The 64,710-nt window shown below is 47.3% G+C and overlaps 1 protein-coding gene across 1 annotated transcript; it reads right to left on the bottom strand.

Annotated features, from left to right (window-relative positions):
• Positions 1-4,730: 4,730 nt before the first annotated feature.
• On the bottom strand, positions 4,731-38,162 carry AMD1 (adenosylmethionine decarboxylase 1). Its single transcript, XM_044290281.1, has 9 exons — positions 37,721-38,162; positions 23,594-23,680; positions 22,243-22,369; positions 20,477-20,579; positions 9,381-9,423; positions 8,412-8,556; positions 6,128-6,220; positions 5,881-6,036; positions 4,731-5,379 (listed from the first exon to the last, which is right to left on the bottom strand). Exons 1-9 carry the CDS (start codon positions 37,828-37,830, stop codon positions 5,242-5,244), a joined length of 1,002 nt encoding a protein of 333 aa, XP_044146216.1. The 5' UTR covers positions 37,831-38,162; the 3' UTR covers positions 4,731-5,241.
• Between the last annotated feature and the right edge of the window lie 26,548 nt (positions 38,163-64,710).

Genomic DNA, 64,710 nt, shown 5'->3' with positions numbered 1-64,710 from the left:
TTATATAAGGCCGAAGTTACTGATTTGCGACTTTTTTTTGCAAAGTTGATATTACCTGGTTTGAGAGGCCTGATTGACCCATCTAGTATCTTTCTGAAGAACAGTTTTGAGTAGTGTCCTTTGAATTCTTCTGGTGAGGCACCTGAATTATTGCTCCCAGACTTAGTGTTTTTTTTTTTACATCTGCTAGCTGTTGATTTTGCTGAGAATCTGTCTAAAATTCCATGATCTAAAATATCTGGGGAGGCGGACAACAGAACTCTATTTTGAATCCCTCACGGATTGAGTCTAGAATCTATATTTTTTTTTTGTGACTTGCACCCATCTCTGCCAGAAGCAGCGCAGTCTTCCCCCACCAGCCTGGCGTCATTGTTTTCCTGCATTTGGGTTGAAGAAAAACCCTCTTCCTCTTAGGGTAGCTCCAGCTACCCGTCTTACCCTTTCCTCTAGCAGTTGTGTTTTGGAACTGTCTAGAGGGCTTCCAAAAGGGCTGCAGCTTCTTTAATTTTTTCCTCTGGAAAGCCATTTTTTTTTTTAATCTGCCACACTTTCCAGGATAGAATCCAGGAACGGACCAAGAGGTAAGAGCCAGTAAAGAGGATTGCACATAACCTATTTTTAGAGGCTATATTGCCTGACCACGATTTAAGCCAGAGCATCCATCTTGCCGTATTAGTTAGTGACTTATTTCTTGCTGAGAACCGGATGGATTCTGCTGAGGCATGAAATAAGTAGCCACCTTTAATAATGGTAGAGACAAATTTCTTCCATGGATGTCTTTAGTTTTAGATGATTTTTCAGTTCAAGCCACAGAAACATTGCCCTGGCCACAGATGTGGCTGCAATATTTGTGTTAATAGACACAGCTGAAGATTCCCATGATTTCTTTAAGGCTAGTTTCACACTAGCGTTCGGCTGTCCGCTCGTGATCTCCGTTTGAAGGGGCTCACGAGCGGACCCGAACGCTTCCGTCCAGCCCTGATGCAGTCTGAGTGGATCCGCATCCATTCAGACTGCATCAGTCTGGCAGCATTCAGCCTCCGCTCCGCTCAGCAGGCGGACACCCGAACGCTGCTTGCAGCGTTCGGGTGTCCGCCTGGCCATGCGGATCCGTCCAGACTTACAATGTAAGTCAATGGGGACGGATCCGTTTGAAGATGCCACAATATGGCTCAGGCCAATTTCACACTAGCTTTTTTTCCCCCAATATAATGCAGACGGATCCGTTCTGAACAGATCCGATCGAACGCTAGTGTGAAAGTAGCCTTATAAAGTCATCAATTTTTCAATGCATCGGATCCTTCAGCTGGGATGAATCTTCAAATGGAATCGTGGTTTTCTTTGCCACTTGAATATCAACTTTAGGGATTCTCTTCCTAAAATTGGGGTCTAAAATCAGTCTACTTTTAAATTCCCGTGGCAATTTATTTTTCTGCTTCCTCCCCTTCCCAGAGGGGTACTAGCTTAGGCATCTTGGAGGCTGAGAGGAGAGGCATAACCCCCCGACCAGCCTCAGTCCTCTTCTCCTCCTATTTGCAGAATGGTCACAGACCTTTAAAAATACAGGTGTGCATGGACCCATAGAAATTAATGGTTCAAAAAATGTGGATAGCGTACAAAAAATAATTTGGTTGTGTGCATGATGTCTAACAGCACAAAATAAGACAAAATACATGATTTAAGCACTTTTATTGAAGCATTTAGATCTGAGGTACAGATATTCTCAGTACAGTTCAATTAACCAAAATCTAACATAGTTTGCTCCTCACCTTATTGAACTAGAGTACCTAAAATGCAATTAACTCCCATCACTTTCAAACAGGTCATCCGTATATATATATATTACTATGTACTTGTTTGTAAGGTATTTCACAGGCATATTTTAGACAAAAATAAAAAATAAAATAGGTAGTCTACAACTGACTAACATAACCTGCTCCTCCTGATCACATTCACTTAGGATGGCCCCCATGTAAAATACCCAACATGGCTAATGCCAGATTCACATCTGTATTACCTGGATGTGTAAGGCTACTGTCACACTGGCGTTTCTGGGTCGGCTTGTGAGAGCCATTTCAGGGCTCTCACAAGCTGCCCAAAATGGATCAGTTCAGCCCCAATGCATTCTGAATGGATAAGGATTCGTCCAGAATGCATCAGTTTGGCTCCATTGCATCGGTATTCAGATGTGGCGGCGGACACCAAAACGCTGCTTGCAGTGTTTTGATGTCCGCCTGATACAGAGCCAAACGGATCAGTCCTGACTTACAATGCAATTCAATGCTGACTGATCCCTTTTCACTGACAATATGGTGCAATTGAAAACTGATCCGTCCCCCATTGACTTTCAATGTAAGTCAGGACGGATCCGTTTTGACGTAGACTTTTTTTGAAAGAATAATGCAAACTGATTTGTTCTGAACGGATACAAGCGTTTGCATTATCGGTGCAGATCAGTCTGTGCAGATACAAGACTGATCTGCACCGAACGCAGGTGTAAAAGTAGCCTAACCCAACCTTACAGAATCATAGACCCCTAGGATGCTGTGCGTTTGGGTCAGTGACACATCCAAGAAAAACAGAAACAGTTGGGAACACATTGAAGCCCGAGAGAAACTTTGGAAGATCAGGCTATATTAAAACAAATGTGGACAACCATTTCAAAGATTGGTCCTCAGAAAATGAGCACCAATTGGAGAACAGGTACTCAAACACTATTCAAGAAAGGAAAGGTTAAACCTACCTTCCAGTCTGACAAACATTTCACATCTAGGGAATGCTTCGTGTAGTTACCTGGTGCCCTCCTTACATTTATTGTACCACTAATTTCTAGGCCTCTGCTTTCCCACATCATAGATGCAGCATTCTAAGGGTACCTGCACAGGTTTCTAAACAATTTCCACACAGGTTGTTCTGCATTTACAAAATCCTCACATTAGTTGCAGATTGAGGAGATTTGTGAATTAAATTTTAGTGGTACTGTATTACACTGCATATTTTCTGCACAAAAATCTATGTGAGAAAATGTATGTAAACCTCCATGTGTGCAGGTAGCCCAAGACTCTCCAATCTACACTATTCTTGGGTAGTCCGAGGCACACCCAGTTCTCAGAATGGACTGCACTACTCACTTGAGTGGTTACATTTTTATGTCAGACTGGAGGGTCTGGCTGCCACCATCTTCTGATAGCTGCTCCTCAGCATTTGGTGACTTGTTTTCTCGGCATATGTTTTTAAACCTTAGGACCCTTTCACACAAGCGTGACGGATGAGGTCTGGATGTGTTCAGGGAAACCTGCACCATTTTGCAAGCAAGTTCAGTCAGTTTTGTCTGCGATTGCGTTCAGTTTTTTCTGCGCAGGTGCAATGAGTTTTGATGAGTTTTTCAAATGAGTGAAAAAAAAAAAAAAATGCATTGAATCCGCACTTTCTTCCGGATGCAATGTTTTTTTTTTACTGAAGCCCCATTCACTTCTATGGGTCCAGGATATAGAACATGATGCATTTTTCACACAACACAGAACTGATGCGTGAAAAAAAAAAAAGCTCATGTACACAGACCTATTGAAATGAATGGGTCAGGATTCAGTGCGGGTGCTATGTGTTCACGTCACGCATTGCACCCGCATGGAAAACACGCTCATGTGAAAGGGGCCTTACTCCCTCCCCTGCCCCCCACAGAAAACCACTTTTCTGTAATAAAAGTAGCCTGCTGCTTGGTCTTTTCCATTCAGAACCCCCTTAGTGCATGTTCTGCAGCTGAGAGGCGGCCATGGCGCTGACAGGAATGCCACTGCCTTCTCAAACAGCTGATCAGCAGGAGTCCCAGCAGCAAGTACCCCACTGATCAGCATAAAAATTTCGGAAAACCCTTTAATCTAAAATCTGACCATCACTAGTAATGGCCAGCACAGGCTTCACCTGTGGGATAGTTGGGGACACTAGAAAATCCCCAGAACAGCATTGACCACATAAGCCAAACTGTCCACTCTGCAAGAGTTTTAAAACTATGACCAAAAGCTAAAGTTCCAATTTTTCAGCTTTTGGATCAACTGTTAGAATTTATCAACTCTCTGAAAACCGTATATACACATTCTGAAGTACACAAGTGTCCCAAAATCATTGATTTCAAACCAAGCATATTTTAACACTTTTAAAAGTGTTGTGCAAAATATGTAAGGTACAAGGAAGCAATATATCCAAAAAGGATACATAAAGACATTGATAACAGCAACATGTGTTATTTCAGAGCTCCAGATGCTAACTAGACCAAAATTTCTGAAAGTCTGCACATTACACCATGATTGGCCATTAGTAGGACAAGTACAGTCCCAGATTCTCACCAACTCTCCATGATGTAACTTACGCATGGTAACAAAGGAGTACAACATTTACACAAGGAAGCACTGTTAAATACAGAACAGTAATCACATGCATAATGTCACAGGGATACAGGATGAAAAGGTAAGGATTCAGTTTGAGGTGAGATCTGGCAGGTTTACAGCATATTGTTAACACATAATCAGAACTGATTTTTACAGAGAAAGATCCAGGCCAATACCAGCACAAAATGTCAGTACGCTCATACTACATAGGTTTCAAGCCACCTGCAGCCAATACTGTTATACAGTACAAATCAGAATGGGGAACAAAGTGATTTTGAAGGTCCCAAAGTGGAGAATGGAAAAAAAAAAAAAAAAAAATTCAACATAACCGGAAATTAGACAGGCTTTTAAACTATGCGCAAAATAATTTTATTTGTGAAAAATAAATTCCATATAGCCAGAAAACATGGTCCAGTGATGAAACAGCATACATTTAACCCCGCAGTTCACAAGGCATTGTAAAGGCCTTACAATATTGCTAGTGTGGACGAAAACCTTGTCTGTGTGGAATTTTGGGGGATACCTGTAGAAAAATTAAGCTGGGGGTTGACCTAGGTGCATTTTTACATGTATTATTGAATCTAGTACTGTATGGGTTTATCTTTTCTACATGCACTTCAATTTCACAGCAAGAGTGGCATTGAATATCTACACACAGGAGAGGGCGTTCATGCAAGTTATCTAACGCCTTGGTATAATGGTTACAATTCAAACTCATACTAGGATTATATTCAGGGCTTCCTGTAACTAGAAGGTGATGGTAGTGGAAACCATTGGCCCTGGCGACATTAGCTAGCAAGCACCCAACACCTTTTTTATTTGATTTCTTTTTGCGTTTTTTCTTCATCTTTACTAATCAACTCTGCTGTGACTGGATCTTTGCAAAACTGGTGAAGACGAAATTATAATCGTTGAACTGAGCGAACTGGCGATCAAGTCGCTTGAAGCCTTCAATCTTCTGTGCACAAGTGAATGTTGTGCGACATTTGGAACTCTAAATACAAAGCATTGAAATTTGTTAAAAAGGGCCTGTCAAAAGTAGGGTCAAGATATTGTTACAACCAAGTCGCTATATGAAGAAGTAAACTGATCTCCAAGCCGATCTGTTGTGATGCTTATTTTGCAACAATTATGCCAACAGAAGGATACGGGAGTGTCAGTTAAATCCTCCACCATTCCAGCTCAAGTGCTTCCTACTGATCTTTATTTCATTGGCTGCAATGACATCTCCTTCTACCCACTTAACCACTGCAGCCAATCACTGGCCTTAGCAGCACATGGCTTGAGACTACTGAAGCCATTAACTTGCCGAAGCACACACCTCCTATCACTGCAGCTATGTAAAGAGGAACGGTGGGAGATTAACAGGCGAGTCATTCTACTGTTATTTAATAGCATTTCCCCATCTTAGCCAATTTTCCCAGAGCTCACAAAACCCAATTCATCCTCATACAGAATCAGATCAAATGTACAACGTAACTTTAAATAGATTTACCTGATTAACAAAAAGGGTCGTAACAAATTTCCTTGGCTTAAAAACATCCACAACTTTACTAATGAGGTCATCATAAGTAGTTTGCGAGACATTGGTTTCAAAGCTAACATAGGAAAATTCTGGCTCTGGAGTGATGTGAATGGTCCAGTAAGTTCCCTAAGGAAAATGCAATGACAATGAATTAAGATGCTGGAGTGAACGACAAGTTGGAAATAAAACAAACCACTGTACAATGAAAGATCCTTACATCTGATTTCATCCCATTCATTGAATAGCCACAAGGACTGAACATTGTAGCATCAATGACAGAACCTGGTATCAGGTCACGAATTCCACTCATCTAAAGAACAAAGTACATGAAATTGATTAAAAAAAACAATTAATACTACACTGCTCTTACAGTACAATCAGAAGACTAATCCTATTGGAAAGTTTAAGTACAGTATCAGTGTATGCATAGAGAAAGCAGACCGTGCGTGGGTACGATAAGACTGACTGCCTCCTCCTGGATATATATCACAGCTTTTAGGCCTCTTACTGGAGTCATGGATTTGGACCGGGTAAGATGTGAAATGCGCAATCTTTCCGCACGAGTGCAAAACATTTTAAAGCGTTTTGCACGCGCGTGAGAAAATTCACAGAAGTTCGGGTTTGGTGTTGTGTAGATTGTATTATTTTTCCTTATAACATGGTCATTTACCCAGGTCCTGAAGAAAGAAGACAGAAGAGAAGCCGGGCTGTGCGAACAAGTGGATTAAGGAGAGTTAAATTATTTTATTTTTAACCCCTCCAGCCCTATTGTACTATGCATTCTGTATTAAGAATGCTATTATTTTCCCTTATAACCATGTTATAAGGGAAAATAATGATCAGGTATCCATCCCGATAATCTCCTAGCAACAATGCGTGGAAAAAAAAAAAAAAATCACAGCGCATCCGCACTTGCTTGCGATTTTCACACAGCCCCATTCACTTCTATGGGGCCTGCGTTGCGTGAAAATCACCGCTCATGTGCCCAACCCCATAGAAATGAATGGGTCTGGATTCAGTGCGGGTGCAATGCGTTCAATTGCACTCTCGTGGAAATCTCGCCTGTGTGAAAGAGGCCTTAGACCTCTGACATGTCTCCAGCAATATGTTGCTTTCATAGCAGCTAGCAATTACCATATTTTTCGCTTTATAAGATGCACTTTCCCTCCAAAAGCGTGTGTGTGTGGGGAGGAATGGCAGTGCATCTTATAAAGTGAATGGTGTGCTTTAGGGCTGCAGTAAACGAATATTTTTGTAATCGAGTATTCTATCGATTATATTTCTCGATTCATCGAGTAATCTAATAAGAAAAAGCTACTTAAAATAACGTACGTAATTAGGTATGTATAAAGTTATTGGTTTGAAGGGGTTAATAACTTTATACATGCCTAATGCCAAGGTGCTTCCATTAACCCCTCCAAACCAATAACTTTATACATGCCCATTGGGTTTGGAGGGGTTAATGGAAGCACCTTGGCATTAGGCATGTATAAAGTTATTGGTCTGAAGAGGTTAATGAAAGCACCTTGGAGGTGCCTTCATTAACCCCTCTCTAAACCAATAACTTTATACATGCCAAGGTGGTGCTTGCAGCCTCCAGTAACCACTCTCTCTCCATCTGCCTCCCCCCAGCCTCTGATCTGCTTGCCCCCAGCCTCTGATCTGGCTCCCCCCCCCCCCCCTTAATCTGGCTCCCCCCCCTTAATCTGCCTCCCCCCTCCCCCCTTAATCTGCCTCCCCCCTTAATCTGCCTCCCCCCCTCCCCCCTTAATCTGCCTCCCCCCCTCCCCCCTTAATCTGCCCCCCCCTCCCCCCAGCCTCTGATCTGCCTCCCCCCCCAGCCTCTGATCTGCCTCCCCCCCCAGCCTCTGATCTGCCTCCCCCCCCAGCCTCTGATCTGCCTCCCCCCCCAGCCTCTGATCTGCCTCCCCCCTTAATCTGCCCCCCCCCCCCCAGCCTCTGATCTGCCTCCCCCAGCCTCTGATATGCCCCCTCTGGTAACGCAACCCCCCCTCCCTCCCCAGTATTAATCATTGGTGGCAGTGGCCACAGGGTCCCCCTCCTCCCCCCCATCATTGGTGGCAGTGTCAGTTCCGATCGGAGCCCCAGCAGTGTAATGCTGGGGCTCCAATCGGTTACCATGGCAGCCAGGAGTCACGCTACTGAAGCCCTGGCTGCCATGGTATGTTAGTAGTGAGCAGCGCATTATACTCACGTGCGCTGTGGCCGCCGGTCGCTCCTTCTGTCTGTGCGGCGGATTGCTAATGCTTACAGCATTAGCAATGCGCCGCACAGACCTATGAGAAGGAGCGACCGCCGGCCACAGCGCACGTGAGTATAATGCGCTGCTCTCTGCTCACTAACATACCATGGCAGCCAGGACTTAAGCAGCGTCCTGGCTGCCATGGTAACCGATCGGAGCCCCAGCATTACACTAGGTGTGTTTTATGGTGAAAAATTACAGTAGATAATTATGCTACATATTAGATAATTTAACTTACACGAGTGACATCATTTGCAGTAACACCATCTTTCATGTAGAACTGGTCCATGATCTCTGGGTCAAGCTCACTCATTAAAATTTCCAGTGTCTGATCTGGCTGGTTGATGAGAAACCCATCCGGAACATCTAGGGTGTACAGGTACCTAGAGACAAAATCCAAAATATTGCAATATATTGACTGAGGCAAACTATGAAACACCCTTCTCCTGCTGGTTAGAACGACATGGGAATATTATTCCTGCCTTTATGTCAGAAAATTGGCCTAAAAGTTACAAATATCTCATGGCACGTGTCTAAAATGTGGGTGGGGCAGTCTTTGCCTCCAGGGCTAGGGATGCATGTCCTTTATTAAAGGGAGTCTGTCACTGGGAAACCAGGCAGAATTCCTTGTATGGCTAGCTCAGCTAATGTAATGATACCCTTCACTTAGCAAGCGTCATTCTGGAAAAAATTTACTTTTACTCCACATTCAAGTGAGCTGTTAAGTGCACTCTGTGCACCCTTGCTCCAGCTGCTTCCTCTGACAGCGCGTCCTTTTCCTTGAGTGACAGGGCCAGGCGAGAGGACTATGCAGGGGAGCTAGCCCCGTCAATCATGGAGAGGGAAACAGGAGGAGCAAGGGAGCACAGAGGGGCCTACGTGTACATAACTGCCACATGCATATGAATTAAGAGTACTTTTTATCCAGAATTAAGCAACAGATCACCAAGTATAAGTTATTACATTCAGTTAAGCTAGACCTACAAAGCTTTGACTGGTTTAACAGAATCATGGGTGGCATGTAGATGTGATGTAGAAAACGCATACTGGTAAACTTAACAGCAGTTTAGAAATCAGCCTCCTGGTTAGAGTGCAGATAGTCTAACATCTACTCAGCAATTACATTCCTTAATTTTCTTTATTTGTGCACTGACGTTTCTAAACACATCCGATCAGGGCAAATTATTCTATAGGGTTACACACTTACCAGCAGTCAGAATTCATGCGTCCCATGCAATAAGCTGCACCATCTGAAAAGAGAAAAAACATGTCATTTACTGCGCTTTCCTCTAGTGCCTTATCAAGCTGAATAAAGCCTCATCTGTGTCAAGTGGCATAGAAGCTAGAGAAAGCTACTTCTCTCCACCATTCTTTGACCAAACTTCTTTTGCACGTGAAGATTTATATTTTATCGCCCTAGGTAGTGATATTGGACAGAACTGTATCAAGATTTCACCATTGGGTGTGATGTCTGGTTTGTTATTTTTAAGCTGCACAGTTTAAGCAGCAACAAACAATTATCACTACATAACTTATGCTCAACCCTGCTGCAGGAACTCATTGTTCCTATACATGTGGCTCTTCAGATACATTCACTTCACTGAAAGAGCACAAGGTACGCACAGCCAATTACACATTTTAGGGGATGGTACCTTAAAGAGGACCTGTCACCACAAAATGCAGTGCAATCTACAGACACCAAGTTATAGAGCAGGAGGAGCTGAGCAGATTAATAAATAGATGTGGGAAAAGGTTCAGTTTACTTGTAATTTTTACATGCACCTCTGCAGATCTGTGAAGAGCCATCAGTACAGGGAGGACAGCCATCTCTATATACACACAATGCTATCACTTATCACCTCCTCCTGTACTGATGCTGTACACAGGAAGTAAAAAAACTAAGATATAAATGTATAAATTACAGGTTTTATTGAATCTTCCAACAACTATTTATCAATCTGCTCAGCTCCTCCTGCTCTATAACATGGTGCTGTTAGATTGCACTGCATTTTCTGACGACAGGTCCTCTAACAACCGGCAGCGGGAAGCCACCTGCATCACATCTTTTTGGTATTAAAACCAGACAGTGAAACATTTCTGCACACTTTATTCTATTTTCTTGATTATGGGAGCTGCCATCTTAGGGTACTTTCACATTAGTTATTCTTTTCCGGTATATAGTTCCATCCTAGGGGCTCAATAAAAAATAAGATAAAAAAGCTTCAGTTTTATCCTAATGCATTCTGAATAGAGTGCACTGTTCAGTCCCTCTTGCGGTATTTGGCCGGAGAAAATACCACAGCATGCTGCAGTATTTTCTCCGGCCAAAATTCTGGAACACTGGATCCGGCATTAATTTCCATTGAAATGTATTATGCCGGATCCGGTACCTAGTGTTCCGGCAAAACTGATCTGGTCTCCCACTCTGTGCATGCGCAGACCTTAAAAAGTGAAAAAATAAATACCGGATTTGTTTTTCCAAATGACACCGGAGAAACTGATCTGGATTTTCAATGCATTGGTCAGACAGATCCATCTACAAATGATATCAGTTTGCAAACAGATTTCCGGATCCGGCAGGCAGTTACAGCAACGGAACTGATTGCCAGATAACTGACGCAAGTGTGACCCTTTGCTGAACTTCTGTTGACAGCATTTAGAGATTGCTTTACAGTAACCACTTGGACTATAGGCACAATGGACTGGAGAGGACATGACTAACTATGAGCTTTCTAGACATGCTCTGACCTCTGCAAGGATCACTGAATTGTGGGACCCTGAATGCGATAATGAGCTGAAAAGTGATCTGTACAAGATTTCTATGTCAGTGTTGGCATACTAAGTCTTGGGGTCAATGTAAAAATTGCAGAATCTGATTAATGACATTAAAAATCTCCAAAAGTCTTAAAAAAGGAGATTTTTGTATAACTTACCAGTTAAATCTCTTTCTCGCTCTTCCTTGGGGGACACAGACCTTGGGTATAGCTCAGCTCCCTAGGAGGCGTGACACTAAGTAAAACTGTTAAGCCCCTCCTCCATCAGCTATACCCTCAGCCTGGAGATAGAGGCTACCAGTTGCGTGTCCAAGTAGTGAAAGGATAACAACCAATAACGGAAACCAGCCAGCAACCCAACGGGGCGCCAGACCATAACCCTGTAACCAAACACAGATGGGTGGGTGCTGTGTCCCCCAAGGAAGAGCGAGAAAGAGATTTAACTGGTAAGTTATACAAAAATCTCCTTTTCTCGCCCATTTTCCTTGGGTGACACAGACCTTGGGACGTTCAAGAGCAGTCCAAGAAGGGAGGGACCACAACCCAAGGCGGAACACCAGAGCATCAGGAAACCGCTGCCTGCAAAACCAGGCGGCCCAAAGCAGCATCCGCTGATGCATGCGTATGCACCCTATAGAACTTTGTGAAAGTGTGCAGAGAGGACCAAGTGGCTGCTTTGCACAACTGTTTAGCCGAGGCCCGATGCCTCTGCGCCCAGGAAGCTCCGACTGATCTGGTGGAATGAGCAGTGACGCCGAAAGGCGGAGGTCTGCCCTTGGCTCGATAAGCCTCAGACACCGCCAGTTTAATGAAACGGGCAATAGCCACCTTGGAGACCGCCAACCCTTTGCGCGAACCCTCCGGAACCACAAACAGGGAGTCCGTGCGCCGAAAGGACCCGGTGACCTCCAAGTAAATCCTCAACGCCCTGACCACATCCAGACGGTGCAGTTCCCGTTCTCTGGGGTGGGAAGGAGAGGGACAGAGCGACGGAAGGACGATGTCCTCATTGATGTGAAAGGCGGAGACCACCTTTGGCAGGAAGGTCGGGACAGGCCGAAGCACAACCTTATCCTGGTGGAAGATCAGGAAAGGTTCGGAGCAAGAAAAAGCCGCTAACTCCGACACCCGTCGGAGAGACGTGATGGCCACAAGAAAGATGACCTTGCAGGACAGAAGGCGAAGGGAGACCTCCCGGAAAGGCTCGAAGGGGGCTGATTGGAGCGCCGAGAGCACCACATTCAGGTCCCAGGAAGGAACTGGAGGGCGGTACGGCGGAACAGAGTGAGCCACCCCTTGTAAGAAGGTCTTAATTGGCCCTAGAGGGGCCAGGGGACGCTGGAGAAGAATAGACAGCGCCGAAATCTGACCCTTCAGAGAACTGAGGCACAGCCCCAGGTCCAGACCCGACTGGAGGAAGGGCAGGATTGTGGGAAGAGAAAACCGGAGAGGTGGGATGCTCCGGGACTCACAGAACCCCAGATAGGACCTCCAAACCCGATAGTAGATCCTAGAGGATACGGGCTTACGAGCACGGATCATGGTGCGGACTACGTCCGCGGAGAAACCCCGTCGCGTTAAGACGGCGGTCTTAATAGCCACGCCGTCAAACGTAGCGAGCCTAAATGCTCGTGGAAGATCGGTCCCTGAGAGAGAAGGTCTTCCCTGGAGGGCAGTGGCCACGGTGCGTCTGCCAACAGCAACATTAGGTCGGCGTACCAAGACCGGCGGGGCCAATCCGGGGCGATTAGAATCGCGGGGACGCCCTCTGCCGCGATCCTCCGAAGAACCCGTGGCAGGAGGGGAAAAGGAGGAAAGACGTACAGAAGGGAGAATTCGCGCCACGGAAGGACGAGCGCGTCGGCGCCGTATGCCTTCGGGTCCCGTGCCCTGGCCAGGTATAGGGGGACCTTGTGGTTGAATTTGGAGGCCATGAGGTCCACGTCGGGGCGACCCCAGCGAAGACAAAGGGCTTCGAACACCTCTTGCGTCGCTGCAGCGCTGCGAGTGCCTCCCTGATAGTTTATGTATGCCACAGCCGTGGCATTGTCCGATTGGATCCGAACAGGGTGGCCCCTCAGCAGATGGGTCCAGTGTCTGAGGGACAGAAGAATCGCCCTCAGTTCCAGAATATTGATTGGAAGTCTGGACTCCGATAGAGACCAAACGCCCTGGACGGACCGGGGAGGGAACCCCCCCCCCCCCACCCCCGTAAGCTGGCATCGGTGGTAATCACCAGCCAGTTCAGTGGAAGGAAGGACTTCCCCCTTAGAGGGATATGCAACCACCAGCCGAGGGAAGCCCGAGCCAGGGGAGGCAGAAGAAAGGTCCTGTCCAGACTCCTCGGTGATTTGTCCCAGGCCGACAGAATTGCCCTCTGAAAGGTGCGGGATCGGAATGGTGCGAACGGCACCGCTTCGAAACAGGCAACCATCTTTCCCAACAACCGCATGCTGGATCTGAGGGAAGGGCGGTGATGACGGAGGAGACTGCGAACCGACCCGCGAAGGGCCAGACGCTTGTCCGACGGAAAGCGGACCTCCGCCAACTCTGTATCCAGGAGCATCCCCAGGAAGATCAGCCGTCTGGAGGGGGTAAGGGAAGATTTGGGGTGGTTGATAATCCAACCGAACCGCGTCAGGGTCTCCAGAGTGAGTTCCACACTGCCGGATGTCTGAGAGAAGGAGGGTGCCTTGACCAGGATGTCGTCCAAGTATGGGAGAAGAAAAACACTTCTTGAACGTAGAAGGGCCAAGACAGGGGCCAGGACCTTGGTGAACACTCGAGGAGCCGTCGCCAGACCAAAGGGAAGGGCGACGAATTGGAAGTGATCGTCCCCCACCGCGAAGCGCAGGAAGCGGTGATGACATGGAGCAACCGGAACGTGGAGGTATGCATCCTGAATGTCGATTGAGGCCATGAAATCCCCTCTTTCCAGGGAGGCCACTGCGGACCTGAGAGACTCCATCCGGAATCTCTGCAGTCGGAGAAAACGGTTCAGGCGTTTTAGGTCCAAGATCGGACGCACTGAGCCTTCCTTCTTGGGAACCACAAAGAGGTTCGAGTAGAACCCCCTGAACCTTTCCGTCGGAGGCAACGACACCCTTGTCCATTAGAGAGTGAATGGCCGCGAAGAAGGCGGCCGCTCGTACGGGATCTCGCGGAGGACGGGATCAGAAGAAACCGTCTGGCGGAATGGACGCAAATTCGATTTTGTATCCGCAAGATACAATCTCGAGCGCCCATGCGTCTGAGATGTGGGCCCGCCATACGTTCCTGAATAGGAGAAGGCGGCCCCCCACCCGGGTGGGTGGGGGCGCACCTTCAGGCTGCTGGCCTGTGGGAGCCCGTGCAGGCTGGGACTTGCGCCAGGTAGGTTGCGTCCGAAAAAACGGCTTCTTGCGTCTATCTTGGGCTGGGCCAGAGGAAGAAGAACTGGCCGCGGGTCTAGACCCGGTGGGCTTGCGAAAGGACCGAAAAACGGGACGAACCAGCGCGACCACGGGGGGCGCCCATTGGCCTGGACTGGGGGAGGTGAGTACTCTTCCCACCCGTGGCCTCTGATATAAGTTCGTCCAGACGGGTTCCGAACAGGCGGGAACCCGTGAATGGTAGGCCGGCCAAAGAGCGTTTGGAAGCGGCGTCCGCCGCCCAAACCTTCAGCCAGAGTTCCCTCCTGACAGAAACTGCCAGGGCAGAGGAACGGGCAATGAGGGCACCCGCATCAAGGGAGGCCTCACAGACGAATTTTCCGGCCTGAACAATTAGTTGGGCTAAGGAACGGAGGTCCTGAACTCCCGTTCCAGTTGCAAACCCCATTCAGAGACCGCTTTGCCAACCCAGGCAGAGGCAAAGACCGGTCTAAGGGCCGAACCAGAGGCAGTAAATATGGCCTTGGAGAGGGATTCCGTACGACGGTCCTCAACAGACTGGAGGGAAGATCCGTCCTGTACAGGAATAGTAGTGCTTTTGGACAGGCGAGCCACGGGAGGATCAACCTTAGGCGGGGATGTCCACGTGGTCACAGAATCCGCTGGAAAGGTCCAGCTTTTTGGGTGTAATAAAGCGGACGTTAGGCCGAGTCCAAGCCTTGGATACCACAGAAGAAAAATCAGCGTGTATGGGAAAAACCTTGGAGGCTTGTTTGGGGCGGAGAAAGGACACGCCGGCCTGTTCAGAGCTGGGGGGGGTCATCGTGTAGCTGAAAGGTATCACGGATGCTAGTGATAAGATGCCCCACCGCGGACGCCAATTTCTCGCCAGTTCTCCCTCAGAAAGCGTATCCCTTTGAGAGGATAGACTTGACTGAGCTCGCACGCATGGCGGAGAGAGCGAAGCATCTGGAGAAGATGTGCGCTCAACCCTTGAACGTTTCTGAGTATGCCGGGCCCTGGAAGATTCGCTGGGAGGCAGGGAACCAGTGGGGGTGGCAGAAACTGTAGTCCCAGCGGGTGCGACAGGGATTGTGGCAGCCTGCGGGAGAGGCGGTCTATCCACGAGACGGCCCACTACGTGTGTAAGGCTTTCCACCGCCTGAGACAGAGACCTAGCCCAGTCAGGGGGTTCAGAGGCACCGGGGGGCGCAGCGGGAAGCAGGCCCTGCACCGGGGCCTGACATGCAAGGCAATGCGGCTCAGATTGCCAACGCGGAAAAAGTTCCTTACAGGCATGGTACCAGGGTTTGGGGGCACCCGTGGGATCTGACATGCTGAAGTGTGGTTGTACTCTAATAGAGACCACAAAGGGTTATAGCAGTTATGACCAGGAGGGTTAGGAGAGGGTTAACTGTCCTACCAGTGCCTCAGAAGAACGTCAGGAGTAGAGATGGCCCAGATCAGCAGCAGCAGAGAAGCAGTGAACAGCAGAGCGCCCACAGAAGCCGAGCGATGTACACAGGAGGTTAGAGTCCCCCACCGTGTCCCAGCTTCCTGTCAGGAGTGAGGAAGCGCGGGAAACCTCAGCAGAAAGCACGGGGAAAGAGCTCCGCCCCCTCCAGCGCTTAAAATGTCTCCTGTGAAGGAGAACGTAGCCCCGCCCCCAAAATGACGCGCACGCATAAGCCCCGCCCCCCGTTCTCGGAACGGAGCGGGCGGCGGCGGGAAGGGGGAGAGAGAGAAGAGAAAAATGGAGTCAGCCCCGAATGAGGGGGAGGGGGGGGGGGGGGGGGAAGAAAGATAGCGGCGTGGGGGTGCTGAGAATGCTGCTGTGCTGCATTGTCCTGCAGATGAGCGCTCAGAATGAGCGACCACGGGTGCCCCCCTTACCCAGAGGGGTAGATGCTGCAGATAGGGACGGGGTATGGGCTGGAATAGCCATCTCACCGTCCGACGTCTTCACCCTCAGTCCTTTCCAGCAGGGTCGCCCCTTCAGCCACTGGCACCGCAGTGGCAGGAAGGCTGGAAGAGGGGCTTGGCGTGCGGGCGACCCCCTAGCTGGCGGGATGTAGGGGAGCCATTGCTGCCCAGATCCTCCTATTGCTTCTGTGGGGGAGGCAGCAGTGCAGATAAGTTGGCACTGGCGCAGCTCAACCCCGGGAGAGCAGAGAGGTCTAATGCGTCTCTGGTATCCCTATGAAAAAATAAAATAACAAAATTAGAAGGAAAAGTAAAAATAACAAGGAGAAAACAGCCCTGCAGTAGCAGGGAGTGTCTTGCCTCCTTGGACACTAAGCTAAAACTGGTAGCCTCTATCTCCAGGCTGAGGGTATAGCTGATGGAGGAGGGGCTTAACAGTTTTACTTAGTGTCACGCCTCCTAGGGAGCTGAGCTATACCCAAGGTCTGTGTCCCCCAAGGAAAATGGGCGAGAAATAACCAATTTTGACATTGTACTACTGATGACCTGGATATGTCATCAGTATCTGATCTGTGGGGGTCCAACACCCAGGAACCCCACCGATCAGCTGTTTCAGAAGGCACTCCTGAGAGCGCCGCAGCCTTCTCTAGGCTCACCAAGCCTAGTGCCGTACATTGTATAGCTGCTGTGCTTGGCATCGAATTGAATGTGTCATCACTGGCCTAGGAAAAGCTGAGAAAAGGCTACGCTGCTACTGTGATTTCCTGCTGCCTTCTAAAACAGCTCCTCAGATTCTGTAAAATGTCAGAGAAAAACTAACACAAAAATGTAAACAATGGGTCATTTCTTGATAACACATTCCCTTTAAGTTGCTTACTATGATGTAAATAGTGCTAGTATATACTGAACAAAAATATAAACACAACAAGTTCGGTTTTGCTCCCATTTTGCATGAGCTGAACTCAAAGATCGGAAACATTTTCTACATACACAAAACACCCATTACTCAAATATTGTTCACAAATCTGTCTAAATCTGTTAGTGAGCACTTTGCCGAAATAATCCATCCCACCTCACAGGTGTGGCATATCAAGGTGCTGATTAGACAGCATGAATATTGCACAGGTGTGCCTTAGGGTACTTTCACACTAGCGTTATTTTCCGGCATAGAGTTTTGTCAAAAGGGCTCTATACCGGAAAAGAACTGATCAGGCATATCCCAATGCATTCTGAATGGATAGAACTCCATTTAGTTTGCATCAGTATGCCTTTCGTTCAGTCACTGTCAGGCGTTTTGGCATGCTGCAGTATTATGTCTGTCCAAAATGCCTGATCAGTCGCCGGAATGCCAGCATTAATTCCCATTGACTTGCATTCGTGTATTGCAAAACAACTGAAGGACAGATCCGTCCATCTGGTCTGCATATGCCCAGACAGGGAAAACTGAAAAAGACTGCAAGACTGGATCCGTCCAGCCGTATGACAGGCAGAGAGACGGATACATTCTTGCAATACATTTGTAGACTGATCCACACCCGGATCAGTCTACAAATGCTGTCGTCACACTAATCTCGTTGGATCCGGGAGGCAGCTCCAACGACAACGCTAGTGTGAAAGTACCCTTAGACTGCCCACAGTAAAAGGACACTCTGAAATGTGCAGTTTGATCACACAGCACAATGCCACAACATTTGAGGGAGTGTGCAATTGGCATGCTGACTGCAGGAATGTCTACAAGGCGTTTCAGAGAATTTGGCAGTACATCCAACCGGCCTCACAACTGCAGACCAGCCCAGGAGCTCCACATCCAGCATGTTCACCTCCATGATTGTCTGAGACCAGACAACCCGGACGCTGCAGCAACAATCGGTTTGCATAACCAAAGAATTTCTGCACAAACTGTCAGAAACCGTCTCAGGGAAGCTCATCTTCATGCTAGTCGTCATCAGGGTCTGGACCTGACTGCAGTTAGTCGTTGTAACCGACTTGAGTGGGCAAATGCTCACATTCGATGACTTCTGGCACGTTGGAGAGGCGTTCTGTTCATGGATGAGTCACGGTTTTCACTGTTAAGGGCAAATGGCAGACAGCATGTGTGGCGTAGAGTTGGGTGATATAAAAAAATATTCCCACGATAATGAAATTAAGACATCGCGATAAATACACATTTAGAAGAAAAAACACTTGGGGCCACAAAGATGTTCTACTGTATCGGGGCAGCCACAAGAAGTTATATTGCACAGGGCAGTGGGCCACAAAGACATACTGTATGGGGGTGTGTGGTAGTGTAGGGGTGCCTCCTACCCCTATAAATCACCCCATGGACAGTGACTGCAGTCATTATAGCCAGGCGTTATGTTAGCAGTCAATAGTGGGCTGTGTCACAGAGGGCGACGCAGCTGAAAACACAGAACCCACCCTCAATGTAAATCAGTCTGCCGAAGCCCAGTACACACAATATATACAGATACACGTCATGTATGTACAGTGACGTCTCTATATGCATATCACAGGTGGACACCCTGTGACACTGGAGTGAAGACATGTTGGTGACACATATTAATGTTCGTACAAAGTCTTGGTAATGTTGCAGCAGACAGCATCAAGATCGCTTACTGCTTTATATGTTAGCTGCCCCATGGGTCAGAGAAAAGTCTATTTGTTAAATCCCACCAAGTTCTAGTTATATGTCACTCAAACTACTGCACTGACAAGAGGCGGAGAAGCAGAGCAAGACGAGAGGCGGTGGCAGCGAAGCACCAGACTTGTGTGGCAGTTTATGACAGGTTTATATAAAGTGTGGGGGGGGGGGGGGGGGGGGGGGGGAAGCCTGCTCGCCCCCTCCCTCCTGTGCACTTGCAGCCATGTCCAGCCCTTTGTGCGCTAGTAATGCAGAAGGCAGAGGCCAGTGACCAGGGAACGTAAGCATGTGGCAGACATAGAAGCAGTCAGCACACATGCGACTGATCTTATAACATCATTAAATACTGTGGTTATTAGGAAACTGTGATATCGCCATATCACAGGTTTTTAATATCTCTGTATATCGTTCAACCATAGTGTGGCGTTGTGTGTGTGTGAGCGGTTTGCTGACTTCAACGTTGTGGATCGAGTGGCCCATGGTGGCGGTGGGGTTATGGTATGGGCAGGCATATGTTATGGACAATGAACACAGGTGCATTTTTTATTGATGGCATTTTGAATGCACAGAGATACCGTGACGAGATCCTGAGGCCCATTGTTGTACCATTCATCCAGGACCATCACCTCATGTTGCAGCATGATAATACACGGCCCCATATTGCAAGGATCTGTACACAATTCCTGGAAGCTGAAAACATCCCTGTTTGTGCATGGCCAGCATACTCACCGGACATGTCACCCATTGAGCATGTTTGGGATGCTCTGGATCGGTGTATAAGACAGTGTTCCAATTCCTGCCAATATTCTGAAACTTTGCAGTTATTGAAGAGGAGTGGACCAACATTCCACAGGCCACAATCAACAACCTGATCAACTCTATGCGACGGAGATGTGCTGCACTGCGTGAGGCAAATGGTGGCCACACCAGATACTTACTGGTTTTCTGACCCCACCCCCCGTAAGGCAAAACTGTGCACATTTCAGAGTGGTCTTTTATTGTGGGCAGTCTAAGGCACACCTGTGCAATATTCATGCTGTCTAATCAGCACCTTGATATGCCACACCTGTGAGGTGGGATGGATCATCTCGGCAAAGGAGAAGTGCTCACTTACACAGATTTAGACCGATTTGTGAATATTTGAGTGTAATGGGTCTTTTGTGTACGTAGAAAATGTTTCCGATCTTTGAGTTCAGCTCATGCAAAATGGGAGCAAAACCAAAAAATGTTTATATTTTTGTTCAGCATACTTAGTAATGTCACCAAATTTGGCATCTATAGTTAGACTTTCAGTCATACCTCATATCACAAGTTTAGGCACTATTAAAAACACTGGCTAAGGCTTCACACACACACGACCACCTTTTTCATCTGTATGCTAAACATACAAAGATGTATTCTGCAAAAAGTATCAATTGGAGTGAGACATAACAGAATGCACACAGAAGGTGGCCATAGTTACCTAGACTAAAATACAGACTGGGACTAGTGCATAAAATGTAAGAGGTGAAGAATGGTGCTGTGTTTCTAAAATTGCCAGCAATCAGCATATATTGAGATTGAAAGATGCATTTTAGCTGAATAATCCACTTACTTGGAAAAATTTCGTTGAGGAATTCAACTTCTTCCTGGAAATTTCTGTGTGGGAATTCCTGATGGTCTGGTTTCATAAAATTTTTTCGTGAATAAAAGAAGTTCTGGAAAACAGAAAAAAGTTTCACATAAGAAAAGACATTTGACACATTAACACACACAAGTGTCCTTATGAGCCATGTACACCTCTGGGAGCAATTTTTATTTATTGTTTAAAAAAAATGTGTCTACACATTTTTTTCCTTACTGATTATCACAGGAAAAGGCACGGAAAAGCAATGCATTTAACATGATAAACAGTAAACAAACTGAGCCATAAATGTAGCCAAAGTATCCATTCTGCTACACAGACCATACAGGCAACAACATTACAGTAAGAGCAAGATATATACAAAGACATTCTGTAAGTGGCTAGGTTTGCCACACTGCAACTGTTTATTTGATGTCTTATGATTGATTACCAAACACTGTATATGTACATGCTTTGTTTACATTTATTAAAAGGAAGCAGTAAAAGGTTAAGCCAACAAACAATGCTGACAGCCCCAAAAAGGTAATCATACCTTTGCTTCAGTTCACCATTGGGACCAGTGATTGGCTGCACAAGTCACATGACTTGATGCCACTGATGCAGTCAGGTAAATAAAGCCTGGCAGTGAAAATCTGAGTGGCAACACGGAATCTACTAGAAATGTACTGCTGCATTTTTAAAGAGAACCTTTCATTAGTTTGTACTTTCTAAAATCAATACCTCACGAGGCAGGCCAAGATTAGGAGAAGTCATTGCAGTCTTTTTTTACTGATGCACTGCTCCATTGCCCCCTGTTCTGTTTTGGCACCATGTATGCTAATAGACCACAATGACATCTCCCAATCTTGGCCTACAATCTCTATAGGTATGAGACAGTACTTTCACACTTGCGGCAGAGGATTCCGGCAGGCAGTTCCGTCGCCGGAACTGCCTGCCGGACCCAGCAATCCTGACACAAATGAATGGCATTTGTTAGACGGATCCGGATACGCCTGACCGATTCATTGAAATACCAGATCCGTCTCTCCGGTGTCATCTGGAAAAACTGATCCGGTATTTTTATGCATCTTTTAAAAGGTCTTTAACCGGATCAGTTATGCCAAAACACTTAATGCCAGATACATTTCAATGGAAATTAATGCCGGATCCAGCATTCCGGCAAGTTTTCAGGATTTTTGGCCTGAGAGAAAACTGCAGCATGCTGCTGTATTTTCTACGGCCAAAAAATTTAGGAGGGACTAAACTGAAGACATCCTGATGCATACTGAACGGAATGCTCTCCATTCAGAATGCGTTAGGATAAAACAGATCAGTTTTTCCCCAGTATTGAGCTCCTGTGACGGAATTCCACACCGGAAAAGAAAAACACTAGTATTTTTTGGTATCCGATTTATGCAATCACAAACTGAAATGCACAATGTTTAAACAGTAACTACATAAAAGAAATTGGGCTGGGCATAACATTTTCAATAGATTGTTCTGCAAAAACAGAACGGAAGACATACGGATGCTTTTCCTTTTTGCGGACCCATTCACTTGAATAGAGCCGCGGATCGTTATTTGCGGGCAATAGGACATGTTCTATGTTTGAACTAAAACAGAAGGCATACGGAGTACCTTCTGTTTTTTTTGTGGATCCATTTAAAAGAATGGTTACGTATATGAATGCAAAAAAAAACATTTGTGTGCAGGAAGCCTTAAACAGTAGAGACTCTGCAGTGAAAAAGCTAACTTACCTGAATGTCATCAAACCCACAGTATTCCCTAGCGAGCTCCAACAGGGGAACCAGTGCTTGCAGTAAGAGGGTGGTACCACATGTCTTCAAAATGAAACGTCTCTTGGAGACAAACATGCTACTCTCACTGTGTAAATAAAAAAGAGATTAATACATTTAGGACGCATACCTTAATTTTCTATCATTACAATTGATCTGCATTCGTAGATTATAATTTTTCTATATAACCAGAGGATGTATGCAAAGGAATCTTATCAGGTTCCAACAATCCAGCGGATAAGGCTACTTTCACACTAGTGGCATGGACCTCCGGCAGGCTGTTTCGTCGGGTAAACAGCCTGTCGGATCCATCCTGCCGCTGGAATAAAAACTACGACATGTCCGACATTTATTCCGGCAGTCTCTCGCCAGAACTCTGCCCCCATTATAGTCAATGGGGACAGAGCAGCAGTCCGGAGGCACACTGTCCCTAGCAGCAGGACGGATCCGACAAGCTGCTTACCCGACGGAACAGCCTGCCGGAGGTCCGTGCCGCTGGTGTGAAAGTAGCCTAAAACTGCATCCAAACAGTGGACAAAATGGCTTGAGGACCATAGATGGCAAATTTCATGGCCCTCTTTCACCACTTGTATCTAGATAGCTACAACAAGAAGGTTCAGTGTTCATGCTAGATTGTTGTTACAAGTCTTCTGAAGGCTCATAGAGCCATAAAGCAAATCAGATCCATCTTGTCAGTGACTAATAGCATTCTCTGTATGTATACATAAATAGCTGTCAGTCACTAAACGATGTGCATAGGGGCAGTCTAAGGCTGATTTTTAAAAAGAGAAGTAGCCATCACAAAATGCAGTCCAATTTGCAAGCAGCATGTTGTAGAGTGAAGGGAGGGGGCAGAGATTGAAATATATACGTTTATATCTGCTGTTTGAGCTCAGTTGTACACGGGAGCCGTATTCTTAGTGACTGACTGCCATCTATGTAAACTCAGTTACTGATCAGATGGCCCTGTGTACAAATGAATACAAAAAGAGCAGAGACACTGGGAGATCAGTAAAACTATATCATGCTGCCTGCAGACTGCGCTTCATTTCATGATAACCTTTCATTAAAAAGGTGCCACATAAAGCATTTCCATTGAAGGACACTACAGGGCTACTACCTGTGTGCTTTCCATGACAACATCCGCTGACCCCAGAGAAGTTCAGGAAGCAGGACCATGTATTACCAGCTCCCTGTCAGGGTCCATTAATAAAGACTACTGTATCATGTATGCTTATGATGAAAGGCTGGGTGCCAAGAACAAGAAAAGGTTTAATAGACTTCAGACAGATGCAGTATATATACACATTACCTGAGTACATAAGCTTCCTGCTTGTCAGTTTTTGTCACACTGATGATCAAACAATGGACATTCTCCAAAAGTTTGTCCCACTCAAACCTGAAAACACAAGAGTGAAAATGATATAAATGCTTTAAACATCTGCTACAGAAGATAGAAGAGCACAGCTACACAGGGGCTGTCCCGTCAGACAAGATAGGACATTAGGTTGGCATAGAAAAATCTCTCACCCATAAGAATATATTATCAGTATTGGCTCTGGTAACGTGATTTGAAAGTGTCTGGTGTTTAGAATTTTGGCAAGATGTAGGCTTCTGAATAATAAAGTTCAGGCCATGAATCAACACGGTAAAAGAGGAGAGAATATTTAAAAGAAAAACTGCTACAAGAGGACATAGTATTAAATTAGAGGGGAAAAAGTTTAAAAGTAATATCAGGAAGTATTACTTTACTGAGAGAGTAGTGGATGCATGGAATAGCCTTCCTGCAGAAGTGGTAGCTGCAAATACAGTGGAGGAGTTTAAGCATGCATGGGATAGGCATAAGGCCATCCTTCATATAAGATAGGGCCAGGGGCTATTCATAGGATTCAGATATATTGGGCAGACTAGATGGGCCAAATGGTTCTTATCTGCCGACACATTCTATGTAGTGCGCCAGCATAGGCAATAACGTAACCAATTCAGCACATTGCATCTACAGGGGTGGGGCAAGCTGGAGAAGAGATCACAGGATCAACACTGGGTCAGAACCATCACTGATAATATAGTTTGATGGGTCAGAATTTCCTATGATGTGAACGCAATATTGCCATTTCTAGTTGACAACTCCTTTAAAGCCTCATTCACACGTCAGTGTTCTGTCAGTGATTTTTATCAGTGATTTTGAGCCAAAACCAGGTACGGCTCTAAACACAGAACAGGTGCAGATCTTTCCCTTATACCTTATGTCTGGGGAGGCTCCAATCCTGGTTTTGGCTCAGAATCACTGATGAGAAAACACTGACGTGTGAATGAGGCTTAAGAGTGCAGATATTCACAGAAAGGCAGAAGTACAGTATGGGGGCCATAACAGTACAGCGATTCTGATCCCCAGCCTTCCCACACAAAACTATACAATGCCAGATTTTAGGGAGACAATGAAAGGGTATGGGGGCCTCTGAATGCCTCTGGCAATAACGTGGTATGTGTAGAGTTATTGTATCCTAGCACAATAAGTACAACTGCACCGCCCACCACAGAAAATAGCACAAACTTGCCATACAGGCTGTTTATGAATGTCAGAACTCATCCTCCTTAGGGTACATTCACAAGTCCGCAACGTGTTTTGCGGATCCGCATCTTGCAGACCGCACATTGCCGGCACTAATAGAATATGCCTGTTCTTGTCCGCAATTGCGTGTGAATGGACCCTTACTCGTAACCCAGGCGGTCTGTAAAACCTTTTAAAGGAGTTCTGCATTTTTTTTTTTAACTGATGATCTATCCTCTGGATAGATCAGCATCTGATCGGCGGGGGTCCAACACCCGGGACCCCCACCAATCAGCTGTTTGAGAAGGCAGCCGCCATCTTGCAGGCCAGTGACGTCATGACCTCACTTGCCTGGGCATGGCTCAGCCCCATTAAAGCTAACGCAGCTGAGCCACACATTTCAGTGATGATAGTCATGACACCACTGGGCCTGCTGGAAAGAGACGGCACCAGTGCCACTGCGAACACTGCTGCCTACTCCAACAGCAGATCGGCAGGGGTCCCGAGTGTGACCCCCAAACGCTGATAATCTATCCAAAGGATCATCAGTACTAAAGTACCGAACCAAAGTCTGGGAGCAGTAAGTTACCACCACTGAAATACTGCTGTATGGTAAAAGAACTATAAGGAAGTGAAGTCACATTTTATAACTAAGTGGACGTTTATTGCAAAATGGCTCTTTATGTACTTAAGACATTGTTCACACTGCAATATACTGGTGTGTTAGAAGGTATATTTAGTTATTCTTATTGGTTCTTTCCCATTACTACTTGTTTAATGTAGCGAGTTGGTTAGCTAGGTAGCATAGAAATCTCCTGCGTCAGATGACCACCACGCCACATTCCTGAGCAGTTAACTCATAGGACATGTACTGAACACTGGAAAGCATATCAGTTGGGGGCAGACTACTCACGACATCGCTTTGCTGTGCATGCTCTGTACACCGGATCTCAGAATTCACTGTAAAACAGTGTCAGAAGTGGGACCCAGGTAATAAATACGCTTATTGTTGATCGGGTGACAGAGAGGGAGAACCCTGGTCACTCAGTATGGGAACAGCCAACACTGCGATACATGTTACAGTATTATCTTGTGACAAAGCCATTGAACATTACAATTATTTAATGTGTTAAGAATGAAGACGAGGACCACCATGAAGTGTCAATAGCTAAATGTATACTTTATTTGAAGCATTCTCAATTAACCCAATGTGTGATATGGGACAATTGAGTAGGTATAAGGTTTAGCAGAGTTTTTTTTACTTTGACAGGGGACCTCTTGTTCCATCGGGCAATGTTATTTAAAAACCGAGTCAGACCGACAAAGTTAAAGGGACATTTGTTTGTTTTATTTAATGGATTTATTAGAGCAGCTGAAAACCAGGGAAGTTCATATTTATGCCCCGGTATGAAAGGCCATGCAGTATGGTATACAGCACAACAAGAAATGTCAAATTTACTGATACTGAGTGTGGAGAGTACCCTTCAATGGGATGGCCATCAATGCCATAGAGAAAAAGAACAATCGAGTTAGGCCACTTTCACACAACAGTATGGCTTGTTCAGCATTTTGCGGTCCATTTTTCACAGATCCATTGTTCTGGTTGAGTTTCCGTTTTGTTTTTTTCCGTATGGCATATACAGCATACAGTAATCACAGAAAAAAAATGGGGCTTGGCATAAAATTTTCAATAGATGGTTCTGCAAAAACGGAATGGATCCGGAAGACATACGGATGCATTTCCGTATGTGTTCCGTTTTACTTTTGCAGACTGACTTGAATGGAGCCACAGAACGTGATATGCGGGCAATAGGACATGTTCTATCTTTCAACGGAAATACAGAAACTGAATGCATACGGAGTACATTCCAGTTTTTTGCGGAACCATTGAAATGAATGGTTCTGTATACGGAACGCAAAAACGGCCCGTAAACCGAATACATTTTATTTATTTTTTTAAACTGTGAAAGAGGCCGCACAAGGTTGATGAGGGGAGGATTCCAAAGTCAGGATTCCCATGTTTTACAGCAACAGAGACTAAGTTTAGGATTCAAGATGATCAGAAGAGAAAACCATGATGAAAAGCTTCTGGTTAGTCTAACAGTTTCTATAGTTTGACTTTTTCTTAGAAGCTGAATGAAGCAAAAGTGTACTGAATCCACCTTTAAAAAAAAAACTAATAATCTAATGATATTAATTTTCATATAAATTTAGAAACATTTATAAATGCTAATCAAATATATTTTATGTGACAAATTCAATGGCCCTTTGTCAAAAAGTTAAAGGGGTTCTTCACTTTCATTTAACTGATGATCTATCCTCTGGATAGATCATCAGCTTCTCATCGGCAGGGGTCCGACACCCGGGACCCCCGCCGATCAGCTGTTTGAGAAGGCAGCGGTGCTCCAGCAGCGCCTCGGCCTTCTTACTGTTTACTGCCGGGCCGCCCGCCCACTGACGTCACGACTTGTATCAACTAGAGTGGGCGCGGCTAAGCTCCATTCAAGTGAACAGAGCTTAGCCGCGCCCACTCTAGTTGATACAAGTCGTGACGTCAGTGGGCAGGCGGCCTGGCGGTAAACAGTGAGAAGGCCGCGGCGCTCCAGCAGCGCCGCTGCCTTCTCAAACAGCTGATCGGCAGGGGTCCCGGGTGTCGGACCCCCGCCGATCAGATGCTGATGATCTATCCAGAGGATAGATCAGTTAAATGAAAGTGAAGAACCCCTTTAAGGGCGTTTGTGGTGATAGAAAAATCAGTTCTCACCGCCTGTGTTCTAGACTGTGCTTATATAATAAACAGTGATAAGCAGGGTGTTCTAGTGGCAAGAATCTGTTCTCACTTCTCTTGTCCTTACACTATAAAAGTGTGGAGGTGAGAACTGATTGTTTATCACCACTAGAACACCCTGCTTATCACTGCTGCTCTAAGGCCCTTACAATATCTGAAACTGTGCATGCTAAATAGTAAGTTCCTCCTCTAAAGGCCAGAGGAGGAAGTTCACTACTGGGCACACCTGCGGTTGTCTCAGAACTGCTAGACAGAACAGAAGACAGCCTTAAAGAGGTTGGCTGGGAATAAGCAACATCACAGGAGCCCACAGCCTGCCTCTGCTATGGAAAGTAAAATATTTGCCTACTCCTAGCTGCTCCAGTCCCGAGTACTGGCTCCCATTTATCCATCTTCCGATCCACAGCTTGTTTAATGGACATGATTATCTGCTCTGCAATAGCCAATAACTGGATTCAGTGGTGACGTGTCTATTGACTGACTGCAGCAGAGTAGATGATCATGTCCATGCTGGAGAGGAAGACTGGAAGATACACACAGGAGCCAGGAAACCGGCGCAGCGCTGCAGATAGCAGGTAAGGCTACTTTCACACTTGCGGCAGAGTGATCTGGCAAGCAGTTCCGTGGCTGCATGCAAACTGAACACATTTGTAGACCGATCCAGATGCGGATCAGTCTTACAAATGCATTACAAGAACGGATCCGTCTCTCCACATGTCATCCAGAGAAACGTGTCCGTTCTATATTTTTCTCATTTTTACCAGTCTGCGCATGCACAGACCGGAATGACTGATCCGGTATTGCAGTATTTTTAATGCTGATCCAGCATTAATACATTTCTATGTAAATTAATGCTGGATTTGGCATTCCAGCAACGGATCCGGAATTTTAATAATGCAACATGCTGCGGTATTTCCTCAGTCCAGTGACTGAACTGAAGACATCCTGATGCATCTAGATTTCGCTCTATTCAGAATGCATGAGGATGAAACTGATCAGTTCTTTTTCTGTTTAGAGCTCCTAGGACGGAACTCCATGCCGGAAAATAATCAAGCTAGTGTGAAAGTACCCCAAGTATGAATATTTCCAGAGTGGAGAAAGGCTGCAGCCACCACTGAAAAGTTATTTATTCCCAGATAACCCTTTTATGATGAGCACTCAATATATCAACTACAAGAGGAATAACTAATTCATAGCAGGCTCCCACCACCTAGTGTAAGGGTACTTTCACACTTGCGGCAGGACGGATCCGGCAGGCTGGTCTCCCTGTCGGATCCATCCTTCCGCTGTTTCGCAGTGTCGCCGCTCAGTCTAATGGGGACGGGGGCGGCGCTCCGGCGCAGTACGGCAGTTTGCGGTCAGAGACCGCCAGACTAAAAAAAACTCAGACATGCAGGACTTTTAGTCCGGCGGCCTTTCGCCGTGCACTGCCCCGCCCCCATTATAGTCAATGGGGACAGAGCGGAAGTCGGGCGAAACAGCGGATCCGACAGGGAGACCAGCCTGCCCGATCCGTCCTGCCGCAAGTGTGAAAGTACCCTAAGGGTACTTTCACACTTGCGTTGTTTGATTCTGGCAGGCAGTTCCGTTGCCTGATCAGGCAAACTGTATGCAAACGCATGTCATTTTTTCTGACTGATCAGGCATTTTTCTGACTAAGGGTACTTTCACACTTGCGTTGCTTGATTCCGGCAGGCAGTTCCGTTGCCTGAACTGACTGCCTGATCAGGCAAACTGTATGCAAACGGATGTCATTTTTTCAGACTGATCAGGCATTTTTCAGACTGATCAGGATCCTGATCAGTCAGAAAAATGCCCGATCAGTCAGAAAAATGCAATGCAATACCGGATCCGTTTTTCCGGTGTCATCAGGCAAAACGGATCAGTTTTTTTTTCATTTTTAAAGGTCTGCGCATGCACAGACCGGAAGGACGGATCCGGCATTCCGGTATTTTGAATGCCGGATCCGGTACTAATACATTCCTATGGAAAAAATGCCGGATCCGGCATTCAGGCAAGTCTTCCGTTTTTTTCGCCGGAGATAAAACCGTAGCATGCTACGGTTTTCTCTTTTGCCTGATCAGTCAAAACGACTGAACTGAAGACATCCTGATGCAAACTGAACGGATTACTCTCCATTCAGAATGCATGGGGATATGCCTGATCAGTTATTTTCTGGTATAGAGCCCCTGTGACGGAACTCTATGCCGGAAAAGAAAAACGCAAGTGTGAAAGTACCCTAATCAGGATCCTGATCAGTCTGAAAAATGCATTGCAATACCGGATCCGTTTTCCGGTGTCATCAGGCAAAATGGATCAGGGTTTTATTTTTCTCATTTTTAAAAGGTCTGCGCATGCGCAGACCGGAAGGACGTATCCGGCATTCCGATATTTTGAATGCACTAATACATTCCTATGGGAAAAAAAAAAATCGGGCATTCAGGCAAGTCTTCAGTTTTTTTTCTGCCGGAGATAAAACCGTAGCCTGCTAACACTAACCGAGAATTCTTGTACAGTCACTCAGAATTGAGAAAGCTCGTTGGAAGAACAAGTGAAATGGTTTCAAGAAATCTACAATAAGTCCAGTTTCCTTGATTTATTTATTACAGATGTAGCATGCTACGGTTTTCTCTTTTGCCTGATCAGTCAAAATGACTGAACTGAAGACATCCTGATGCAAACTGAACAGATTACTCCCCATTCAGAATGCATGGGGATATGTCTGATCAGTTCTTTTCCAGTATAGAGAACCTAGAGTTCCGTCCTATGCCGGAAAAGAAAAACGCTAATGTGAAAAGTAGCCTTAGACTTGCACATGATTCTGCATATAATATAGCTTTTATAACTTTCTGAAGACAAATTCATAGAGTTCTTAAAATTATTAATGGTATAAAGGTGTTTTCCACTTATTAAATGCACAGTACATTGTATATTTACTTAAAGAAAATGTCTGGAATTTCAGAAATTGTATTACAATAAATATGGCTTAAAGGGAACCTGTCATCAACTTTATGCTAACCTCACTGACAGCAGCATAAAATAGTGACAGAAATACGGATTTTAGCGGCATGTCGCACATCAGCTAAAAGTGGTTGCCGAGAACCAGCATCATAATTAGAGATTAGCGAATTTCATATTTTGAATAGATGGGCAAGAGAGCAGGAGATTATGAATAACCATGACTCTTCTCAAGGCCTGGGCTGCAATGATTATGATTAGAGATGAGCAAATTTCTGCTTATGAAATTCATTCACACTTCATTTGGTGGTAAAAGGTGAATTGAGTCCTCTTCCTCCATAATTTAAACCGGACAGATCCATTTTGCAGCCCATAGACTTCTATTATGATGGAATGAATAACGAAATACCTCTAAAGGCATTCAGTCATAGAATTGCGTTATGGTCCATGGTAACAATTCATAACGCAATTCACCTTTTACCACCAAACGAAGTGTGAACGAATTTCATAAGTGGAAATTCGCTCATCTCTAATCACAATCATTGCAGCACAGGCCTTGAAGAGTCAAATATACTGAAGAGTCCTGGTTATTATAATCTCCTGCTCTCCCACCCATCTGCTGATGACTGGCAGTTCTCTCCTAGAGAGAAAGGGAGAAAACTAGGTAGAAGACTGTCAGTCATCAGCAGGTGGGCAGGGAGAGCAGGACTTCATGAATAACCATGACTCTTCTCAGGTGGCCGGGACTCTTTCCAGGCCCAGTCTGCAATGATTGTGATGTTGGTTCTCGGCAACCACTTACTTTTAACTTATAAATGACAGACCGCTGAAATCAACTCTCCAGTATGGCACCACAAAGTTATTCCCTTTAAGGCAGTGATTGTGAACCTTTTAGAGACTGAGTGCCCAATCTGCAACCCAAAGCCCACTTAGTTATCACCAAGTGCCAACACAGCAATTTAACCCGAATACCACTATAGTAAATCATCCATGTACTTTATCATTTAGCTATAATAGCCTGCCTACATTCATGTGCTGTTCATAGTGCGCCCTGCGCTGATGAAGGGCAGGGAAAATCTAAGGCATGTTGGTACACTATAGACTTTGTCCAGAGTGTGGTGCCCACAGGGCTCAGAGTGCCGCCTCCGGCACCCATGCCATAGGTTCACCACCACTGGTTTAGGGTCCATTCACACATCCGCAATTCTTTTACGCATTATGCAGAACGGAATTGGGGACCCATTCATTTCTACGGGGCCGCACAATGTGCTGCCCGGATTCAGAGTTGCGGATCCGCACTTCCAGGTCTGCAATTCCGTTCCTGAAAGCAAAAAAAAAAAAAAAAAAAAAAAACACGAACATGTCCTATTCTTGTCCGCGTTTTCTATTAAGTGCTGGCGATGTGTGAATGGACCCTTAAAGGTCTAAGTAGCCTGATCGTCAGAAAATGCCTGATGTTACCACTTTACTCCAGTACATTTATCACTAAATTATTGGCCATTTATGAAGGAGGCGTAGTTTTATAAAAATGCGAGTCGGAGTCAGAATCTTTGCTTACCAACTCCACAGCACTGATTGCTATACTTTTTCTCCAATGGGAATATGTCATTATAAAATTACCAATAGAAAAACAAACAAATTGTGCAGTTTTCGCAGTGAATAGGCCTAGTGTTGAGCCTGTGGTCTGCACAGGTATTTTCAGAGGCCAAATTATAGGCGGAATTACAATGACAGATATCACTTCTATATAGATAAGTCTATCACACTGGTGTTTTGGTTACAGTTTGAGAGATCCGTTCAGGGCTCTCACAAACGGTCCAACACGGATCAGTTTGCATTCCGAATGGAAGAGGATCCGCTCACAATGCATCGGTTTGCCTCCATTCCGCTTTGGAGGAGGACACCAAAACGCAGCTTGCAGAGTTTTGGTGTCAGTCTGACAAAACTGAGCCAAAACGGATCCATCCTTACATAATGTAAGTCAATCGGGACGGAGCCGTTTTCTATGATACAAACGGATCAGTTCTGAACGGATGCATGCGGTTGTCATATCTGAACGGATCCGTCTGTGCAGATCCGCACCAAACACGAGTGTGAAAGTAGTCTAACAGTTATCCACCATTAACAATAGGTAATCTCAAAGCTTATCTGATCCCTTCTGACCTCTACACAGGTCACAAAACATGCCTACAGAATGCTCCCTTAGAAGTTAGTGAGATCCCCTCCTGTCTATTGTGTCTATGGCCCATATGACAGCTCTCAAAGAACCAGAAGGCATGACATTTAAGCCTAGAGGTCGGCAGGAAAACCACAGTAAGTTTATTTTTAGCGTTATGAAAATCAAAAAATCTAAAAGTGTAACAAAAATTTAAACAGGCAATTTTTTTTATGACATTCCCTTTAAAGTGTACCTAACCTTTTAAACAATTTTATAAAAAATTAAAAATGTAAATGCTATAATTTTTCTAATACTTTTTTTTACCGTTTTACTTATAAAGCAGGCCCCTGAAGTTTAGGTACCTATAGAGCTGTGGTAACTTAACACTCCTACACCACCTTACATGCTAGTGTACATATTCAACTGTGGGGTCCCAGCAAGTGTTGTAAAGGGAGGAAACCCTGCCTGCGCCAGCTCCACTCTGCCAAAGCCTGGCATAGCTCATCACCAATCTACAGCACATTCCATAGATCAAACTGCCCTCAATAGCTGCTACGAGTACCAAGGTAGAAGAGGTAAACCAACAGCGAGCATATCCTGTGCTTGCTGGACCAATGAATCATGCAACTAAAGCTCTATCATATGCTGCACATTATACAGATCCCCTTCCAAATGACTACACTTGTATATACATCCACTACTAAAGCCAATGAGCTTCTGTGAGGTAGAATATATAGAATGCTTTACCTGCCCCTACACTGGACTTCTGAGGTAGAAATTATAGAATGCTTTACCTGTTACTATACAGAGCTTCTCTTAGGTAGAAGTTACAGAATGCTTTACCTGCCCATACACCGAGCTTATCCGATGTAGAAATAGAATGCTTCACCTGCCACTACACTGAGCTTCTCTGAGGTAGAAACAGAATGCTTCACCTGCCCCTACACTGAGCTTCTCTGAGGTAGAAATAGAATGCTTCACCTGCCCCTACACTGAGCTTCTCTGAGGTAGAAACAGAATGCTTCACCTGCCCCTACACTGAGCTTCTCTGAGGTAGAAATAGAATGCTTTACCTGCCCATACACTGAGCTTCTCTGAGGTAGAAATAGAATGCTTTACCTGCCCATACACTGAGCTTCTCTGAGGTAGAAGAGGTAAACCAACAGCGAGCATATCCTGTGCTTGCTGGACCAATGAATCATGCAACTAAAGCTCTATCATATGCTGCACATTATACAGATCCCCTTCCAAATGACTACACTTGTATATACATCCACTACTAAAGCCAATGAGCTTCTGTGAGGTAGAATATATAGAATGCTTTACCTGCCCCTACACTGGACTTCTGAGGTAGAAATTATAGAATGCTTTACCTGTTACTATACAGAGCTTCTCTTAGGTAGAAGTTACAGAATGCTTTACCTGCCCATACACCGAGCTTATCCGATGTAGAAATAGAATGCTTCACCTGCCACTACACTGAGCTTCTCTGAGGTAGAAACAGAATGCTTCACCTGCCCCTACACTGAGCTTCTCTGAGGTAGAAATAGAATGCTTCACCTGCCCCTACACTGAGCTTCTCTGAGGTAGAAACAGAATGCTTCACCTGCCCCTACACTGAGCTTCTCTGAGGTAGAAACAGAATGCTTCACCTGCCCCTACACTGAGCTTCTCTGAGGTAGAAATAGAATGCTTTACCTGCCCATACACTGAGCTTCTCTGAGGTAGAAATAGAATGCTTTACCTGCCCATACACTGAGCTTCTCTGAGGTAGAAGAGGTAAACCAACAGCGAGCATATCCTGTGCTTGCTGGACCAATGAATCATGCAACTAAAGCTCTATCATATGCTGCACATTATACAGATCCCCTTCCAAATGACTACACTTGTATATACATCCACTACTAAAGCTAACGAGCTTCTGTGAGGTAGACTATATAGAATGCTTCACCTGCCCCTACACTGGACTTGTGAGGTAGAAATTATAGAATGCTTTACCTGTTACTATACAGAGCTTCTCTTAGGTAGAAGTTACAGAATGCTTTACCTGCCCATACACCGAGCTTATCCGATGTAGAAATAGAATGCTTCACCTGCCACTACACTGAGCTTCTCTGAGGTAGAAATAGAATGCTTCACCTCTCACTACATTGAGCTTCTCTTAGGTAGAAACAATGCTTCACCTGCCCCTACACAGCTTCTCTGAGGTAGAAATAGAATGCTTCACCTGCCCCTACACTGAGCTTCTCAGATGTAGAAATAGAATGCTTTACCTGCCTATACACCGAGCTTCTCTGATGTAGAAATAGAATGCTTTACCTGCCCATAAACTGAGCTTCCCTGAGGTAGAAATAGAATGCTTCACCTGCCCCTACACTGAGCTTCTCTGATGTAGAACTAGAATGCTTCCCCTGTCACGACACTGAGCTTCTCTGATTTAGAAATAGAATGCTTCACCTGCCACTACACTGAGCTTCTCTGATGTAGAAATATAGAATGCTTTACCTGCCACTACACAGCTTCTCTGATGTAGAAATATAGAATGCTTTACCTGCCACTACACTGAGCTTCTGATGTAGAAATAGAATGCGTCACCTGTCACTACACTGAGCTTCTGATGTAGAAATAGAATGCTTCCCCTGTCACTACACTGAGCTTCTCTGAGGCAGACAGAATGCTTCACCTGCCCCTACACTGAGCTTCTCTGATGTAGAAATTATAGAATGCTTCACCTGCCCCTACACTGAGCTTCCCTGAGGTAGAAATTATAGAATGCTTCACCTGCCCCTACACTGAGCTTCTCTGAGGTAGAAGTCAGAATGCTTTAGCGGAGGTAGAATTCTAGACTGTTTCCCCTGTCACTACGCTGAGCTTCCCTGAGGTAGAAACAGAATGCTTCACCAGCCCCTACACTGAGCTTCTGAGGTAGAAATTATAGAATGCTTCACCTGCCACTACACAGCTTGCCTGATGTAGAAATATAGAATGCTTCACCTGCCCCTACACTGAGCTTCCCTGAGGTAGAAATAGAATGCTTCACCTGCCCCTACACTGAGCTTCTCTGATGTAGAAATAGAATGCTTCACCTGCCCCTACACTGAGCTTCTCTGATGTAGAAATAGAATGCTTCACCTGCCCCTACACTGAGCTTCTCTGATGTAGAAATAGAATGCTTCACCTGCCCCTACACTGAGCTTCTCTGAGGTAGAAATAGAATGCTTCACCTGCCCCTACACTGAGCTTCTCTGAGGTAGAAATAGAATGCTTCACCTGCCCCTACACTGAGCTTCTCTGAGGTAGAAATAGAATGCTTCACCTCTCACTACATTGAGCTTCTCTGATGTAGAATTATAGAATGCTTCACCTGCCACTACACCGAGCTTCCCTGAGGTATAAGTCAGAATGCTTCACCTGCCACTACACTGAGCTTCCCTGAGGTAGAATTATAGACTGCTTCACCTGCCCCTACACTGAGCTTCCCTGAGGTAGAAGTCAGAATGCTTTAGCGGAGGTAGAATTCTAGACTGTCTCCCCTGTCACTACACAGAGTTTCCCTGAGGTAGAATTATAGACTGCTTCACCTGCCCCTACACTGAGCTTCCCTGAGGTAGAAGTCAGAATGCTTTAGCGGAGGTAGAATTCTAGACTGTCTCCCCTGTCACTACACTGAGCTTCCCTGAGGTAGAAACAGAATGCTTCACCTGCCCCTACACTGAGCTTCCCTGAGGTAGAAATTATAGAATGCTTCACCTGCCCCTACACTGAGCTTCCCTGAGGTAGAAGTCAGAATGCTTTAGCGGAGGTAGAATTCTAGACTGTCTCCCCTGTCACTACACAGAGCTTCCCTGAGGTAGAAGTCAGAATGCTTTAGCGGAGGTAGAATTCTAGACTGTTTCCCCTGTCACTACACAGCCTCTGAGGCAGGAAAGGCATTAGGGGTTCCCCAAGCCACCACTTTACAGAGGTTCCCATGCTGTAAATATGGGCATCACTGACTGTCACTAGAACCAAGTGCTTTTGCATAAGCAGCCATGGCATTTTCCCAAATCTCAAGCTTCTCTTCTCAAACACTACATCACTAGTATTAGGTCTGCCATGACAATGAAAAGATGCCAGCTTCTGACTGAGCCAATCTGACCAATGGGTAGCCAGAGCAGCGAGTCTATGATCATGTCATTATTTCATTGTGCTCCACCACAATTCCTTAGGCAGACCACATCTAAGTATTCCACCAGCCGGCTTTGTTAGAGGACAGTAGGAGAGGTCAGACACTGCCAGGCTGCCTCACCAGTAACAGTGCCCAGCAATCAATGGAAGCGTGCTCCAGAGACTGCATAGCTAATAAATCTCCCCTGCCAGAAGCCACTCCATTACCGGGTGTGCCGTGCACAGGCCTGGCGAGGTGTGGGTGCCAGGAGCTCTATATGGGGCCTCCCCTTATAAGGGCAACGGGAAGCCATTTGGCAACGTGTGCAAAGGCAGCACATGCTCCGCGCCCGAGATCCGTGAGCCCCACCCTCCCCGGGCAAGCAAGTCACCTCAGCGGGCAGGATTTCCTGCCTTCCCGGGGCAGGACAGGTGTGCTTCCATTACTGACCATACTCTAAGCACACTGCCCGGTGAGATACAGAAACAGGTGCCCGCAGGCAGCCATTCCATATGTTCCCAGCACAACTGCGCCACAAATGAATGAAAGTCTACCGGCCACCCAGTAACAAGCCCCCACACGGCTGCAGCAGCAAGGGATCTATAAGGGCTGCCTGTCCCCCCCAGCTCCGCACCCCGACAAGAGGGCAAGGCAGAAACAAAATGGCAGGTCAGTCTGCCTCCCTCATACTCCCCGCCAGGCAGGGATGTCAGCGCCCCATCCCCCACTGCTCAGACGGCACAGAGCACATGGGCAGCCGGCTCACTGCAGGGGAAAGGAGCGCACGGCCATAAGCCAGGTCAGTGTCACCTTCACCACAGTCCCCAGGACACTCACCTTGGGATGTCCCGAAGGTCTCCGGATCCTTTGGTCTCATCGTGCTGGCTAAACCAGACCTCCAGCAGCTTCTCGGTGCCCTCGAAGAAGTGCGCGCCGCTGTCCTCCATCTCCCCCCCAGCAGCCGGAGACCCACTAACAACGCAGAAAATAACGAGAAACGGAAAATAGATATCTGCTTAGATTACTTTCCTCCCACGCCCGATTTTTCTTTTCGTGTTAAAAATTAAATGATTCTAGAATATTCTTAGTGTTTAGCTTCTTCCTCGGCGTTCGGAAGGTTCTATGAGGTGTTAAGCTTGGTGGTCGATGTTGGGTGTTTCTGTATGTGATGGATAGTGAATTCCTCCGATGCAGTCTCTTATTTCCCGTTATATCGATTCCCCTGTTACAGAGAACGCGATTGAGCGAGCGCTAGCTAATATCGCCGGCCATACTGTGTAAAGCGACAAGAAGGGGCACGAGCCGCCGCTTAAATACCCGGGGCGGTGACACTGATGACGTAGGCGGCTCGAGCGACTGAACAGCCTATCAGCTCGAAAGAAACTGATGGAAGAGCGCGTCAGTCGTGTAAGCCACGCCCCCAGGATCTCCCTCTCCATGGCTGGTGTCCTGTTAGTCTATCTGAGGAGGATTAACGGCCGGGAAAGGGGCGGGCGTGCAGTAGTCATGGTGGTAGCCGTCACTGCAGGCACTGTGTCAGAGGTCTCAGGCGAGGACATGATACACAGTGCTTGGTAGACATGTATGTGGATATCTGTGAGGATCACTGAACTGAGAACTAAGCTGTTTCTGACTATAAATGGCGGTGGCTTGTACCAGGGCAAGAAGACACTAGTGGACCTTAGTAGGACCATACCGTTCTAACATCTGGCACAGCGGGAAGCGGCTGCTTTGGGGCCCTGACACAGAAGGGGCCCATCCAGGAGGACTAAAGGATTTTGTCAGGGCCCCCTTAACAGTATTACACAATAAAATTATATACAGTGACAGTATAGACCAGGGATGGCCAACCTGCGGCTCTCCAGCTGTTGCAAAACTACAAGTCCCCGCATGCCCAGACTGTCTACAGCTATCCGCCTACAGCAAGGCATGGTGGGAATTGTAGTTTTACAACAGCTGGAGAGCCGCAGGCTGGCCGTCTCTGGTATAGATGGATGGAACAGCTGCCGGGCCAGGTCTGAGAGAGCGATCTTTACTAGCCACAGGAATGGGGGCGGCATGAATGGAAGGGGCTGCGAAAAAATTACTAGGGGAGGAGGGCCCCATTCCAAAATATGCTGTGGGGCCCAGTAATTTCTAGTTACGCCATTGCAGAAGGAGAATACAAAATGGTGGCATGCTCCATCAAACATAGCCTTACAGACCCACTTCCCTCTAAAACCATTACTCCGCATGGAGTCCATGTGTCAACACAGTGGCTCTGCCATTTGTATGGAACCTAATGCACACAGAACTAGGTTCACATCACCTTTTAGTAGAGAAGGAAGAAAACGGATTCTTTATTCTGAGCATTCGTTATCCGTTTGCATCTGTATTGTCAGAGATCTGTAATTTTTCACCGGAAAATCCAAAAATTCCTCACATCTAAAATGGCAAAAACTGATGCATTGTTTCATCTGATGAATCAGAAGAATGGAAAACTAGACAGTGCTGTGACCCCGGCCTAAGAGATGAGACTAGCACAGGGATGGGCAAACTGCGGCCCTCCAGCTGTTGTAAAACTACAACTCCCAGTATGCCCAGTCTGCCTACAGCGATCAGCCTACAGCAGGGCATGATGGGATTTGTAGTTTTACAACAGCTGCAGAAGACACTATTAAGGGCTCTTTCACACCTGCGTTCTTTTCTTCCGGCATAGAGTTTCGTCGTCGGGGCTCTATGCTGGAAGAATCCTGATCAGTTTTATCCTAATGCATTCTGAATGGAGAGAAATCCGTTCAGGATGTCTTCAGTTCAGGACCGGAACGTTTTTTGGCCTGAGAAAATAGCGCAGCATGCTGCGGTTTTTGCTCCGGCCAAAAATCCTGAAGACTTGCTGCAAGGCCGGATCCGGAATGAATGCCCATTGAAAGGCATTGATCCGGATCCGGCCTTAGGCTAAACGTCGTTTCGGCGCATTGCCGGATGCGACGTTTAGCTTTTTCTCAATGGTTACCATGGCTGCCGGGACGCTAAAGTCCTGGCAGCCATGGTAAAGTGTAGCGGGGAAGCAGCATACTTACCGTCCGTGCGGCTCCCGGGGCGCTCCAGAGTGACGTCAGGGCGCCCCACGCGCATGGATCATGTGATCGCATGGCACGTCATCCATGCGCATGGGGCGCTCTGACGTCACTCTGGAGCACCCCGGGAGCCGCGCGGACGGTAATTATACCGCTCCCCGCTCCTACTATGGCAACCAGGACTTTAATAGCTTCCTGGCTGCCATAGTAACACTGAAAGCATTTTGAAGACGGATCCGTCTTCAAATGCTTTCAGTACACTTGCGTTTTTCTGGATCCGGCGTGTAATGCAAGTGGAGTACACGCCGGATCCGGACTACGCAAGTGTGAAAGAGGCCTTACAAAGTGATGGTTTTGCCGTTTAGGACGTCACAAAGTTACTGCAAAAGAGAGTCTCCATAATGTAGTGATCGGAAATGTTTGCTATGCCAGCTGGATCCTTTCCAAAATGTGTACCATCAGGGCTGCGTCTAGGCAGTACAGTGTCACAGTACATCCCTGTTCTGTTACTTTATGGCTGAGTCTGCGGGATGCACAGCAGATACGATATAGTGCACAATACTGGGGCTTACAAGTGCATAGAAGAGCATCTTTACACAGGGGACAGTGGGCCCCTTCCTTTCATCATAGCCGGCCTGGTTGTCTGCCTAACTTTACTGACTCAGGTTTGAATGTGGGACTACAATCCCTATTCTGCTAATAAAACATTTGAAAGATATATTGCAATAATAGCAATACAGTTTTTTGCTATGTGATTGCAGAAGACCACCAAGCTGTCCAGACCGGAATTCCTGTAACATCAGATTTTCAGTTCCACCATATGTATACTGGCCGTCTTCTTTGACAAGACAAACCCCTTGACCCCTTTTTAACAACAAATTATCCCCTCTCCACTAGTTACATTGGGTGTCTGATCATAAGAATGAGGGTCCTGTGTCCCATATATGAATGGAGAAGCAGTTGAGCATGGACACTACTGAAGATAACCAAGTACAACGCTCAGCTACATCCAACATTCCCATAGAGTTTGAATGGAGTGCAGTGTGATACTCAACCACTCCGTCATTCAAATGGGGCATACAGAATCCCTGTTCTTGTGATTGGTGGGGGTCTGACTACTAGGACAGTTGTTTCCTATTCAGAAAATAGGGTATAACTTGTTGAGGTTTCTCTCTCTTTGGATATTAAAATTGACACTAAGCTATGCATCGACCTCTATGCATGTTACAATCTAAAATTCGGACTATATCTTACACATGTACAAATGCTACCCTTCCCCTTTGAATAGCCACATGATTTATATTAGGCTACATTCACACTCGCGTTTGGTGCGGATCCGTCTTGTACCTGCACAGACGTATCCGCACCAATAAACGGATCCGTCTTGACTTACATTGAAAATCAATGGGGGACAGATCAGTTTTCAATTGCACCATATTGCGTCAGTAAAAAATGGATCCGTCCCCATTGACTTACGTTGTAAGTCAGGACGGATACGTTTGGCTCCGCATCATCAGGCGGACACCAAAACACTGTAAGCTGCATTTTAGTGACCGCCTAATAAACGTAACGGAGACCAAACGCAGCAAAATTGATGCATTCTGAAAGGATCTTTATCCATTCAGAATGAATTGAGGCTGAACTGATCCGTTTTGGACCGCTTGTGAGAGCCCTGAAACGGATCTCACAATCGGATCTAGAAACGCCAGTGTGAAAGTAGCCTTAATCTAAAGCCTGGTTACTCTTAGTATTTAGTGAGGTAATACATCTGTGGGTTGGTTTTGAATATTACGGTTTATTAGTGCTGTATAGTATAGTTGATGGCAAGTTTTGACATTTGGGGAAATGCATTGAGAAAACCTTAAAAAGCAAGAGGGTGATAGTGTGTATTTTACAAAAAACTTCTTGTGTAATTAGGATTTAGCATCACACTTCCGTCCACCATTCATGTTCCACATGAACAGCTGAAAGTGAAATTATTAGTGTTGAGCGAGCATGCTCGGCTGAATACCATTTCGGCTCAAGCATCGCTATGCTCGGCACATGGAAAAGGAATTTTAATAAACAGCAAACTAAGCTGCAAAAACCAGTGTCAGGCAGCTGTTGCCAAGGCCAATAAGATAATGGGTTGCATCAGAAGGGGCATAGATGCCCGTGATAAGAACATAGTCCTGCCACTTTACAAATCGCTAGTCAGACCACACATGGAGTACTGTGTACAGTTTTGGGCTCCTGTGAACAAGGCAGACATAGCAGAGCTGGAGAGGGTCCAGAGGAGGGCAACTAAAGTAATAACTGGAATGGGGCAACTACAGTACCCTGAAAGATTATCAAAATTAGGGTTATTCACTTTAGAAAAAAAGACGACTGAGGGGAGATCTAATTACTATGTATAAATATATCAGGAGTCAGTACAGAGATCTATCCTATCATCTGTTTATCCCCAGGACGGTGACTGTGACGAGGGGACATCCTCTGCGTCTGGAGGAAAGAAGGTTTGTACACAAACATAGAAGAGGATTCTTTACGGTAAGAGCAGTGAGACTATGGAACTCTCTGCCTGAGGAGGTGGTGATGGTGAGTACAATAAAGGAATTCAAGAGGGGCCTGGATGTATTTCTGGAGTGTAATAATATTACAGGCTATAGCTACTAGAGAGGGGTTGTTGATCCAGGGAGTTAGTCTGATTGCCTGATTGGAGTCGAGAAGGAATTTTTTATTCCCCTAAAGTGGGGGAAATTGGCTTCTACCTCACAGTTTTTGAGGATCAACTTGCAGTATAACAGGCCGAACTGGATGGACAAATGTCTTTTTTCGGCCTTATGTACTACGTTACTATGGCAGTACTCGGCCGAGTACCGCATTTGCTCGAACGCAATGCTCAAGTCTCCTACCCACACGTTTCACTACTGCCCTCACTGTATTGCCAGTAACCATGTTGGCTACTGACATTACAGTGATTGGCTGGCCAGAACACGTCATCGATGACGCGTGTTCGGCTCATTCTAAGGCCCCTTGCAGGCAAGCATGTTCGGATTAGGTCCAGATGTGTTGCGTCTGCGATCAGGGAAAATTGTGCGAGCGCGTACGCAATTTCAGTCAGTTTTGATTGCGTTCCTCATTTTTTCCCGATCAAGTGCAATGCGTTTTGCACGCGCGTGAGAAAAAACTGATTGTGGTACCCGGACCCAAAACCGGACTTCTTCACTCAAGTTCGGGTTTGGGTTAGGTGATCTGTAGATTTTATTATTTTCCCTTATAACATGGTTATAAGGGAAAATAATAGCATTCTTAATACAGAATGCTTAGTAAAATGTGGCATGAGGGGTTAAAAAAAAAAATATTAACTCACCTCATCGACTTGTTCGCGCAGCCGGCATCTTCTTCTTTCAGGACCTGCCAAAGGACCTTTGATGACGTAATCCTTCTATCTTCATTCAGCAGGACCTGCCCTGACCTCAGTGTGCTCACCACAAGTGATCACACACTCGGATATTCCAAGGAGCTCTTTTCAGCGCCATTACTTGATTTGGCCCTCTCGCCAAGCACGCTTGAAGAGGGACATGAGATCTTGTTGTTACATGTCTGGGATGTTGTTGGTGTTTGTCCCTGCATGTGTGCAAGACGTTTCCCTTTGTGTGTGTTACCTCCGTGAGGGGGCTGGTTTCCCGGAGGGGTGAACCATAAACCTGTATGCAGCGCTGCTTGGGGCTGCCATGCACTGTGTGAGCATGGGGGGCTCTGGCAGAGTTGGTATGCTGGATTCCTGTGTGGTAGTTTGTACTGTGACCTGCTGTGTGTTCGGGCTCCTGTACTTATGCACAGGTTCCAGTTGTGGAGGCTTTGGTAGATAAGTTAGTAGTCTTGTTGTTCTTACCTGCCGATCCTCTAGCTGTATATGGGCTTCCCCTTTCCCTGCTGCTAGGCCATTTGAGACTCCTGTTCATCCATGTCTGGGAAGAACAGGTCGTCTCTCCCCTGCTCCTATGTGAGGGATTATCAGGGCGACTCAGGGCCATAGGTATCCTAGTATGAGCCGTCCTACCATCCAGGTCCGCTCATACAGTGAGGAGTTAGGGTGAGGATTAGCAATGCAATAGGAGGTGACCTGCTCCCTGATTCCGGCGTCCTGGCCTAGCTGCTTCCCCTCTATCCCTTTACATTGTACGGTGGGGGTTTCTCCACACTCCCCACCATGACAGTATGAGAGCAGTGAACCACCAGCACACACCAAGCCTGGAGGAACACCCAGCTACAGGCATCCAGCAGAAGCTAAATAGCCCAATGCAACCACACCTAATCAGGGGGTTAACCGTTAGGCTGGGTTCAGACCTGAGCGTTTTACAGCGCGTTCCTACGCGCTGTAAAACGCTCAACAGGCAAGAACCAATGATTCCCTATGGGAATGGTTCTCACCTGAGCGTTTTACAGCGCGTACGATCGCGCTGTAAAACGCCCGACGCCCCAAGAAGTACAGGAGCTTCTTTGGGGCGTCTTGTCGCGCGTTCCCGTACATAGACTTCAGCGGGAACGCGCGACAATGGGCGTTCGCTTGTCTCTGTATGCGCGATTGCAAACGCCCGTACAATCGCGCATACAGAGTGTACGTTCAGGTCTGAACCCAGCCTTACAGCACCAGACAGAGGAAGGCTACAACTTAAAGGGGAAGTGCACACATCAGCAACCACGTTGCCACCGGCAACAGCATGAGTGGCAACCATGTCACGGTACACACAGCCAAAGCCGAGACACAGCCACCACATGCTATAACAGCAACACGTTGCCACCTGCAACTGCAAGCATCGCACAAGTGTCACGGCGCACACAGCAAAGGCCATGACAGTGGGTGGGCAGAGGAGGAGGAAGAGGATGAGGAGATTGAGAGTGATCCTCCTGATGATGACAGCAAAGTCTTGCCTGTTGGTACTCTGGCACACATGGCTGACTTTATGTTATGCTGCCTTTCCTGTGACCCGCGCATTATACGTATTTTAGAAAACACGAATTACTGGTTGTTCACCCTTCTCGACCCCCGCTACAAAGAGAACTTCTCATCTCTTATTCCTCTGGTGGAGAGGACAAGCAAAATGGTGCAATACCATAAGATCCTTGTTAAAAAATTGCTCCAAACATTTCCATCTGACAACGCTGGCAGCAGAGTCCGTACTTCCTTGGCCAGCAGAGGAGGGGAGATAACGGGAACACACAGCAGTTCTAACAGAGGCAGGGAAACACTTTCCAAGGCCTGGGACAGTTTCATGACACCCCGCCAGCACCCTCACCCTGATGCATGGCCCACTGTCACAAGGAGAGAAATTTTTTGGAAGATGGTGAAGGAGTACATAGCCAACTGTGTCAGCGTCCTCAATGATCCCTCAGTGCCTTACAACTACTGGGTGTCCAAGCTGGACACATGGCACGAACTGGCACTCTACGCTTTGGAGGTGCTGGCCTGCCGTGCCACCAGTGTTTTGTCTGAGTAGGGGATTTAGTGCTGCTGGTGGCATTATAACAGATAAGCGTATCCGCCTATCAACTGAAAATGCTGACAGGTTGACTCTTATAAAAATAAACAAGGCCTGGATTGATCATGACTTCTCGACACCACCAGAGGAAAGCGTCTGAACATAAAAGCACTTTAAATGTGTTGTTTATAATGTACTGAATACACTGTATTCCCATGCACCCTTTCCACCACAAACAAGGGTATATGGTCGAATCTTCCTTTTATCCTCCTCCTCCTCTTCCATCATATCAACATGCTTATTCGTCACATATAATGCCCTTGCATATATGCCCTTCAAATATAATGTTTTACAGGGTCAGCTCAGCTGCAGGCCCTCGCATATAACTTTTTAGAGGGTCAGCTCAGCTGCAGGCCCTCGAATATAATTTTTTAGAGGATCAGCTCAGCTGCAGGACCTTGCATATAATTTCTTACAGGGTTAGCTCACCAGCAGGCCCTCACCTACAATCTTTTATTGGGTCAGCTCCCCAGCAGGCCCGCACCTCAAATCTTTTACAGGGTCAGCTCACCAGCAGGCCCGTACCTCAAATCTTTTACAGGGTCAGCATACCTGAAGGCCCTTGCATTAAATGTTTTAGAGGGTCAGCTCACCAGCAGGCCTTCACCTACAATCTTTTACAGGGTCAGCTCACCAGTAGGCTCGCACCTCAAATCTTTTACAGGGTTAGCTCACCAACAGGCCCGCACCTCAAATCTTTTACAGGGTCAGCTCACCTGAAGGCCCTCGCATAAAATTATTTAGAGGATCAGCTCACCTGCAGGCCCGCACCTCAAATCTTTTACAGGGTCAGCTTACCTGAAGGCCCCCTGCATATTATTTTTTAGAGGGTCAGCTCATCTGCAGGCCCTTGCATATAATGTTTTACAAGGTCAGCTCACTAGCTGGCGCTCGCATATAAGTTTTTACAGGGTCAGCTCACCAGCAGGCCCGCACCTAAAATCTTTTACAGGGTCAGCTCACCTGCAGGCCCGCACCTAAAATCTTTTATTGGGTCAGCTGAGTTGCAGGCCCTCACATATTTATACCTAATAGGTAATTTGCGCGCATGCTTGGATGTGGTAGCCATTTTTCAGGCTCCCTCCCCTGAAACAAACACTGATTCCCCATTACCTGTAGTTACAATTGTTTGCGCTGACAATGACATCGAAAGTTAATAGGCCAGACATCCGAATGGATCATCGCCGTCACAGGGACGTGCAATCGGCCCCAAGTTAACTAGTCACCAAAGTGGCAGCAGGCCCTCCTCCATAATGTTTTAGATGGTCAGATCAGCAGGCCCTTGATCCAAATGTTTTTGAGGGTCACCAGCAGGCCATCAATCATAATTTCTAAAGGCTGTGTATGATGCCCTCCTTTATGTGTAACAAAGGGTGTATTGGAGTGCCGGTAATTTTTGGCAGCCCTTTCACTTGCATAGGCTTTATGAGTGTAGGAGTCCCACTACCTGAACAATTGTACCGCAATGTGAATGAGGCCCTTCTTTATGTGATATACAGGTTGTATCGGAGTGCCTCTTCCTTGTAATTTTTGTTTTGTATAAATTTTTCCTCTAAAATCGATTTTTTATTAGTTTTTTTGTGTATTATTGTCAGTCTGTAAAAGTGGCGTACTATTCGGACAACATCGTTCCCAGCAGCGACCTGGGAGTCCAAGATGCATCCAGGCATCCTCTCAATGCTGTTACAGAACCATTTCGGTGGTGTTTCCATACATTTCTGACATTTTTCTATGAACCAAGCACCCTCCCTTCTTCAGAGCAGGGGGTACCTGGTTTAATGCTCGGGTTCTCCCATTGACTTCTATTATACTCCCGATGTGTTCAGCCCGATCACTAGGGTGCTCGATCAACACTAGAGAGTATACATAGAAATGGCTACTAGGCATGTTCAAGCCAGAGCGATTTTACGAATGTGCTTCTTATCGTGGTCAGTCCTGTGTAGGGTGTAGACAGGATATACAAACATAGCTCACATACGCCTATAAAATGCTCCCATTATGCATTATAAAATATGCTGCATTGTCACGAGTGCTAGTCACAATGGCAATAAAAAAAGGTTTGTATGGGCTACATAAAAAACATATTTTAAAGTAAATCCAAATTTTCATGTTATTCATATGAAGCATATTTATGTGGATTTTTTATTTTTTTTTTATAATCTTGGTTATGTCTATAAGGCTACTTTCACATCTGCGTTTTCCTTTCCGGAGGAAAACGCTTCAGTTCTGTCCCCATTCAAAACTTCTGCAAGCAGCCTTTTTGTGTGCGGCATGGGAAACTGAACATGCCAGATCCAGCATCAATGATGCCGGCTCGGCGCCCATTGATTTACAATAGTTTTAGTGCCAGATCCTGCATGTTCATTTTCGATATAATAGAATCGGATCCATTGTGAACGGATGCAGCCAGTTGTATTATTCAAACGGATGTGCTTTGCTGTGGTTTTCAGATCACATGCCGGATTTCAAAACCGCAGAGCAAAAACTCATATGTGAAAGTAGCCTAATATGGCTCAATTTAGGTTCATAAGCCTAAAAGTGAACTTACAAAATTGAGTTAATGCCCATTTTGTAATGTAACAAGGGAGTATGAATAGACATTTTATGAACTGTATGCTTTGGGCCACTAGAGGGAGTATAACAGACTGTCACTGCCACATTAGACAGTTCATCGAGTCATTTTCTGATTGGTGATTCCTAAAGATGAGCGAATTTCATAAGCGGAAATTCGCTCATCTCTAGTGATTCCTATTCACTTGAGGATTGTTTAACCAGTGAATCACACTGTATGTTTAGCTTGCTGTTCAGCTGGAAAGATCAGATGACAGGTATATGAGCTGTTAGGTTTACTTTTCTATAAAAACAAACCTGTCACCAGAACTACAAGCCTATTCTAGAAACCTTGCATCCATCAGTTGGTCTACTAAACAGCGAAATACACTAATTCCAGTAGTTACATAAAAGTCATTTCTGCCCATAAATCGTAAAGAAAGGGTATAAATGTACCTCACATTTAAGAAACATTTAGATTTGTCTTAGTGACATATAGTGACATGTCAGAAGGTTTGATCAGTGAGGGTCTGGGGTCCGAGACCCCACAGATCTCTAAATCAAAGGGACAGAAGCGCTCAGCTGAGTGCTCTGTTCCTTCACCTGAGCTCTACTTAACTCGGCTGATCCTCAGGGTGGCAGGGTTACATAGTTGCCAACAGTCCCAAATTTGCAGGAACTATCCTAATTTTCAGGGACAGTCCCAGCAAATTCAGGCTGTCTCAGGCATAAATTGGGTGGGACTTGTGGTAACCCCACCCATAAGTGGATGTTTCTCAGATGAGTTTGGACTAGGGCAGGATGTGTATGCCCCAAATTTACCAACTGCAATGTTGGTAAATATAAGTTTAGTAGGGTACAGGCTTATAACAAGTATGTAGTCTGTGCACCACTTTGCTCCTTATGTTACTGGACTCTCTAAAGCTAGCCATACACATAAATGTTGACCTAACATTAGGACAGTAAGAGTTTGTTTTACCCTGAATTCTGAGATCCAGTAATAAGATTGAGAGGCTTGACAAGGCTTAGATGCATAAAACATTTACTAAACTATGAAGATAACTCCCCATCGACCAGTTCCCAATATGGCATCTGGCCTACGCCCACATGATAGATACAAGACATTTTACCCAATCAATGTCATCAGAGAAGCTGAGCTCTTTGTAAGGCTACTTTCACACCTGCGTTTGGAATTCCGTTTGTGAGATCCGTTTCAGGGATCTCACAAACGGTTCCAAACAGATCAGTTTAGCCCCAATGCATTCTGAATGGATAAGGATCCGTTCAGAATGCTTCAGTTTGGCTGCGCTTGGTCTCCGTCCGGACTCACAATTGAAGTCAATGGGGACGGATCCGTTTGTCCTGGCTCCGCTTTGACACGGATCCGTTAAAAACCATTCACGTCTCTGCGCATGCCCAGTAACTTCCTGTCCCTCCCCTCATCGTCGGCCATTTTGGAATATCGACTTGATGAAGACTGGTAAGTATAAGAAGTTTTGTCTGTTTGCCTATCTTTCTTTTTTTTCTATATATTTATCTATCTATTTGGGGGGGGGGGCTGCTGGCACTTGGGAATGGGTGTGTGTGTGTGTCTGGAACAGTGGGGGATTCTGGCACTGGTGGTAGGGGCTGCCTTTAGGGGGGCTATTGGTTCTGGGGGTGCCTGCTGGCACTGGGGTGGGGGGGCTGCGGGCACTGGGGTGTGGAGGTGGCTGGCATTGGTGGGGGGTGGCTGGAACTGTGGGTGCTGCTGGCACTGCGGGGGCGTTTGTGGCTGGAACTGTGGGTGCTGCTGGCACTGCGGGGGTGTTTGTGGCTGGAACTGTGGGTGCTGCTGGCACTGCGGGGGTGTTTGTGGCTGGAACTGTGCGGTGCTTCTGGCACTGCAGGGGTTTTTGTGGTTGGAACTGTGCGGTGCTTCTGGCACTGCAGGGGTTTTTGTGGCTGGAACTGTGCGGTGCTTCTGGCACTGCGGGGGTGTTTGTGGCTGGAACAGTGCGCTGCTTCTGGCACTGCGGGGATGTGTGTGGCTTGAACTGTGCGGTGCTTCTGGCACTGCGGGGATGTGTGTGGCTGGAACTGTCCGGTGCTTCTGGCACTGCGGGGATGTGTGTGGCTTGAACTGTGCGGTGCTTCTGGCACTGCGGGGATGTGTGTGGCTGGAACTGTGCGGTGCTTCTGGCACTGCAGGGATGTGTGTGGCTGGAACTGTGTGGTGCTTCTGGTACTGCGGGGGTTTTTGTGGCTGAAACTGTGGTTCCTGCTGGCACTGTGGGGGTGTTTGTGGCTGGAACAGTGCAGTGCTTCTGGCACTGCAGGGGTTTTTGTGGCAGGAACTGTGCAGTGCTTCTGGCACTGCAGGGGTTTTTGTGGCTGGAACTGTGCGGTGCTTCTGGCACTGCAGGGGTTTTTGTGGCTAGAACTGTGCGGTGCTTCTGGCACTGCAGGGGTTTTTATGGTTGGAACTGTGCGGTGCTTCTGGCACTGCGGGGATGTGTGTGGCTGGAACTGTGCGGTGCTTCTGGCACTGCGGGGATGTGTGTGGCTGGAACTGTGCGGTGCTTCTGGCACTGCAGGGGTTTTTGTGGCTGGAACTGTGCGGTGCTTCTGGCACTGCGGGGGTTTTTGTGGCTGGAACTGTGGTTGCTGCTGGCACTACGAGGGTGTTTGTGGCTGGAACAGTGTGGTGCTTCTGGCACTGCAGGGGTTTTTGTGGCTGGAACTGTGTGGTGCTTTTGGCACTGCAGGGGTTTTTGTGGCAGGAACTGTGCAGTGCTTCTGGCACTGCAGGGGTTTTTGTGGCTGGAACTGTGCGGCGCTTCTGGCACTGCAGGGGTTTTTGTGGCTGGAACTGTGCGGTGCTTTTGGCACTGCAGGGGTTTTTGTGGTTGGAACTGTGCGGTGCTTCTGGCACTGCGGGGATGTGTGTGGCTGGAACTGTGCGGTGCTTCTGGCACTGCGGGGATGTGTGTGGCTGGAACTGTGCGGTGCTTCTGGCACTGCAGGGGTTTTTGTGGCTGGAACTGTGGTTGCTGCTGGCACTACGGGGGTGTTTGTGGCTGGAACAGTGCGGTGCTTCTGGCACTGCAGGGGTTTTTGTGGCAGGAACTGTGCAGTGCTTCTGGCACTGCAGGGGTTTTTGTGGCTGGAACTGTGGTTGCTGCTGGCACTGCCGGGGGTGTTTGTGGCTGGAACTGTGGCGCTGCTTCTGGCACTGCAGGGGTTTTTGTGGCTGGAACTGTGCGGTGCTTCTGGCACTGCAGGGGTTTTTGTGGCTAGAACTGTGCGGTGCTTCTGGCACTGCAGGGGTTTTTATGGTTGGAACTGTGCGGTGCTTCTGGCACTGCGGGGATGTGTGTGGCTGGAACTGTGCGGTGCTTCTGGCACTGCAGGGATGTGTGTGGCTGGAACTGTGCGGTGCTTCTGGCACTGCAGGGGTTTTTGTGGCTGGAACTGTGCGGTGCTTCTGGCACTGCGGGGGTTTTTGTGGCTGGAACTGTGGTTGCTGCTGGCACTACGAGGGTGTTTGTGGCTGGAACAGTGTGGTGCTTCTGGCACTGCAGGGGTTTTTGTGGCTGGAACTGTGTGGTGCTTTTGGCACTGCAGGGGTTTTTGTGGCAGGAACTGTGCAGTGCTTCTGGCACTGCAGGGGTTTTTGTGGCTGGAACTGTGCGGCGCTTCTGGCACTGCAGGGGTTTTTGTGGCTGGAACTGTGCGGTGCTTTTGGCACTGCAGGGGTTTTTGTGGTTGGAACTGTGCGGTGCTTCTGGCACTGCGGGGATGTGTGTGGCTGGAACTGTGCGGTGCTTCTGGCACTGCGGGGATGTGTGTGGCTGGAACTGTGCGGTGCTTCTGGCACTGCAGGGGTTTTTGTGGCTGGAACTGTGGTTGCTGCTGGCACTACGGGGGTGTTTGTGGCTGGAACAGTGCGGTGCTTCTGGCACTGCAGGGGTTTTTGTGGCAGGAACTGTGCAGTGCTTCTGGCACTGCAGGGGTTTTTGTGGCTGGAACTGTGCGGTGCTTCTGGCACTGCAGGGGTTTTTGTGGCTGGAACTGTGGTTGCTGCTGGCACTGCCGGGGGTGTTTGTGGCTGGAACAGTGCGCTGCTTCTGGCACTGCAGAGGTTTTTGTGGCTGGAACTGTGTGGTGATTCTGGCACTGCGGGGGTGTTTGTGGCTGGAACTGTGCGGTGCTTCTGGCACTGCAGGGGTGTTTGTGGCTCGAACTGTCCAGTGCTTCTGGCACTGCAGGGGTGTTTGTGGCTGGAACTGTGCAGTGCTTCTGGCACTGCTGGGGTGTTTGTGGCTGGAACTGTGCGGTGCTTCTGGCACTGCAGGGGTTTTGTGGCTGGAACTGTGGGGTCTGCTGGCACTGCGGGGGGGGGGGCGGTTTAGCTGGAACTGTGGGGGCTGCTGGCATTGGGGGGTTGAGGGCACTGTGGGAAGGTTGTTTGGAACTGGGGGCCGATGTCACTATGGGGGGCTGCAGGCACTATGCGACGCTGCTGTCTCTGGGGGTGATTATGGCACTTGGGGGGATTATGGCTCCTGTCGGATTAATTTTTTTAATTATTTTATTATTAGGGTCGTCTCAAAAAAAAAGTAAAAAAATTCGAATTTCTAGATAGTTCTGCGGTGGGCAAGCACCAATCTATATTTTTAAAAGTACGTATTAAAAATAAAAAATTTTTTGTTGATATATGAGGAAATAGTGCTCTAGACAAGTTCCTTTAGCGTTATCTTCATTTTGTCTGGTATTCTGTTGCGTACAGATGTCATCAAAGAAGACAACCATAGATTGGAAAAACCCACCCAGAAGGCGCAGACGTATTCAGTGGCCGGTAAGTATAAAATCAACACTTGGCGTTTGTACTGTTTGATTTGTTGTGTTAATCAGTATGTGCTCTTATTATACAGGGTGGGCCATTTATATGGATACACCCTGATAAAATGGGAATGGTTGGTGATATTAACTTCCTGTTTGTGGCACATTAGTATATGTGAGGGGGGAAACTTTTCAAGATGGGTGGTGACAATGGCGGCCATTTTGAAGTTGGCCATTTTGAATCCAACTTTTGTTTTTTCAATAGGAAGAGGGTCATGTGACACATCAAACGTATTGGGAATTTCCCAAGAAAAACATTGGTGTGCTTGGTTTTAACATAACTTTATTCTTTCATTAGTTATTTACAAGTTTCTGACCGCTTATAAAATGTGTTCAATGTGCTGCCCATTGTGTTGGATTGTCAATGCAACCCTCTTCTCCCACTCTTCACACACTGATAGCAACACCGCAGGAGAAATGCTAGCACAGGCTTCCAGTATCCGTAGTTTCAGGCGCTGCACATCTCGTATCTTCACAGCATATGCTGTGAAGATACGAGATGTGCAGCACCAGAAACTTAGGATTAGGAATGAGAGCGGGGAACGGTGCAGTTTGCACCGGCCCCGGTCACTGTTGTATAATCTTATCTAACCTGTAGTCATTGTTATAATAATCATGTGTAATCCGGCTGTATTACTTACAACAAGTTCCGTAGCAGAGGAGGGAGAAGGCAGGCTGGGAGGACGGGCGGTCAGCGCGTCACTCACTACGTCACGCGCCTGCTCCGCCCACTTTATGAATGGAGCAGGCGGCGCGGGCGTGTGGCGTAGTGAGTGACGCGCCGCCCAACCGCCCTCCCAGCCTGCCTCCTCCTTCCTCTGCTACGGAACTTGTTGTAAGTAATACAGCCAGATTACACATGATTATTTTAACAATGCCTACAGGTTAGATAAGATTTTATTACAAGACCCGGAGGCTCATATTGCTATTCTCCTTCTTTACTGTGACCAATAGCAGCAAAGATAAAAAGAAAATATTGAACATTTGAACAGCCCCTCCCCATAGTCCCAGTATAACAGGCCACTCCGCCTGCAAATCCTCCTCTTTCTTTGCTGCTGACCGCAGAGATAAGTACCTGTGATATTTGTCTGATTACTATTACGGTTATCTTATTGGTTTTTTCCCCCCTTTTTTGGTTTTGTGGGATATTCTATTGTTTGCAGGTTGTTTTATGGGATCTCCCATTGTCTGATGCTGTGTAATTCCTTGGCACAGCTCTGGTGACCCTGCTATTCAGGAGTACCCCTGTGTGTCCGATTATCCCCTTTGGGGTTATCATCCCCTTCTGTCTGTACCTTCCCCTATCGGTTTTTACTTTTTGACATCTGACTGAGTTTTCTCCCAATCCCTTTCACACTGCTCACTTCCCCTCGGTCTCCCTCCCCCATCCGCTTCTCTTTCGCGCCGCGGCTCACCTCTGATCTTGCCGCCGGCGCTCCTGCTTGCCGCTCTTCGCACCGCCCGAGATCTCGCGAGATCTCGGGCGCTTCCGCTTCCGGTTTCAGTGCCGCGCTCCGGAGTCTCGGCGCACCCTGCTCTGCATCTGCTCTCCGGCTCCTGTGCTCGGCGGCCTCCCTACTTACCGGCTCCTGTTTTTCTGTCAGGTTTTTTCTCCCCCACTCTAGCTCCTCTCCCTGGCTGGGGAAAATCCTCACCAGCGGAGTACTTAGGGTAGGATTAGTTTTCAGATTAACCCCTTCACTACAGATATAGAGGCGGGCTGTGTGATTATGCCCAATACAGATCTCAGTGGGCAGGGCACTATGGAAGAGGATATGCCTCAGGCTGATTTAACCCCTTCTGGGGATTATTGTGATACAGGGACGCCCTCTGCGGATCCTTCCCTGGTTTTTCAAAATACCTTATCCAATGCGATTGCTGCGGCTATGGGATCAATGACTTCGGTCATATCCCAGTCTATTGCCCAGGCCCTTGCCTCCCATCCAGCCGCCTCTACCACCCCACAGCCCGCTACGGTTTCTAAACCAACCGGGCCAGGGCTTGCCTCCAGAACACGCTTGACTGGTGACGTTGTCTCCACCAATGTTGGCGCGCTGGGTTCGCGCAAGAGAGCCTGTACGCGTCAGGCAGAACATACGCGCAGTTGGAAAAGTGCTAGAGCACAGCAGGATACAGCTTCCGGCTCTGAAGTCGGTTCTGATGAGGAGGCCATAGATGACGCCTTTGAGGAGGCAGAGGACGACCCTTCCGGGGTCATAGATCCTAACCCCTTACCCGGGTGCAGCTCCATGGTTTCGGCAGCAGATGTGTCCTTGACGGACCCATCGGGGAACCTCTCTTTGACCCGGATTCCCTACACCACCCTCGGTCAGTGGAGTGGTTGCCGTTGGAGCATGTCTCCAAGTATTTGGAGGCCCGCGTGCGTTGCCCCCTCTCCAAAGAGGCGCGCAACAAGCTTAGGGCTGAATGCTCCAGACCCATAATTCCCAACAGGGTTTGCGAGACTCCAGCGGTAGACCCCAAAATGACCCAATTCCTCACCAAATCTGGGTGGAATCCGAGGAAGGGTCTGGAGTCGGCCCTGCGTGCCTGTCAGGACAAGCTCCTGGACGTATTTGGCCCCCTGGCAAAGATTTTTGACCTGGCCGAGGCTGCCAAGGCCGAGGGTAAGCAAGTAGACCCTCTAGAGCTGCGCGAGTGGGTGCAGCGCGCGATTTGCGTGGCAGGAAACGTTAACACGTCCCTGGCCATTGAACGGCGCAAGGCCATACTTTTCAAGATTGAGCCTAAACTATCCAACTTGGCGCTTACCGAAGCCGGTAAGGAGGCCCAGGGCCTGCTGTTTGGCGAGTCCTTTATTAAGGACTTAGGACGGTTTGTCGGTGCTTTTACAGCACTCGATAAAGCCCAGAGTTCAATGAAACGGGTGTTTCACGGTAGGGTCTCTACCAAGGCCGGCAGTTTCAGGGGCCGTCTGTCCGGCCGTGCCCATTTTCAGTCCCGTACTACGGGCAGAGGCTCCTTCTCCCAGAGACCTGCGTTCCAGGAGCAGAGGCGAGAGACATCTTCCTTTTTCCCTTCCCGGGGAGGATCCTGGAGACCTAGAGGATACAGAGGAAACCCTGGTTCCAGACGACCTTATGGTAAGACCAATGCCTCATTTCAATTCTTTCACTGTTTGTGTAGGGGGCAGACTCCGGCTCTTTTCCCGAGCTTGGTCACGCATCACCTCGGACCGATGGATTCTCTCCACGGTCAGGGGTTTCCACATAGAGCTGACATCTTCCCACCTATCCATTCCGCCCCCACACCCGGCAGTGCTGTCGGTAGAGAACCGCAGGCTTGTATACTCAGAGCTATCAGATCTCTTCCGCAAAGGGGCCATAGAGCCGGCTCCGGCATCCCCGGGTGCGATAATCAGCAACATTTTCTTGGTGGCGAAAAAAGGGGGCCAGCTACGGCCCGTCATCAATTTGCGCGCTCTCAACGCGTTCGTCAGGTACCGCCATTTCAAGATGGAGGGCATCCATCTCCTTCGGGACCTACTTCAAGTGGGCGATTGGATGGTCAAGTTGGACCTGAAGGACGCTTATCTTACCGTCCCTGTCGAGGACGCGTCCAGGAACCTTCTATGTTTCCTTTGGAAGGACAGAATTTGGCGGTTTACATGCCTCCCTTTCGGCCTCTCTTCTGCTCCGTGGTGCTTCACCAAGCTGATGCGCCCTGCTATGGCCTGGTTACGCAGTCGGGGAGTTCGCCTAATCGTCTATCTGAACGACATCCTGATCATGGCACAGGATCATGCGGTGTTACTAAATCACCTTCGCTGGACGATGGATCTCCTGTTGGATCTGGGTTTCCTTCTCAATCAGGAGAAGTCCTGTCTCACCCCGGCTCGCGAGATGGTTCCTGGGGTTTCTGGTGGATTCCACGGCAGGGACTCTCAGCCTACCACCGTCCAAGGTTCGGTCCATTCGGAAGGAGTTGTGCAGAGTCAAGTCGTCCTCCCAGATCCCGTTGCGTCAACTAGCCAGGATCATAGGCCTTCTAGCGTCATCTATCCAGGCGGTCTTCCCAGCCCCACTACATTACCGGGCCCTCCAGCGTCTGAAGATTTTCCACCTCCGGAAGGGGGCTTCCTATGCGGATTGGATTTCCCTGGACGAGGAAACCAAGGAGGAGCTGTCCTGGTGGATCCACAATTTACAAGCTTGGAACGGCAAGGCTATTTTCGGTCATCGTCCGGACTTCGTGGTGGATTCGGATGCCAGCCTGTCGGGCTGGGGAGCTCATTGCGAGGGGATCTCAACTGGAGGCGGCTGGTCAGCGGACGAAGCGGGATTCCATATCAATGCGCTGGAACTGTTGGCAGGTTCGTTCGCAATCAAGAGTTTCACGAGAGACACGGCCAAGGCCTGCATTCAACTTCGCATGGACAACGTGTCGGCAGTGCGTTACATCAATGGCATGAGCGGTACACGTTCCACCATCCTATCTCGGTTGGCGAAGGATTTCTGGGACTACTGTCTAGACAAGGAGTTGATTGTCTTGGCGGAATATCTTCCGGGCGTCCAGAACATTCGGGCGGATTGGAGCTCTCGATATCTCTCCGACTCCAGCGACTGGCAGTTAGATCCAGCGGTGTTCCGTTCCTTAACGTGTCTTTGGGGGCCTTGCTGTATCGACCTGTTTGCCTCCCGCCTGAACACGCAGCTGCCACGTTTCTACAGTTGGCGCCCGGACCCGGAGGCCGAAGCTGTGGACGCATTCCTACAGGATTGGTCACGGGGCCTGCTTTACGCATTCCCCCCCTTCCAGCTGATTCCCAGGACCTTGATTCAAGTACGCCGTCATTCAGCGGATCTGGTTCTGCTGGTCCCGTTTTGGACTTCCCAGTCGTGGTTTCCTCACCTTCTGGAGATGATGATAGAGACCCCGTACCTGCTCCAGACATCTCAGACTCTCCTCCGAGGAATCACCAGCTACATCCTCTTCTCCTGGACGGATCTCTGCGCCTGTTGGCGTGTCGAATTTCAGGGGACCCTGGGAGGTCCCGGGGGTTTCGGGAACAGCTAGAGTCCTTTTTTGGAGAACGCTTGGGCCCCAGGAACCAGAAGATCTTACAGATCTGCCTGGGGATCTTGGGATCGCTGGTGCGTGGCTAGGGACTTGGATCCCGTTTCGGCACCTGTGACGGAGATCTTGCACTTCCTATCTTCTCTTTTCGATCAGGGCAAGGCCTATCGCACGATCAGCCTTTTCAGGTCGGCCATTTCTGCGTCCCACCAGGGGTTTGACGGTACTCCTGCGGGGCAACATCCTTTGGTATGCCATCTATTGCGTGGCTCTCGGATGTCTCGGCCTCCTAGACCTAGATTTTCGGCGACTTGGGACGTGTCTTGTGTTCTTTCTTTTCTATCTTCTTGGCCTCAGAATTCAGACCTGTCCTTACGGCAACTGTCGGCGAAGCTCGTCACTCTTTTCTGTCTAATCTCTTGCAAGCGGGTGTCTGACGTCCGGGCTTTGGATTATGATGCCCGCTCGTATACTCCGGAGGGGGTCTCCTTTGACATCTCTAGGAGAACCAAGTCTCACATACGCTCAGTCGCTTATCCGGCTTTCCCGGCCTCGCCTTCTCTCTGTCCGGTGGAATGCCTCAAGGAGTATGAAGCTCGCACTTCCCTTCATCGATCACGGGAGTTTTCTCATCTTTTCCTCTCTACCATTCGTTCTTTTGCCCCGGTGACCACTCCCACGCTGGCTAGGTGGATGAAGTGGATCATGGAATTGGCGGGCGTGGACACTTCCATTTTATCGGCACATTCTGCTAGGGGGGCATCCGCTACCTCTTTGGCGGTGTCTGGCGCCAGGTTGGAGGACATTTTGAAATTGGCGGACTGGTCCAGAGTATCCACGTTCAGAGAATTTTACTTTCGGCCAGGTCCTCACGTTTTCTCATCAATCATTGAGAATTTGTCTTAACTTTGAACTTGCAATATGAGCCTCCGGGTCTTGTAATAAAATCAGGTGATTTTCCTATTTCATGACGTAAAGTCATGATTTTATTAAAGACACGGAGGCGAGTATTGCCCACCCTGAGTTCCCTCCCTATGTGTATGTTTATTATTCTGAATGATGTTTATTCTGCAGATATTATTGATTTGTTGTCATACGCATGTTGATCTTAACTCTATGAGTTTTTCCTGAGTAGGTTTATCGCAACCAGTTGATTTTGGATACCATGTCCCAATTTTGTTACTGTCATTTTCAGTTTTTTCACCTTTTCAGGTTGAGACCGGCCCGGTGTGCGGTGTCTGTTGGTCTACGTCGTCGGCAGTTTGGTTCCGGCCGTTCGGTTGATGTGGACAGGACGAGGAGCATCCTTCGGCGCTGTTTCCGGCTCTTCCCGTTTGGCTTCCTGATGGAAGGCGGTTGTTGTTCCATGATGTTCTGGACTCTTGGTTTTCCGGTTCTGTTGGATGTTCGGACTTGAGTTACAAAGAAAGAGGAGGATTTGCAGGCGGAGTGGCCTGTTATACTGGGACTATGGGGAGGGGCTGTTCAAATGTTCAATATTTTCTTTTTATCTTTGCTGCTATTGGTCAGAGTAAAGAAGGAGAATAGCAATACTCGCCTCCGTGTCTTTAATAAAATCATGACTTTACGTCATGAAATAGGAAAATCACCTGATTATACAACAGTGAGAGGGGCCGGTGCATTAAAATACAGGGACTGCCCCGCTCCCCTGCTCTTATTCCTAATACAGATGACGGCCCCCAGCCCCTCCTCCCTCTCTTGATACACCCACTGACCGCGCTGTGCGGCGGGTGTATCATTGTAAGTAATCGCAGCATTTTTGGGTCGGCCAAATCGCCATATCGCAATCGGCGATTATCGCGATTCGATTGCTTTGGCGATATATCGTGCAGGCCTACCCAAGAGCATATACTATTATGACTTATGTGGTGCCATTCCTTTATTATTTCAGCTAGAAGTTATGAATAAATTTCTAGCAGTCTGCAGTAAGGGTACAGAGGGGTGGTGTCACGGGGAACCGGCAGTGCACTCTCCCTTGGCAGCGCCGCCGGCATTCAGCGCGCGGGGCCAGGGGTGGGGAGGATCCGGCCGCGCATACCCCCTCTGCGTGGCCGGTGTCCTCGGTCCCCTAGACAACAAGCAGCAGGAGAGCTGAGCGCCGATAATGATGATCGACGCTTGGCTATGTTGGGCTGTGTCCTGCGAGTCACGTGACGCTGACCACGTCATGTGACTCACCAGTCTAGGCTATTTAGACAGGCAGCCTGCTGGCCACAGGTTGCCTGTGATTGATCTTTCTACTTTCACCAGCGTTCCTATTGTTACCTAGCTATTGTGTTTGGAACTCAGCTTTGTTTCTGACCTCGACCTCGTTACCTCCTTGGAATTGACGTGACCTCTCGGCTCCTGACTTCGGTTTCTGTTGACCTTGCTATTGTGTTTTCCCTTGTGTATCTGCGTGAACTCCTGGCTTTGACCTTTGCTTCCCTGACTCTGTTACGTGTTACTCTAGCACTCTTTAGGCCCCTGCACGTATCTAAGCTAGGGACCACCACCAAGTTGTAAGCCGTCAGTTAGGACGGGCCGTGCAAATAGGTAGGGACAGAGGCGCAGGTGGAGATCAGGTGCTGCACTCTTCCCACCCCTACGTGACAGAATCACAGGCCATACCTAATACCATGGACCCTATGCGAGTCCTTACGGATCAGGTACATAGTCTCGCTCAAATGGTATAGAGGCTAGAGCAGCAAGAATTGCATCAAACCCCACCTGTAGCGACCTCTTCCACTCAAAATCTTGAACCTCATGTAAAACTGCCTGACCATTTTTCAGGGAATAAGAAGAATTTCCTGACATTTAAAGAAAGCTGCAAGCTTTATTTTCGTTTACATCCACATTCTTCGGGCTCTGAACAACAAAGGGTAGGCATTGTTATCTCTTTGTTGCAGGGGAACCCGCAAAAATGTGCTTACTCTCTCCCAATGGATTCCCCTTGTCTAGCTAACGTTGAATCGTTTTTTCAGACCTTAAGTGTATTGTACGATGAACCTGATAAGTCGACCATAGCTGAGAGTCAATTAAGGTCTCTTAGTCAGGGAGACAGACCTGTGGAGAAATATTGCACCAAATTCCGCAAATGGTGCATTTCCTCTGGTTGGAATGATCCAGCGCTTATATATCAGTTTCGGTTGGGACTCTCAGAAGACTTGAAAGATATGTTGGTCAGTAACCCCCTCCCTGACACTTTTAGAACAGACTATGACTCTAGCTGTTAGACTGGACCGACGAATTAGGGCAAGATAAAGAGAAAAACTGACGTTTCCACTGTTGGTGTTTACATCCAATCCGTCACCCTCACAAGTCCAATTGGAGAATCCTCCAGAAGAGCCCATGCAGCTCGGAATGACCAGGAGGGATTCTGGATCTGCCGCTAATTTTATTGACCATAACTTGCTCTTTCCCTTGGTGTGCCCATGTTGTCCCTTGCTAACCCTATTCATATAATTGCTATTAATTCCATGACGTTGGTGGGCGGGACAGTAGAATATTATTCTACCTTGACTGTGGGGGTCTGTCATCAGTGATGGCCAGTTCGCAATGTTCGCCAGCGAACACATGCGGGCTGCACTCTTGACTCACAAGTCGGGCGATGCACAGGTAAGCCCTTACCTGTGCTGGGAGCCAGTCTGAAACAAATGCGGTCACTGGGGGCAGGCAGTTTCGAGGACAGCCAGATGAAGGCCCCCGGCGGCTGTTCTCGGAACTGCCTGCCCCCTGTGACCGCATTTGTTTCAGACCGGCTCACGGCACAGACACAGGTAAGGGCTTACCTGTGCTTCGCCGGACTTGTGAATCAAGATGGCAGCCCGCATGTGTTCGCTGGTGAACACTGCGAACTGGCCATCACTGTCTGTCATATGGAGTGTACTGTGGAGGTAGTTCTGGGTATACCTTGGCTCCAGGTTCATAATCCAGTCATCAACTGGTCCACGGGTGAATTAGAGAAATGGGGGGGGGTGAAATGTGATTCATGTTGTCTACCTGTTATTCAGGCTGGATTCTCTGCGGAATCAAACTCTCTTCCCACATACATTAGTGACTTTGCTGATGTTTTTTTCTATGTCTGAGGCTGATTTCCTTCCCCCTCACAGACCTTATGACTGTGCCATAGACCTTGTTCCGGGATCTAAGTACCCTAGGGTTCTTATTTATAATTTGTCAGGTCCGGAACGGAAGTTTATGAGGGACTACTGAAGGAGAGTCTACAAAAAGGTCATATTAGACCCTCAGTGTCCCCTATGGGGGCGGGAATTTTCTTTGTTGCTAAGAAGGATGGTGGATTGAGACCGTGTATTGATTTTAGATAGTTGAATAAGATTACTGTTAAGAATCAGTACCCGTTGCCGTTGATTCCAGACCTGTTTAATCAAATTCTTGGAGCTCACTGTTTCACTAAACTTGATCTCAGGGCGGTTAATCTTAATCCGAATTAAGGAGTGGGATGAGTGGAAGACGGCCTTTAATACCCTAGAAGGTCATTATAAATATTTAGTGATACCGTTTGGGTAAGTAATGCTCCGGCGTTTTCCCAAATTTTGGCGATGACAATTTATTGGAAAATTCATAATTGTTTATTTAGATGACATCCTGATTCATTTGCCTGACTGGGATTCTCACGTTATTCACACTAGACAGGTACTGGAGGTTCTGCGGGCGAACCGACTGTTCGTGGAGGGTGAGAAGTGTATTTTTTTAGTACAGGAAACTTAGTTTTTAGGATATATTCTCACACCCCAATCCTTCAAGATGGATCCAGGGAAGGTACAGGCCATTTTGGAGTGGGTGATACCTTCTTCTCTTAAAGCATTACAACGCTTCCTGGGTTTCGCAAATTATTATCGAAAATGTATTAAGAACTTTTCTATTATTGCCAAGCCTCTCACAGATCTAAGAAGGGAGCTGATCTAGTGAATTGGTTACCTGAGGCCATAAAGGCTTTTGTGTTTCGTTAACGCCCCAGTATTAGTTCAACCTGACCAGAAGCGGCCTTTTGTGGTGGAGGTTTATGCTTCCAAGGATGGAGTTAAGGCAGTACTCTCCCAGGGGTCATCAACTCTCACTAACCTGAGACCTTGTGCTTTCTTTTCTTGTAAATTCTCTTCTACCGAGAGAAATTATGACATTGGTAATCGAGAGTTACTTTCTATTAAATGGGCTTTTGAGGAATGGCGCCATTTTCTGGGGGGGGGGGGGGGTAAACTTCATGTTACAGTAATTACGGATCATAAGAATTTAAAGAGGACCTTTCACTAGAATAAAAAATCTAAATTAAGCATACAGACATGGAGAGCGGCGCCCATGGATCTCCCTGCACTTACTATTATCCCTGGGTACCGCTCCGTTTTCCCGGTATAGGCTCCGGTATCTTCATATGCTCAACTGGGTGGAGCCTGCCGGCGTCTCCTTCTCCCAGGCTGTAGCGCTGGCCAATCGCAGTGCTCAGCTCATAGCCTGAGAGTTTTTTTTTTCTCTCAGGCTATGAGCTGAGCGCTGCGATTGGCCAGCACTCCAGCCTGGGAGAAGGAGACGCTGGCAGGCTCCACCCAGTTGAGCCGAACATATGAAGATACCGGAGCCTATACCGGGAGAACGGAGCAGTACCCAGGGATAATAGTAAGTGCAGGGAGATCCCTGGGCGCCGCTCTCCATGTCTGTATGCTTAGTTTTGATTTTTTATTCTAGTGAAAGGTCCTCGTTAATGTTTTTGGAATCTGCTAAACCTTTGAATCCCAGACAGGTTAGGTGGGCATTGTTCTATACACGTTTTAATTTTTGTATTACTTTCAGGCCAGAAAGTAAAAATATTAAAGCAGACGCCTTATCCCGCAGTTTTTGTGCTTTTCAATCTCCCGATACTCCACCAGAACCAATATTATTGGCAGGTGTCATTGTGGCTTCGATCTCCTCCGATCTGAAGACCAAAATAACTGCGGGGAAACACTTGGCTCCGGTACAATCTCCTACTGATAAATTATTTGTCCTGGGTCATTTACATCTCTGACTGTTGGGTGAGTGCCATAATTCCTTGTTTAGTGGACATCCAGGTATTAATGCCAACAAGGAACTCATCTCCAGGTTTTATTGGTGGCCTACTTTGTCTAGAGATGTCCACTCATATGTGTCTTCATGTGAGGTTTGTGCCAGGTCCAAGACTCCGGGGTCTCGTCCAGTGGTGGAGTTACAACCACTGCCTATCCCTAGTAGACCATGGTCCCATATCTCCACTTTATCACTGACTTGCCGGTGTCTGAGGGTAAGTCGGTGATATGGGTAGTTGTGGACAGATCTAGTAAAATGGTGCACTTCATCCCTCTGTCAAAACTGCCTAATGCCAAGACTTTCGCTTCTCTGTTTTTTTTTATCATATTCGGTTACATAGAATTCCAGAGAATGTGATTTAGGATAGAGGTGTTCAATTTGTTTCTAGGTTTTGGAGGGCCTTTTGCTGCAAATGTAACATCTCTTTGTCTTTTTCTTTGGCCTTTCATCTGGAAACCAACGGTTAAACTGAACGTTTGAACCAGTCTCTGGAGCAGCATTTGAGGTGTTATGTCTCCGACAACCAACATCTGTGGGTGAAGCATCTGCCCCTGGTTGAATTCGCCATTAACAACCAGGTGAACTCATCTATTGGTATGGAAAAGTATAGACCGGCACTCAGATATAAGGAAAAAGCAGGAATTTATTGATGCTAAAAGCAATGCTAAAAACAGTGGTAAATAACCAATGCAGCGTGCTTGATGAGCATAAA

Source organism: Bufo gargarizans, chromosome 4 (genome assembly GCF_014858855.1).
Source record: "Bufo gargarizans isolate SCDJY-AF-19 chromosome 4, ASM1485885v1, whole genome shotgun sequence".
In the NCBI taxonomy this organism is placed as follows: domain Eukaryota; kingdom Metazoa; phylum Chordata; class Amphibia; order Anura; family Bufonidae; genus Bufo; species Bufo gargarizans.
Note: the sequence above shows the minus strand (reverse complement) of the source record. Positions and strands in the feature narration are given on the sequence as shown.

Excerpts from the sequence above, each read along its gene's own strand:
- AMD1 (XM_044290281.1), bottom strand. The coding sequence starts at position 37,830 with ATGGAGGACAGCGGCGCGCACTTCTTCGAGGGCACCGAGAAGCTGCTG. Across the intron at positions 23,681-37,720 it reads GACCTTCGGGACATCCCAAG|GTTTGAGTGGGACAAACTTT; the intron begins GTGAGTGTCCTG and ends TTGTGTTTTCAG. Across the intron at positions 20,580-22,242 it reads GTGGGTTTGATGACATTCAG|AACTTCTTTTATTCACGAAA; the intron begins GTAAGTTAGCTT and ends TCTGTTTTCCAG.